Source organism: Sus scrofa, chromosome 1, assembly GCF_054392235.1.
Source record: "Sus scrofa isolate SSC_HxYL_T2T_F1_AM1 chromosome 1, Sscrofa_HxYL_maternal_Yorkshire_Landrace_v2.0, whole genome shotgun sequence".
Lineage (NCBI taxonomy): Eukaryota > Metazoa > Chordata > Mammalia > Artiodactyla > Suidae > Sus > Sus scrofa.
Window position 1 is genome coordinate 274,880,620 of NC_139383.1, and position 72,089 is coordinate 274,952,708.

At 37.9% G+C, this 72,089-nt stretch overlaps 3 protein-coding genes and 1 pseudogene across 3 annotated transcripts; all 4 read right to left on the reverse strand.

Annotated features, from left to right (window-relative positions):
• Nucleotides 1-7,385: 7,385 nt before the first annotated feature.
• LOC146407221 (olfactory receptor 1E5-like) lies at nucleotides 7,386-23,098 on the reverse strand (annotated as a pseudogene).
• Nucleotides 23,099-25,272: 2,174 nt separating this feature from the next.
• LOC100155678 (olfactory receptor 1J4-like) lies at nucleotides 25,273-26,214 on the reverse strand. Its single transcript, XM_085014465.1, has 2 exons — nucleotides 25,805-26,214; nucleotides 25,273-25,738 (listed from the first exon to the last, which is right to left on the reverse strand). Exons 1-2 carry the CDS (start codon nucleotides 26,212-26,214, stop codon nucleotides 25,273-25,275), a joined length of 876 nt encoding a protein of 291 aa, XP_084870591.1.
• A 15,104-nt stretch (nucleotides 26,215-41,318) lies between these two features.
• LOC146407222 (olfactory receptor 1J4-like) lies at nucleotides 41,319-59,391 on the reverse strand. Its single transcript, XM_085014477.1, has 2 exons — nucleotides 58,640-59,391; nucleotides 41,319-41,538 (listed from the first exon to the last, which is right to left on the reverse strand). The coding sequence occupies exons 1-2, from the start codon at nucleotides 59,389-59,391 to the stop codon at nucleotides 41,319-41,321; spliced, it is 972 nt and encodes a 323-aa protein (XP_084870603.1).
• A 7,526-nt stretch (nucleotides 59,392-66,917) lies between these two features.
• On the reverse strand, nucleotides 66,918-68,855 carry LOC106504387 (olfactory receptor 1J4-like). The gene is made up of 2 exons (XM_013977818.2): nucleotides 68,712-68,855; nucleotides 66,918-67,478 (listed from the first exon to the last, which is right to left on the reverse strand). The coding sequence occupies exons 1-2, from the start codon at nucleotides 68,853-68,855 to the stop codon at nucleotides 66,918-66,920; spliced, it is 705 nt and encodes a 234-aa protein (XP_013833272.2).
• Between the last annotated feature and the right edge of the window lie 3,234 nt (nucleotides 68,856-72,089).

Sequence of the window (72,089 nt, forward strand, 5' to 3'; positions counted from 1 at the left end):
AATTATCTTTCATAATTTTCTATTCCAAGTGACTGGATATAGTTCACTGTGTTATACAGTAGGAGCTTATCATTTATCCATTCTAAATTCAAGTTTGCATCTAGTAACCCCAATTCCCCATCATCCCATGCTCCTCTCTTCCCCCTTGGAAGCCACAAATCTCTTATTTATGTCTATGAGCCTGCTTCTGCTCAGTAGATAGGTTCATTTGTGCCATATTTTAAATTCCACATGTAAGTTGTATCATATCATGTCTGTCATTCTGACTTACTATACTTAGTATGAGTCTATCTAGTTGCATTATGTTCTTGCAAATGGCATTACTGCATTCTTTTCTATGGCTGAGTAGCATTCCATTCTCTATATGTATCACATCATCTGTATCCATTCAACTCTTGATGGAGAGTAGATTATGTCCAAGTCTTGGCTATTGTGAACAGTGCCTCTAAGAACATAGGGGTGCATATAACTTTTTGTATTGTAGTCCTATCATGATATATTCCCAGGAGTGGGATGGCTAGATCATATAGTAGTTCTATATTCAGTTTTCAGAGTCAAATGGTATACTTTTGCCATAAGAGGTTTATTGTATGTCATTTATACTTCCAAAACTCTGGGTGTCTTTAAAAAAACAATTCCTCTATGGAATCCCATCCAGTGGGCTCCCAAATCAGACTGAGAACTAAATACTCAACTATTAATGCTTAATTTTATATGTCAACTTGGCTAGATACAGTACCTAGATATTCAGTCAAACACACATCAAGTATTTCCATGCCAGTATCTTTATGGATGAGATTAAAATTGTAATCTTGGAGTTCCCGTCATGGCGCAGTGGTTAACGAATCCGACTAGGAACCATGAGGTCGTGGGTTCGGTCCCTGCCCTTGCTCAGTGGGTTAATGATCCGGCGTTGCCCTGAGCTGTGGTGTAGGTTGCAGACGCGGCTTGGATCCTGCGTTGCTGTGGCTCTGGCGTAGGCCGGTGGCTACAGCTGCGATTCAACCCCTAGCCTGGGAACCTCTATATGCAGCAGAAGCGGCCCAAGAGATAGCAACAACAACAACAACAACAAAAGACAAAAGACAAAAAAAAAATAAATAAATAAAATAAAACTTTAATCTTAAGACTCTGAATAAAGCAAACTGTCCTCCATAATGAGTGTACTCATTATAAAGTCAGTTAGGAAGAACAATGACCTCCTACAGAGAAGAGGAACTTCTGTCAGCAGCATGCTTTTGTATTCAAACTGCAGCTTTTCTCTGGGTTTCCAGCCTGCCAACCTACTCTGAAGAATTTACACTTGATAGCTTCCACAATTACATTAGCCAATTTTGTAAAATAAAACTTTCTCTTTTAGGTTACTTTTCTTTTGTGGCATATGGAAGTTACCAGGCCAGGCATCAGATCAGACCCTCAATAGCCACTTACATCACTGCCATGGCAACAGGATCCTTAACCCAGTGTAGAGACACCACCAATCTCATAATGCCACAACAGGAACTACATAAATCTCCTTCTTTTACACACACACACACACACACACACACACACACACACACAAACACACCCCCTATTAATTACACTTCTCTAGAGAATCTTGACTAATATGCCTACTATGACATTAAGTGCCCAGCAAATCTGGTCCTCTGATATATATGAAGTAATCACGCCCACCCCTACCCCACTTAATCCTGTCCAGCAACAGAGGCCCAATTAATGTCCCTGGAATTTGCCAGGTATCATCTATGCTCGGAGTATTAAAATTTTCCTTTAGTTTTTTTATTTTTCTCCCACTGTACAGCAAGGGGATCAAGTTATCCTTATTTGTATACATTACAATTACTTATTTCCTGACCCTTTGTTTTGCTGCAATATGCGTATCTAGACATAGTTCTCAATGCTATTCAGCAGGATCTCCTTGTAAATCTATTCTAAGTTGTGTCTGATAACACCAAGCTCCCGATCCCTCCCACTCCCTCCCTCTCCCATCAGGCAGCCACAAGTCTCTTCTCCAAGTCCATGATTTTCTTTTCTGAGGAGATGTTCATTTGTACTGGATATTAGATTCCAGGTATAAGTGATATCACATGGTATTTGTCTTTGTCATTCTGCCTCATTTCACTCAGGGTGAGATTCTCTAGTTCCATCCATGTTGCTGCAAATGGCATGATGTCATTCTTTTTGATGGCTGAGTAGTATTCCATTGTGTATATATACCACCTCTTCCGAATCCAGTCATCTGTTGATGGACATTTGGGTTGTCTCCATGTCCTGGCTATTGTGAATAGTGCTGCAATGAGCATGCGGGTGCATGTGTCTCTTTTGAGTAAAGTTTTGTCTGGATATATGCCCAAGAGTGGGATTGTGGGGTCATATGGAAGTTCTATGTATAGCTTTCTAAGGTATCTCCAAACTGTTCTCCATAGTGGCTGTACCAGTTGACATTCCCACCAGCAGTGCAGGAGGGTTCCCTTTTCTCCACAGCCCCTCCAGCACTTGTTATTTGTGGACTTATGAATGATGGCCATTCTGACTGGTGTGAGGTGGTATCTCATGGTAGTTTGGATTTGCATTTCTCTTATAATCAGCGATGTTGAGCATGTTTTCAAATGTTGGCTGGCCATCTCTATATCTTCCTTGGAGCACAGTCTATTCAGGTCTTTTGCCCATTTTTCCATTGGTTGATTGGCTTTTCTGCAGTTGTGTTGTATAAGTTGCTTATATATTCTAGAGATGAAGCCCTTGTTGGTTGCATCATTTGACACTATTTTCTCCCATTCTGAAAGTTGTCGTTTTGTTTTCTTTTGGGTTTCCTTTGCTCTGTAAAAGCTTTTCAGTTGGATGAGGTCCCATGTGTTTCTTTTTGCTCTTAATTCTGTTGCTTTGGGAGACTGACCTGAGAAAATATTCATGTTGTTGATGTCAGAGAGTGTTTTGCCTATGTTCTCTTCTAGGAGTTTGATGGTGTCCTGTCATATATTTAAGTCTTTCAGCCATTTTGAGTTTATTTGTGTGCATGGTGTGAGGGTGTGTTCTAGTTTCATTGCTTTGCATGCAGCTGTCCAGGTTTCCCGGCAATGCTTGCTGAATAGACTTTCTTTTTCCCATTTTATGTTCTTGCCTCCCTTGTCAAAGATTAATTGACCATAGGTGTCAGGGTTTATTTCCGGATTCTCTATTTTGTTCCATTGGTCTGTCTATCTGTTTTGATACCAGTACCACACTGTTTTGATGACTGTGGCTTTGTAATACTTCTTGACGTCTGGGAGAGTTATGCCTCCTGCTTGGTTTTTGTTTCTCAGGATTGCTTTGGTGATTCTGGGTCTTTTGTGATTCCATATAAATGTTTGGATTGTTTGTTCTTGTTCTGTGACAAATGCCATGGGTAATTTGATAGGAATTGCATGGAATGTGTAGGTTGCTTTGGGTAGTATGGCCATTTTTACAATATTGATTTTTCCAATCAATGAACTTAAAATATCTTTCCATTTCTTTACTTCTTTGATTTCTTTGATTCAAGTTTTATAGTTCTCACCATATAAGCTCTTTTCCTCCTTGTTCAGGTATATTCCAAGGTATTTGATTTTGTGAGGTGCAATTTTAAAAGGTATTTTTTTTTATTCCTTTTCTAATATTTCATTGTGGGTATACAGGAATGCGACTATGGGACTTCTTTTTTTTTTAATTTCATCAGTCTAAAACACTCAATTTTAGGAAGGGATTAGTATATTAAATAACTGGGCAACCATGAGCCAAAAGCAAACATTGCATTTGCAAAATATGAAAAAAATAAAACACTCAAGCAGATAATATCTGGAGACCATCCAACCAAAAATAAAATAAAATAAAATAAAGAATGGAAGAATGGAGAATCATAGAATCAACTGGAGCACGAGGTTCAAAATGACAATAAATAATCATCTATCAATTATCACCTTAAACGTCAATGGACTGAATGTTCTAATCAAAAGACACAGAGTGGCTCTGTGGATAAAAGTGCAAAAACCTTCAATATGCTGCCTACAAGAAACTCACCTTAGGACAAAGGATACATATAGATTGAAAGTGAAGGGGTGGGAAAAATATTTCATGCTAATAGACATGACAGAAAAGCAGGAGTCACAACATTCATATCAGACACAATAGACTTTAAACCAAAAGACTTAAAGAAAGACAAAGAAGGACACTATTTAATGATTAAGTGATCCATCCAAGGAGAGGATATTGCTATCGTCAACATATATGCCCCAGATACAGGAGCACCCAGATACATACAACAAATACTAGCTGGGCCTCTGCAAACCCAAGAGGCTCTTCCCCATGGCAGCCTGAGTTGAAAGGACTGTCTGAGATTTAGGCAGATGTTTTCATGGCCCAGCCAAGCTTTTTCTAGCTTTTTCTGGGCTGCAAAGTCTCCTCCAGGAGGCTGGCGGTGCTGTCTGCTCAGAATATTTCTATGTGCTTATCTCCATGCTTTGGCACAGGCAGACCCCCTGGCTCACTTCCCTGTCCTCACTAATGTCTTTGGACATTACCTTTCCAATAAGCTCTATGTAGAAAACACAGTGTGAATTTATGAACCCAACATCAGCACTCTTGCCCCCTTTTTTTTATTTTTAGGGCCACACTTGGGGCATAGGGATATTCCCAGGTTAGGTGTAGATTCAAGCTCTAGCTTCCTGACTACACCACAAACACAACAAATTGGAACCAAGATACAGCTGATACCTATACTGCAGCTCACTGTAATGCTGGATCTTTAACCCACTAAATGACATCAGGGATTAAACCTGTGTTCGCGTAGATATTAGTCAGGTATGTTAACACTGAGCCTCAACAGGAAGTTCTTGCTCCCCCTTTTAGGCCATCTTTATTTATAGATTTTTACATACCACAAATGTAGACTTCATTTCATACATAGAAATCCATATACCACAGAACATTCAGCCCAGTTCTATGATGACATATTTTAAAAATAAGTTATGTTTACATTGTGTTAGAAGTTTAAATCTTGCTATGGAAAAAAAAAAGGAGCATGATGAGCTGGATCAGGAGTGCTGGAATGTAAACTCTACAAGGGGATACTTTTTTTAACTTGTATTCTCAGAATATAGAAAATTGCCTGCGTTTAGTAGTAATGCAATAGCTATTTTTGTGTGCAAAAATTGTAAAATAAGACATTTAACACTTTTTCAAATTAGAAGTGAAATCTGTGGTGAAAATACAACACTCATTTCCAAGATTAAAATAAATCCAATAGCTGTAGGCTGGTCTCAACACAAACATCCAGTTTATGGGGAAAAATTTAGTCTTCCTGTGATGGGGAAGTTTGGTAATTGGCTTGACTATTCTGCGCTCCCTTACTGTCAAAAGCACAATCAAACTAAAGTTTATTTTGGTTTAGCAAACCATCAAAAGTACCAAATGTACTTAATATGGCATTGAAAATATGAGCATTTTGGACTTTAGTATACTAAAACAAAATATTAGACACAACTGAATGTTTGTAGCTTTGGGAGGCAATAAGCCAGATGTGGAAGCATCCCAAATGCCCACCAACAGATAAATGATAAAGGAGATGTGGTACAGCTATTTTATAAAATATTGTTCAGCTGCAAAACGAATGAAGTAGTGACATGGATGTAGATACTATGATACTAAACAAAGTAAACCAGACAGAGACAGACGTATATCATATGACATTGCTTATATGTGTTATATGAAAAAAATGATACATATATTTCTTCTTGTGGCACTATGGAAATGAATCTGAATAGTGTCCATGAGGATGCATGCTCAATCACTGGCCTTGCTCATTGGGTTGTGGATCCAGCATTGCCCTGAGCTGTGGTATATGTCACAGGCATGTCTTGGATCCCATGTTTCTGTGGCTGTGGGGTAGGCCAGCAGCTAAAGCTCTGCTTTGATCCCTAGCCTGGAAATTTACATATGCTTCAGGTGTGACCCTAAAAATCCAAATATATATACATATATGGATGCAAATGCACTTAAACACAAAACAGGAATAGACACAGAGTCATAGAAAACAAACTTATGGTTACTAAAGGGGAAATGGGGGATGGACAAATTATTAGTTTGGGATTAACATATACACACTCTGTATATAAAAGAGATAACTAACAAGGACCAATTGTATAGCCCATGAACTGTACTCATATTGTGAAAATATACATATATACTACATACTATATAAAAGATCTAATCAATTTGCACTATATTTGAAACCAACACAAAATTTTAGGTCAACTATACTTCCAAATAATTACTTGATTAATCAATTAAAAAGTTGAAAAACCACTGCCCAGGTACAGATAACCACAATAAAATTTAAAATATGTATATACTTTAAAAAGCTGTTAAAAAGCAAAATTAATATTTATACAATATATGGAAAAAAATTAAACGTATTGACACATGTACACAAAGGAGTTTGTTGCACTGAAGACCACAGTAAAATGTATATTTTGAGTAATGTCATATTTAGAGTTATGGAAAAATAAATTTACAAGATATATGACTAAAGGGAAAGAGATTGATCCAATAACAATGACCACTTAAAGGACAGTGAGGAAAGTGCTAGAGACATGGGTGACCAACACACAACTTTTTAAGGCATTTCTAACAAGGTCAGTGAGTAAACAAGAACATGGTTACATGATTCTCAATTGTCAAAATGGTTACTGTTTCTCAAAAGAATCCCCAGAGACAAAGTCATGTCTCTGTTTCTCAAGCTTTAGAAGAAAGGATTCAGCCTGTGGGTGACCACTTTGTACATCACAGAGGAAATGATGCCTTTATAATGGGACTGGCCTGATGAGGAGGAAATGTACAGGGGTTTCATTGTTCCATACAATAGAGACACCGCAGAGAGGTGGGAACCACAAGTGGACAAGAATTCGCAAATCCCTTTAGCAAAGTGGACCTTCGGAATGGAGACCCCAATGCAGCCATAGGAGACCAGGATACCACTCAGTGGAAAAATGAAAACTGTGGTTGCTAGAGTGAATACGACCAGCTCATTTTGAGAGGTGTCTGAGCAGACCACTTAATCAGGGCAGTAAGGTCACAGAACAAGTGAGGGATGATGTTGTCAGCACAGAAGGACAATTGAGTGGGAAGAGTGTGTGGGTTAGGGCATAGGCACCGGATAAGAGCCAGGATCCAGCCAACAGACAAAGGCACAGTCTTCTCTCATGATGATGGCATATCACAGAGGGTGACAAACAGCCACATACCTGTCATAGGCCATCCCTGAAAGAAGAAGGTTATCAATGAAAGCAAAATTTATGAAAAAATATGTCTGTGTAACACACCCTGAAAAGGGAATGGATTGATCCTGAGTCTGCATGTCCATCAGCATCTTAGCGACAGTGACAGAAGGGAAGGAGATATTTGTCAGGGCCAACTGGCTGAGAAATAAGTACATGGGGGTGTGGAGATGAGGGTCCAGCCTGACGAGCAGGTGATGAGTAGGATGCAAACACCATGCTGAGGTATATGCCCAGGAACAGGGCAAAGAAGACAACCTGCTTCTCTGGCTGGATGGGCAGCCCCGGGAGGAGGAACTCAGCCACATGGCTCTCGTTATCCCTCCTCATGCTGATGTAATCTCTTTGGGTATGAAGAAAAATTAGAATTTCATGGAACGTAGAAGTACTGAGCATTGCAGTTACCACATGATCAGATGATTTCTTGGAGTGACCGTGTTAGTGTGCAGACAGATCTCACTGCACTGCATTCACACACCGGTGCTGCATCCAGTCTGGTGAGAGGAATGAAATGTGATTTGTCTGAATACTGACACAGTCACATGAAGAAATTCTATGATTTCAATCAAATGTTTCAATGAAAAAGATGAACTGATCACTCGCTTTTTTACAAAAAGAAGACATCATGATAGTCAGGAGGGAGTAATAAATAAGACAGAGTAACTTCCATGGCTCTACTGTCAGATTTCTTTTGTGCTTGTGTCTGTCTAACACACACAAACACACACAATCACACACTTAAAGCATTATTCAGAAGATTAATGTACCATGTACATTGTAATGTGCTAAACAAAAATCTCTTTCATATCATTAGAATGAATGTGAGAAATACAAAAAAGAAAGAAGAATGAAAGAAAGAAAAATGGAAAGCCAAAAGATTTATGCGATCTGAAGAGAAACAAGACTATATGACCTCAAGAAATACTACAAAGCCACAGTCATCAAAACAGTGTGGTACTGGTATCAAAACAGATAGACAGAACAACGGAACAAAATAGAGAATCTGGAAATAAACCCTGACACCTATGGTCAATTAATCTTTGACAAGGGAGGCAGGAACATAAAATGGGACAAAGAAAGTCTATTCAGCAAGCATTGCCGGGAAACCTGGACAGCTGCATGCAAAGCAATGAAACTAGACCACACCCTCACACCATGCACACAAATAAACTCAAAATGGCTGAAAGACTTAAATATATGACAGGACACCATCAAACTCCTAGAAGAGAACATAGGCAAAACACTCTCTGACATCAACAACATGAATATTTTCTCAGGTCAGTCTCCCAAAGCAACAGAAATAAGAGCAAAAAGAAACCCATGGGACCTCATCCAAGGGAAAAGCTTTTGCAGAGCAAAGGAAACCCAAAAGAAACCAAAAAGACAACTTTCAGAATGGGAGAAAACAGTGTCAAATGATGCAACCATCAAGGGCTTAATCTCTAGAATATATAAGCAACATATACAACACAACTGCAGAAAAGCCAATCAACCAATGGAAAAATGGGCAAAAGACCTGAATAGACTGTGCTCCAAGGAAGATATAGAGATGGCCAGCCAACATTTGAAAACATGCTCAACATCGCTGATTATAAGAGAAATGCAAATCCAAACTACCATGAGATACCACCTCACACCAGTCAGAATGGCCATCATTCATAAGTCCACAAATAACAAGTGCTGGAGGGGCTGTGGAGAAAAGGGAACCCTCCTGCACTGCTGGTGGGAATGTCAACTGGTACAGCCACTATGGAGAACAGTTTGGAGATACCTTAGAAAGCTATACATAGAACTTCCATATGACCCCACAATCCCACTCTTGGGCATATATCCAGACAAAACTTTACTCAAAAGAGACACATGCACCCGCATGCTCATTGCAGCACTATTCACAATAGCCAGGACATGGAGACAACCCAAATGTCCATCAACAGATGACTGGATTCGGAAGAGGTGGTATATATACACAATGGAATACTACTCAGCCATCAAAAAGAATGACATCATGCCATTTGCAGCAACATGGATGGAACTAGAGAATCTCACCCTGAGTGAAATGAGGCAGAATGACAAAGACAAATACCATGTGATATCACTTATACCTGGAATCTAATATCCAGTACAAATGAACATCTCCTCAGAAAAGAAAATCATGGACTTGGAGAAGAGACTTGTGGCTGCCTGATGGGAGAGGGAGGGAGTGGGAGGGATCGGGAGCTTGGGGTTATCAGACACAACTTAGTATAGACTTACACGGAGATCCTGCTGAGTAGCATTGAGAACTATGTCTAGATATGCATATTGCAACAAAACAAAGGGTGGGGAAAAAAACATAGAAAAAGGAGAAGTCACAATGGATCCTATGGAAATAAAAAAAAAAAGGAATAATACCAAAAACTGTATGCTAAAAATTTGACAACCTAGAAGAAATGGACAAATTTCTAGTGACATGAGGCCTGCCAAAACTGAATCAAGAAGAAATAGATCACCTGAACTGACTGGTCACTAGAAATCAAATTGAATATGTCATAAAAACACTCCCTACAAATAAAAGTCCAGAAACAGATGGCTTCACAGGAAATTTCTACCAAACAGGTAAAGCAGAATCTATAACCTTTCTCTTAAACTCTTCCAAATGGTTTAAGAAAGAACACCTCCAGAATTATTCTGACACCACCATCACCCTAATTCCAAAACAAAACAAAGATCCACCAAAAATGGAAACTGTAGGACAGGATCTTTGATGAATATAGATGCAAAAATTCACTACAAAATTTTGGCAACCGAATTAAAAAACATAAAATAAAAACATACTCCATGACCAGGTGGGATAAATCCCAGGTGCATAAGGATGGTTCAAAATATACAACATCAATCAATGTGATACACTGTATTAACAAAAGAAAAGTCAAAGCCACAGGATAATCCCAATAGATGCAAAAAAAATTTTGACAAATTTCAACATCCATTGATGATCAAATATCTTACTAATGTCTGTATAGAGGGAACATACCTTGTGATAATCAAGGCCATTTATGACAAACCCACAGAAAATATAATACTCAATGGAGAAAAGCTGAAATTCTACCCACTAAAATGTGGAACAAGACAGGGATGCCCACTGTCACCACTGTTATTCAATATAATCCTGGAAGTCCTAGGCACAGCAATCATACAAACAAAAGAAATAAAAAGCATCAAAATAGGAAGAGAAATGGTAAAATTTTCACTGTATGCAAATGACATGATACCATATATAGAAAACCCTAAGTATTCAACCCAAAAACTGCTTGACATGATTGACAAATTCAGCAAAGTAACAGGATATAAGATTAACATTCAGAAATTAGTTGCATTTCTGTATACTAATAAGAAAATATTAGAAAAGGAATAAAAAAATACAATACCCTTTTACGTTGAACACAAAAAATCATATACCTGAGAATACACATGACCAAAGGGGAAAATATTTATATGTTGAGAACTATAAAGCATTATTCAAGGAAATTAAAGAAGATGTAAAGAAATGGAAAGATATTCCATGCTCCTGGGTTGGAAAAATTAATATTGTAAAAATGGCCATTTTACCCAAAGAAATCTACAGATTCAATGGAATCCCTATCAAATTACCCAGGACAGTTTGCACAGAATGAGAACAAACAATCCAAAAATGTATATGAAAGCACAAAAGACCCAGAATTGCCAAAGCAATTCTGAGTAACAAATACCAAGCAGGAGGCATGTCTCTCCCAGACTTTAAGCAATATTACAAAGCTAGAGTCATCAAGACAGTGTGGTACTGGTACCAAAACAGACATATGGCCCAATGGAACAGAATAGAGAACTCAGAAATAAACCCAGACACCTATGGTCAATTAATAATTTGACAAAGAAAGCAAGAACATAAAATGGGAAAAAGTCGTTTCAGCAAGTATCACGGGGAAACTTTGACAGCTACATTCATATCAATGAAACTAGAACACACCCTCACACCATGCACCAAAATAAATTCAAAATGGCTGAAAGACTTAAACATAAGACAAGACGCCATCAATTTCCTGGAAGAAAATAGGCAAAAAAATTCCCTGACATCAACCTTACTCATGTTTTCTGAATCAGTCTCCCAAAACTATAGAAAGAAAAGCAAAAATAAACCAGTGGGACCTAATCAAACTGAGAAGTTTTGCACAGCAAAGGAAACCAAAAAGGAAACAGAAAGACAACTTATGGAATGGGAAAAAATAGTTTCAAATGATGAAATGGACAAGGGCTTAGTCTCTAGAATATAAAAGCAACTTACGCAACTCAACAGCAAGAAAGCCAACAATCCAATGGAAAAATAGGCAAAAGACCTGAATAGACATTTCTCCAAAGAAGATACACAGATGGCCAACAAACACATGAAAAATTGCTCAACATCCCTGATTATTACAGAATTGCAAATCAAAACCACCATGAGATACCACCTCACACCAGTCAGAATGGCCATCATTAATAAGTACACAAACAACAAATGCTGGAGGGTGTGTGGAGAAAAGGGAACCCTCCTGCACTGTTTGTGGGAATATAAGCTGGTACAGTCACTATGGAGAACAGTATGGATGTACCTTAGGAATCTATACGTAGAACTATCATATGACACTGCAACCCCACTCTTGCACATATTTGCAGACAATACTTTCCTTGAAAAATATGCATGCACCCTCATGTTCATTGTAGCAGTATTCACAATAGCCAAGAAATGGGAATATCCGAAATGTCCACTGACAGATGACTGCATTAGGAAGATGTTGTATATATATACAATTGAATACTACTCAGAAATTAAAAAAAATGAAATAATGACTTTAGCAGCTACATGTAAAGAACTAGAGACTCTCATACTGAGTGAAGTAAGAAAGAAGAAGGCAAATAACACATGATATCAATCATGTCTGAATTATAATATATGGCAAAAATGAATCTTTCCACAGAAAAGAAAATCATGGACTTGGAGAATAGACTTTTGGTTGCCAAGGGAGAGTGGGAGGGGCAGGGAGTAGGATGGATTGGGAGGGTGGGGTTAACACATGCAGACTATTGCCTTTGGAATGAATTAGCAATGAGATCCTGCTGTGTAGCACTGAGAACTATATATAGCCACTCATGATGTGGCATGATAATGTGAGAAAAAAGAATGTATAAATTTATGTGTAACTGGGTCAACATGCTGTACAGTAGAAAAATGACAGAACACTGTAAACCAGCTCTAATGGAAAAATATGAAAATCATTTTATAAATTTTTTTTTAAAAGGCAGTAAGAAAAAGTATTAGAGACATGGGTGAACAAACACAACATTTAAGGCTTTTCTACCAAGGGAATTGAGTGAAAGAAGAATGTGGTTATTTAATTCTCGCTTGGATAAAAGGTTACTCTTTCTGAGAAGACTCCCCATGTCTATGCTTCTCAGGCTGTAGATGAAATGGCTCAGCATGTGGTGACCACTGTGTACATCATGGAAGCAATGATAATTTTGTCATGGAACTGGCATGATGTGGAAGAAATCTATACTGCCATAATTATCCCATAGAATAGAGACATGGCAGAGAGGTGGGAGCCACAGAGACCAGGATGTCACTCAAAGGAAAAATGACATCTGCAGACACTATAATGATTATGACCAACTCATTGAGAGAGGTGTCTGAGCAGGACAGCTTAAGTATAGCAGAAAGTTCACTGAAGAATTGGAGGATGATGGTGTCAGCACAGAAGGACCGTTGAGCCAGGAGGAGTGTGTGGGTCAGGGCACTCGTCCAGGAGAGGAGCCAACACACAACCAACAGACATAAACACAGCTCCTTTCTCAAGGTGGTGGCGTAGCATAGAGGTTGACAAATGGCCACATATCTGTCATAGGCCATCACTGCAAGAAGAAATGTATCAATGCCAACAAAAATATGAAAAGATACATCTGTGTTACATACTCTGCATAGGGAATGGATTCATCCTGAGTCTGCATGTTCATCAGGATCTTAGGGACAGTGACAGATGAATAGGAGATGTCCGTGAGGGCCAAGTGGCTGAGGAAGAAACACATGTAGGTGTGGAGATGAGGGTCCGGCCTGATGAGCAAAGTGATGAGCAGGTTGCCCAGCACAGTGTTCAGGTACATCTCCAGGAACAGGGAAAGAACACACCATGCTGCTCTGGCTGTATGGGGAGCCCCAGGAGGAAGAATTTAGATACACTGCTCTGGTTCTCCCTCCTCATGCTGCTTCTCTCTCTTCTGGGAGTGAAGAGAAATGGGAAATCCCTGGAATTTAGAAGTACTGAGCAAAGCAGTTACCAAGTGGTTGCATGTTTCTTTGATTGACCAAGTCATTGTACAGACAGGTCTCCCTGCACTGCACTCACACTCTGGTACAACACCCAGTCTGGTGAGAGGAATATAACTTGATTTGTCTGAATAATGACACAGTCACATGGAGAAAGTATAAGACTTCAATCAAACCCTTCACTGGAAATAAAGAAGAGCTCCCTCTCCTTTGTACCAAGTAGAGACATCATGATAGACACGAGGGAGGTAGTAATAAATAAACACAGTCCCTTCCTTGGCTCTACTCTCAGACTGCTTATGTATTATGTCTGCCATACACACATGCACATGCACACACACACACGCACTCATACACACATATAGACACACACCACTTAAAGCATTATTTGGAAGATTAATGTACCATGTAAGAAATAAAGTGTTCAACACATAAACTTACTTTTTATTAGTAAAACGTCTATAAGAAATACAAAAGAAAGAAAGAGAAGGAGGAAGCAGCAAATGAAGCAAGGAAAGAAAAGTTAGGAAGGAAATAAGGTAGGAAAGAAGGAAAGGAGTAAGAGAGGGATGAAGAGCAGGGAAGGAAAAGAAAAACATTAAGAAAGGTCCTCAAAAAATTAAATAGAATTTCCATATGATTAAGGAATTTTCTTCTGCTTATATACCCAAAATAATGGAAAGCAGTGGCAAAGAGGTATTTATACACCCATATTTAAAACAGCATTATTCACAGTAGTCAAAAGGTGGAAACAACCCATGTCCTTTAGGAAACAGCATTTGGCTTAGATAAGCAATGTAATCCTGCTGTATAGCACTAGGAACTATGTTTAGTCACTTGGCTGGAGCATTAGGATGTGATAAAAAAAGAGAATGTATACATGTATGTGTAACTGGGTCACCTTGCTGTGCAGCAGAAAATTGACAAAACAGTGTAAATCTGCTATAATGGAAAAAATAAAAATCATTTTTAAAAAAAGAATAAATAAAATGTGGTCTATATATACAGTGAAAGACACTTCAGCCTTAAAATGGAAAGAAACCTTGATACAGCCACAACATGAATGAACATTGAAGACATTATGGTAGGTAAAATCATGCACAAAATTGTAAATACTGTTAGATTCCATTCATATGAGATTCCTAGAAGAATCAAATTAAAAGAGACAAAAAATGGGATGGTGACTGCCAAGGAAAAGGAGGAGTTATTTTTCGGCGGTTACAGAGTTTCCATCTGGGAAGATAAAAAATTCTGCAGATGGATAATGGTGATTGTTTTTTTAAAAAAATGAATGGAGTTCCCATTGTGGAGCAGTGGTTAATGAATCTGACTAGGAACTATGAGGTTGCAGGTTCGGTCCCTGGCCTTGCTAAGTGGGTTAAGGATCCAGTGTTGCCATGAGCTGTTTTGTAGGTTGCAGATGTGGCTTGGATCCCACATTGCTGTGGCTCTGGCATAGGCTGGTGGATACAGCTCCAATTAGACCCCTAGCCTGAGAAACTCCATATGCCATGGGAGTAGCCCAAGAAATGGCAAAAAGACAAAAAAAGTGAATTATTCAGTTCCAGAGAAATGTACACAAAATTTTTGAAATGTTAAATTTTCTTACGTAAATTGTAGCACAATAAAAATTTTTAATTTAGAAAATATATGTCAATAAATATTGACTAAAATAGCAATCAAAATGAAACTGACCACAAAAATAAATAAATCATCTCATTATTTGGGCAGGATGGGTAAGCAGATATCAGGAACTAAAGATGACTAAGATATATGAGACCATCAAGCAAGATCAAGTAGGTTGCTGGAAATGTGTGTTCACTTCTGAGGTCTTGCTCTCACATCCAGGAAACAGTACAGGCCCAGACAATGAATGGCCCATGAAGATTATTAGGTCCACAGCACTTGACTCACTGCATTTTTTTATAAATTTTCCAATAAATAGCTTCCTTCATATCTGCCACTGTCACTCTCTCCCCTTCTACCACCATGGCTTTAAAATTGCTCAGTTCTGAGCATATGTGCAAAATGAGTGACATGTGAATTTTCCTGATGAGGTGACAAGAGAGCCAAGATATTACAGATGCTGTAAGACCAAGGACATATATCAGAATTCACAGTCATCTGATTAACTAGACATGGTTCCAAAATTGACCCCACACTGTTCCCCAGAATGGAAATGTGGAAATCAGTTAGCATCAATGAGGAACACTGCAAAATCTTCAGTATCCTTCAAACCATTTTGACATAGTGCCACCAACTTAGCATAAAGAGGACTTCGTTTGTTGCCTGTTTATGTCTAGACCTGAGACAAAGGAAGAGGCTGACTGACAAGGTCAAATGCATACACATATTTCCAAGCCCTCATGAGGTGCTCTCTGCTCTACAGCCATCCAGTGAGAAGAGAAGTAGATTGTAAGTATGTTAGTACACAGAAACAGACACCAAGCATGACACATAGTGACACAAAAACAAAACCCCAGGTGCTGCTTTGGCCATCTCCAATCCAAACTCATTCTAGTCAGAAGTGAGTTTTGCATGGATTCGTACCAACATACTTAAAACTTTAAAATGAAATCTTTTGTCATGCAAGATTTAACAAGCTTGCAAACAAGAACTTTTTACACTGTTGATGGGGATGTAAATTGGTGTCAACAATATGGAAAACTGTATGGATATTCTGCAAGATATTAAAAATATAACTACCACAAGATACAGTAATCACACTTCTGTGTGTAGACCAGAAAGGACTGGAATCAGGATCTCAGAGACATATCTACTCTCCCATATGCATTGCAGCTCTGTGTGCAATAGATAAGCTATGGAAACAAGCTGCTAGTCCATTGAAAATGAATGGATAATTGTAACATATGAATACAATAGAATACCATTTTGCCTTAAAAAAAGGTGATCCTGTCATTTGTGACAACATATATGGAACAGGATGGTGTTAGGCTAAGTGAAATAAGCCAGTCCTACAAGGACAAATATTGCATAATGTCATTTTGAGACATTCATAGAAGCAGAGAAAAATGGCAGTAATCAAGGGCTAGGGGGAGGGGAAAGGTAGTGTTGCTATTTAATTGAAATAAAATTGCATTTATGCAAAATGAATTAGTTCGAGAGTTCAGCTATACAGCATAATGCCTAGAGACAAAAATACTATACTCTGCACCTAAAAATTCCTTAATAGTGTAGATCTCATGTTTTCTTACCACATAAAAAAGGACACTAGGACATTGTGATAGGAGATAGATATGTTAATGACCTTAAAGGTTGTGGTAGCTTCACAAGTGTGTGCACATGTTCAGATTCCTAAAATTATGTACATTAAATACGTGCAGGTTTTGTATATCAATTACACCTCACAAGCTGTTTAAAAAATATGCAAAGACCACATCCAGTTGCTCACACACCTCACAAACCATAAACACTTACACACACAAAAACTCCACTACAAACTCTAAGAATTATGTTTGGTCAAACCTTACACACAAATAACATAAAAAGAAGCAACCTGCACACAGCAACCCAAACACACACATATGTGTACAGCAGATTTCCAGCCTTCATTGTCTATCATTAGCACTGTACAATAGGGATTTCCACAAGGATGGAAATACTCTATAGTTGTGTTGTCCAATACAGTAGCACCATTATCCTGTTATTACTGGAGACTTGAAATATAGGTAGTGCAACTGAGAAACCCAAATTATACTTTCAGGTCATTTTAATTAATTTTAATGTTATGGCCACTGGAGCCTGGTGGCACCATGTAGGTCAGTGTGCGAATCCACCACTTAAACAAATGTTTATAAAAGCAGTTTAAACAAACATTTCATCTGCATCTTTTTCCTAGTCCTCACATCAACACAAATATCTAGGCCCAGTGATGTTTCCCCACCTTGCTCAGACCTATGCTGGTCCAGACCTGAGGATGCATTGCTTATGCCTCCATAGTCTAAGGATATTTAGCACTTCCCACCTGTTTACATCAACATAAACAATGAGCAAGACCCATATTTCTCAGAGGGATTGTGACCCCAGGGAACATACTCCCAAACTTCTGATTAGAGAATACAACTGAGTTAATTGTCCAATTTCTTGCCTTCCTCTGGAGATGGATACAGTGCAGGGACAGAAAGGAGTGAACTACAGGTGTCCCAGAAGGAGTCTCCAATGTCAGTGACACATTGGTCTTCCCTCAACCTACTCATGAGGAGAGGCCATGAACACCTTTGAACTTTGAAGAACCTATAATGGAATCTGCCACTCCATTTACTGCAGAAAGAAAAAAACAGAGTAATACCATATCCTGAGATCCCACACCACTGACACTGAAATTTGTTGGAATTCACATCCCATCACCATCCTTTATTCCATCCATGTGAAACCACAAAAGACCCACAAAACCAAAGATGTCTTGAGCAAAATGCACAAAACTCTAGGCATCACATTCCTTAATTGTAAACTATACATAAAACCTTTAGAAATCAACACAGTATGTTACTGACATTAATATACACATATAAAATGGAGCAGAATACAGAGCCTAGAAATAATCCCACACATATATGATCAACTGATTTTGACAAAAAAAAGCACAAAAAGAAAATGTGTGTCTCTTCATTAAATGCAGCTGGGAAAATGGTTATCCACACACAGATGCATGAAAGTGAATCCCCAAAAGTGAAAACAACTGTCTGTGCCATCCCATTATGGGGACAAAAATGTCACCTTCATTAGCAACAATGTAGCCAATGTAAGCTATTCAAGTGCATCTGACAGTTCACAGCCATGTTCCAATATCATGGATGTATCTAGAAGCTATTATTCTCTGTGAAATAAGGCAGAAAGACAATAGTAAATATCATGGTATCTCACTTATATCTGAGCCTAAAAATCAAAAGAACAAATCAACAAAACAAAATGAAAACAGACTCATAAATATGGAGGAGAAGTAAGTTGTTGCCAGAGGGAACAGTATCTGGGAGAGAGGGATGAAATAGGTGATGTGGACAAAGAGGAACAAATCTCCCATTATAAAATAAAGAAACATTGGGATGTAATATACAGCATTAAGTATAAGATCAATAATAATGTAAAAACTTAAGGGGACAGAGATTTACTCAGTAATAATTATGGTGATCATTTCATAATGTATGAAAGTGTCAAATCACCATATAATACACCTGAAATTAACATAATATTGTTTGCAAACTAAATTTGACAAGGTGCCTGGACAGGGACTTGAAGCCTGGACCCTCAGATTAAAAGTGTGATGCTTTACCGACTGAGATGCCCAGGACCTCCAAGTAATGTTTTTACATTTTATGTAATTTTTTATTCTTATTCATTATGGCTGGTTTACAGTGTTCTGTTAATTTTATACTGTAAAGCATTGTTACCCAGTTATACATAGATGTACACATTCTTTTCTCTCACATTATCATGCTCCATCATATTTATATTTCAATAAAGGATTTAGTAAGCTGCTTGAAGCAGGAATAGTCCACAAACTATTTTTTGTAATGCTGAAAATTTTTATGAACATTTGGGTCCTAGGCTAAGGACTTTACCCATGTTTCCTAATTAATACCAAACATAATCCTTATATTCCCAGATTTTTTCAAAAATTTTACAGCTTCATTAAGAATTTGTGTTCTTTGAATGAAGTTTCCACAGAAAAGAAAATAATGGACTTGGATTATAGACTCCTGGCTTCCAAGGGGGAGAGGAAGGGAGTGGGATGTATTGGAAACTTGGGGTTAATAGATGTAGACTATTGACTTTGGAATGTATAAGCAAAGAGATCCTGCTATGAAGCACTGGGATCTATATCTAGTCACTTATGATGGAGCATGATAATGTTGAGAACAAATAATCTATACATGTCTGTCTACTAGGTCACCATTCTATACAGTAGAAAATTGACAGAACACTGTAAACCAGCTATAATGGAAAAAATAAATATCACTATATTAAATAGACAATTGCAAATGTGGTGGTCAAATGGTAATTTTCTAATTTGATCATTTCCTCTATGTTGATTGCCTGTATACTCCTATGGGAAAGAATTTTCCCTTGCTCTACATTCATTCATTTTTTTCATTGATTTATTTATATCATCATGGACTCATGAATTTGTATTTATTCTTTGAGTTATAACCCATTACTGATGATATTCATCTTGAAGGTCTAATTACTCCAGATTTGGACAATGGGAGCCCCTTTCAGCTTGCTTATGTGTCCCCATGATTCATTGAGCACTTTTCACTTTCAAGCTCAGCAATATTTCCCTGGTCTTGCCCTGTCCTGGCCCCAGCCCTAGAATCAGACATTTTTCTAAGTCACTTTGGTTCCTGTTAGAAGACAATGATATTCAAAAATCAAATTTGACACTACATGTGTCTTTGGTTTACAAGGCTTCTAAGTGATCTCAGAGAATACAGCCAGGAAACATATATAAAAGAAACACAGGATGTAGAAACTATAAACAAGCAAACTAAAGGAATATTTATCCATAAGCGATGGGTAAGGAGTTTAATAGGAAGAATGGGAGATGGGACCAGACAGATATTGATATATAATTTCAATCTGTTTATCACATTACAACCCATGAGTTCAAGTTCTTATATTATTCTAGCTCAAGACCATAGAGTTCTTTCTGATCTCTCTTTTTCCATGTAGATCACACCTTTCCCCCATTCATGAGTCACTCTCTTTCCCAGGACAAGTTCACTTATTTCCCAAATTTTTGAATACATATAATTTCAGAATCTTGAACGGAAACCACTGTTAATAACAAAATAATTTCAGCTCAAAAAATTTGCTTACCAAAAAATATGATTACACTTTTTTTCCATCATTGTGAGACTAGTTTATAGACAAAATTCAGTGTCCAATAATAACTTAATCACATTATTATCCCATTTAGTCTTATTGTGGTAATAACTCAAAATATAGTTAGGCTCATTTTTAATTTTATTCTGTTTTGCTTTATTTTCCATTACCTTCATTTTATATTTGAGAAGGTAAAAGATAACATAATAAAAACTATACAAATGAATACACTCATCTCTCCATTTTTTTCTATCCTATTCCTACCCCACCCCTTGGAGGTAATTAGTCTCATTAGTTTCAAATTAATTTCCTGTGTGTTTCTTCTTGCTCCATGGGAAGATACATGTATATATTATTTTCCATTCATTTGCACATAGGAAGTAGCAAGCTTTATATGCTCCTTTATGCACTGATTTTTTCAAATAATAATTATTTTGCAAAGGCCTTCATATTGATGCAGAGGTATGCTTGCCATTATTATTCATAGCTGTGAAGTATTCAATTGAACTCATGTTCCATAGTTACCACTGAAGTCCTAGAATAAAATAGAAGGGATGAATATGCTAAATGCCCCATAACCGTATATTTCAAAAGGTTAAAATAGCAAATTTCATATTGGGGAGTACATTATACCTACCACAATATGGTTTTTTAAGAAAAAGCAAGACATCATCTCTACATAAAGCACAGAAAAAAATTATAAAATAGTAATAATGTTTGATTAATAAGTTAATGGAGGGGATAAGGAATAAAAAAATATGTATTGTATAATCAAAAGAGATAAAGAGAAGAAAGTATAAATGAGAAATCAGATGTCTCAAGTAGAAAACAAATAGAAACATGGAAAGCATAAATTGAAATACAATCCAATTTTATTGGATGTTAATAGATCAAATTCTCTATAAATACAATGATGTTCAACCTACATAAAAGGATGAAAACCCAGCATTATATTGCTAAGAACTAGCACTTTCCAGATGTAAGGACATAAGAAAGTTTAAAATATTAAAAAATAAATGCATGTAAACACTACGTTAAATAAAGCTGTATATCTAAACTTATATCAGAGGAAGTATTTGAGATGTGAGGGTAGGAGCCATAGCTAAAGAGAAATCTCCCAACTATAAATGTAATGGTGTGCTATTCAATGAATAAGAAAAGGCTCACTATCATAGGAGAGCATGACTTTGTAGCATTTGCCAATTTCCATAGTGTAATTATGCTCATTGTGGCTGAATGCAATACACCAGAATGTTGTTGAGGACTTTAGAATTGAAAATAAATGCTCACAATAAGTTTGAAGCTAATGCAAACAAATTTCAGCACATCTTACAGAGAAGAATAAGTCCGCAAGGAGCAGAACATGATGCTAAATTGGTGTGTTCTCAAAAATATTGTATCAAAAATAAATAAGCAGAAAATGACATATCTAAAAGGAGAAAAATAAAAAAAGCAAAATCATAATTATGTGACATATTTTACATAGGATTTTTGACATATTTTATGAGAGATGAAGAAGCAGAAGAAAATTAAAGATAAGGAATATTAACAATTCAAGTAACAAACTGGTCCTTATTGACATATTTAAGCTACAAAAGATGGATGAATGCATATCCATTTGAAGTTATAGAGTTGCCAACCATATGATCATTTTAGGAGATTACCTCACTGTGCTCTTGATTGCAATAAGAGGATTTAGTGATTGTCACTTCAAGAAGTTAGCCCTATTAGGAAATATCTCTAAGGCCTGTTTTATGTCTCTGTTCCAGAGGCTGTAGATGAAGAGGTTCAGCATGGGAGCAACTACTGCATGGGAGCAACAGAAGTGATTATGTCTTTGTCACTGGAGCCCCATGATGAGGAGAAAAAGGAAACACTAGCAAGTGTCCCATAGTATATAGACACCACAAAGAGATGGGAGTCACAGGAGGAATGAACTTTAAAGGGCCTGTTGGTGGAAGAGACACTCAGAACAGAAATTCCTATATGAATATATGAGCCCAAGATGCTACACAGAGGCAGAATGAAAAAACTTCCTTCCACAGTAAACATGACCAGCTCATTGAGGGATGCTTCTGAACAGCTAAACTTCTGGAGGGCAGTGTGGTAACAGAAAAAGTGGAGGATGGTTTTGTCACCACAGAAAAATATTTGGACCAAGAAGAGGGTGTGTGCAACAGGGCATGGATACAACAGAGGAACCAGGACCCTACTACTAAAGAGACACACACCCCTTGCCTCATGGTGGTTCTGTAGTGGAGAGGCTGACAAATGGCCATATACCAGTCATACGCCATCACTGTAAGTAGGAAATTGTCAAGACAACCAAAAACTGAGGAAAAACACATCTGATAAATGGACCCTGCATAGGTAATTTAATGTTGCTGAGTCTGAATGTTCATGAGCATGTTAGGGACAGTGAAAATTGAAAGGGAGACATCTGTGAGCATCAAGTGACTGAGGAAGAAAGACATGGGGTGTGGAGGTCAGGGTCCAGCCTGTTAAGTAGGATAATGGACAGATCCCCCAGCACTGTGGTCAGGTACATGACCAGGAACAGGGCAAGGAACTCATCCAGCTGCTCTGGCCAAATGGGGAGCCCAAGGAGGAGGAAGTCAGACACTCAGCTCTGGTTCTCCCTACTCATGCTGTTTTTCTGGGAATTGGAGAAAGTGGGAAATGTCAATGAACATGCCATAATATTTTAGTTATGCTCTCTGACCTATGAAAAGTCTTAATTCTTGCTACCTTTCCCTTTGTTCCCCTTAATTGTTGCTGAATAAATCAGTCTTTTCAATTCTGACTCCAATAGCACATCAAACACTCATATTAATCAAGCATTTTCCCAGAGAAACCAATGGACATGTATTCTTCATTCAATATATATTTATTGAACCACTGCTTTCTCACAGGCTGATTACATAGGAGTCAAAAAGAACTGAGAAGTCTCTGTGTTCAACTTTATATTTTTACATGAAGCCAGGTTCAAACCTCTTTAATTTGCTAAGATGAAATGGGAAAAGACACCAAGTAAGAGGCACCTCTTAAAGGGAATATGAAAGTCCTTACATTTTAAGAGAATTATTGAAGCTATGTCAATGGCTTTCAATGTAGTTTGCTGCACCCTAACTGTTTTGAGTCACTTAAAAATCCCCTTTTATCAAAAATGTCCAATACAGGATTCCATGCCAATGTCAATAGTTCCACGCTCTGTTTCAAGTGTTTTACATGCACTTTCAAATTATATTTTAACAGTAGCCCAACAAGTATTATTATTTGCTTTTTAACCATACAAAACCAAAACTATACATTATTTAAATGTGCAGAGATACACACAATTAAGTGCACCAGGTGGAATCACAAAACTGCAAACTATCAAATGTACTTTATTACTTTGATTATGCATCAAAATGATAAGCATTTGTGACTTCTCTGAAAGTAAACAATAGAATATTAACTGAATGATTGTAGCTTTGTAAGGCAAGATGCCAAGACATGGAATCAATCTTAATGTCCTTCAACAGATAAATGATAAAGAAGAAGTGGGGCATATATTTAATAGAATAGTACTCAGCCATGTAAAGAATGAAATAATGCCACTTGTAGCAACATGGGTGGAGCTAGAGGTTATTAGAGTAAATCAAGGAAACCAGCTAGAAAAATACATATACCATATAAAATTGCCTATATGTGGTATCTAAGAAAATGATACAAATGAACTTATACACAAAAAGAAATAGACCCACAGACATAGAAAATAAACAGGGTTAAAAAAAGGGGAAAAGGGGGGAGGTATAACTCAGGAGCTTGGGGTCAAAATTTACACACTTCTATACATAAAATAGATAACTAACAAGTACTAATTGTATACAAGGTGGAAATATACTCAATATTTTGTAATAACATATAAGGGGAAAAATCTGTAAAATACATATAGTATGTAATGTTTTCAAAACTGAAATCACATGCTCTACACCTAAAACTAACAAAACATTGTTAGTCAAATACATATCAAATTAATTAAGGAATTAATTAAAATTTTAAAAACCATTTTTCAGCAACATGGATGGACCTAGAGACTCATACCGAGTGAAACAAGTCAGAAAGAGAAAGACCAATACCATATGATATCGCTTATATCTGGAATCTAATATATGGCACAAATGAACCTTTCCACACACAAAAAAAAATCATGGACTTGGAGAACAGACTTGTGGTTGCCAAGGGGGAGGGGGAGGGAGTGGGATGAATTGGGAGCTTGAGGTTAACATATGCAGACTCTTGACTTTGAATGGAAGAGCAGTGAGATCCTGCTGTGTAGCACTGGGAATATGCCTAGTCACTTATGATGGAGCATGATAATTTGAGAAAAAAGAATGTATACAAGTATGTGTAATTAATGTATCAGATAAATAATGATTACAATCAAGACTACTTCATAAGAAAAAAAAATAACCAAAAAAATTTTAAAACCAGGCCCAATAGATGATTTTAAGAAGACTTAAATACATATATACTTTAAAAAACTGTAAAAAAGCCAAATGTAGTAATAATATAAGATGTTGAAAAAACAAAATTGAACACACAAATATACACAGAGGAGTTTGATGCTTTGATGATGAAAACTTGAATGTGCATTGTGGGTTATGGAGGAACAAATGGACAAGCGATATAACCTAAGGGAAAGACATTGATCCAATAACAATGACCATTTTAAGGACAGAGAGGAAAAGTGCTAGAGACATGGATGCTCAACTACAAACTTTTTAAGACTTCTCTAACAAGGGCATTAAGTGAAATAAGAATATGATTGGGTGATTCTCACTTGACAAAAAGGTTAATATTTCTGAAAAGAATCCTCAGAGCCAATGTCATGTCTCTGTTTCTCAGGCTGTAGATGAAAGGGTTCAGCATGGGGGTGACCACTGTGTACATCACAGAAGCAATGATGCTTTTGTCTTGGGACTGACTTGATGAGGAGGAAAGATATAGTGCCATAATTGTCCCATAGAATAGAGACACCACAGAGAGGTGGGAGCCACAGGTGGACAAGGCTTTGCAGATCCCTTTAGTAGAGGGGACCCTCAGGATGGAGACCCCAATGCGGCCATAAGAGATCAGGATGCCACTCAGTGGAAAAATGAAAACTGCAGACCCTAGAGTGAATATGACCAGCTCATTGAGAGAGGTGTCTGAGCAGGACAGCTTAAGTAGGGCAGCAAGGTCACAGAAGAAGTGGGGGATGATATTGTCATCACAGAAGGAAAGTCGAGCCAGGAGAAGGGTGTGGGTCAGGGCATAGGCACAGGAGAAGAGCCAGGATCCAGTCAACAGACATAGACACAGCTCCTCCCTCATGATGATAGTGTAGTGTAGAGGGTGACAAATGGCCACATACCTGTCATAGGCCATCACTACAAGAAGAAAGTTATCAATGCAAGCAAAAAATATGAAAAAATAAGTCTGTGTTACACACCCTGCATAGGGAATAGATTGATCCTGAGTCTGTATGTCCATCAGCATTTTAGGTACAGTGACAGAGGAAAAGGAGACGTCTGTGAGGGCCAGTTGGCTGAGGAAGAAGTACATGGGGGTGTGGAGGTGAGGGTCCAGCCTGATGAGCAGGATGATGAGCAGGTTCCCCAGCAATGTGGTCAGGTACATGCACAGGAACAGGGCAAATAAAATGTCCTGCTGTTTTGCCCAGACAGGGAACCCCTGGAGGAGGAATTCAGACATGCTACTCTGGTTCTCAGTCCTCATGCTCCTCTCCTGTCTGCTGGGGAAGGAGAGGAGTAGGAAATGTCAGAGACATTGAATGGATTCTTGTGGCCACCACACTATGTCTATCATCTTCTCATGGAGAAAAAGAATAAATGCCTGCATTTCTTTTATCACACAGTGTCATGAAAGCAGGTGAGAATCCCTGGACATTCGCCATGATTCCTTTCAATGGAAACCAGGAAATTCATTATTTTTTCTTTTTAATCCACCATGTTTCTGACAGTAAGCTTCTAAACACACAAAAATGATGAAGACATCCAGGACCACTTCCCTCAGGAGACTATCCCTCATGGACACACCTGACCAAGGCCAAACTAAATTGGAACCTGAAGCTAGATTCCCTGTGTTATGATTTTGGTTCCAACACTTTCTTGTTGTAGGACATGGATGCTAAATTTCTCTTGGCCTTATGCTTCCATAATGTGAGGATTCCAATATCACACCTTCATAGAGTTAACAAACAGGATTCTAGTACATTAGATATTAATAACTAAGAAAACTTTCCTGAATAAAATAAACACCATAAACTGCATACATTATTTTTATGAGTTTTTCTGTATACCTCCCAAAACATATTAAGTTCAGGCATTTAATAAAACAGTATTATGGGGTGGACACCATAAAGCAACAAAAAAGGTGACCTAAAATTTATGTTAACTTATCTGGGCTCTCACACTTTTCAGGTGTAACTGGGTTAAGTTCTCTGCTTGAACTTGTCTTAATGCATGTGTATCTTCTTGCCAAAAAGAAACCTTACTTCAGTGCATGTACCTCCATCTATCTCCATCTCTAACTGAAACTCCAAGTTGTCTGACATCTGGATATTCATTGCTAGGAAGAAACTTGAGATCTGTCTTCTATAAGCTTAGTAACACTGAAGGATTGGGGTGTCTCTTAGAAGTCAGTTATCTGATTGACCAGCACTATTTCCCAATACTGATCTTCACACTCATAATAACTGACAGTTAATGAACATTAAGTCAGACAAATGCATTTTGACATCATTGGCTCACTGAACTTTAAGAGTCCTAGGATTGATGTGATATTATAATGCACTATTGGGAATGCTGGTTTTAGCTTAGTGGGTTCAGAACACAACTAGTGTCCATGAGGATACTGGTTCAAATCCTGACCTCTCTCAGTGGACTAAGGATACAGCATTGCCATGAGCTGCAGTGTAGTTTGCAGACAGGACTTGGATCTGGCATTGCTGTGGCTGTGGTGTGGGCCAGCATCTGCAACTCTTATTTGACCCCTACCCTGGGAACTTCCACATGTTGCTGGTGCAGCCTTAAAAAAATAAAAATTAAAAAATACAAAAATGCACTAGCAACCTACTCAGAAGGATTAGGAAATTAGCATCATCACAAGGTTAGTAACAGCTCTAGACACATTTCTCTCACAAGCTTTTAAATATATACTGGAAACTTTGCTTCTATGAACCTACTGTTCTTCCCTCTCTTTAGTTTGACAACAGGAAAGACTTTAAGAAATATTTTGGGATTTGAAGGTGTGCTCCTGCTCATATAACTGTCCACACTAATAATCTTTCAGCCCTTTAGTTTGCCAGTGGCTTTCATATGCCTTCAAGATCATTCAATCCATCATAATTTATTTCTGTTTGGGAAGCAGAGAACAGTGTTTTTTCCCTGCATTTTACAAACAGGAGTAGTTAAATTGCTTGAACAAGCTCACATAGATATTGTATAGTGCAATCTGGTCTCAAACATGGATTTTCTGATTTTCTTTTTTTTACTACAGAGACTCCACCCATTTCTTTTTATGGAGGGTAGACATGTTAAGGTGAAATGTGTTAAAATATGCCTGGAAGAGGAACATAATATTAATACTGAGTAAGATTCTGTCAGTAGATGTTTACTCCAGACTAGGGAGTTGTTTGGGGTTATTAACTGACTCAGTTCACAGGGCACAAGGAGGGACCAGGCCCTTGACTCTCTTGCCAAGCACAGACTTCTCATTGAAAGTTGCTGGGTCAGACTTAGCCCAGGATCTCACAGATCTCCTGCAGGAGACCCAGAACTCCTAATGACACCCAGGAGCTGCAATGTGATCAGAAGAGAAACATATAAATATGGTACTTTGATTCCATCAGCACCATGTGCAAAGAGGTGGCTGAGAAATTGCTCAATAGTGAAGAGGAGACAGTGTGTGAACTAGTGGTGGAGGATTGAGACAGAACATATGGATAGGGCTGTAAGTCAGCTTCACATACATCTATGCAAGATTCAATAACAAAATACACATGTACACAACAGTTACACACACAGAACTGTCAAGCATCCTAGACCAGAGGCATTGTCAACACAAGAAATCATTTATATTCTAATCACAAGCAATGCACAATGTCTTACATACAGCACACAAGCAGCAGATGCACATAGAATGAGCACCCACAGAGGAGAAGTCCAGGCTTCTCTGACCTCTGCATATCCTAGTGTGTGTCATTCAATGTGTTTGTCAGTTACACACACACACACACACACAAACTCATACAATACAACACACACATACACACAAATATACATGACTTCTCTGATGGTCAAACACATGCTTACACACAGATACAGGCCCATCTTGGGGGTTTCTGGGCTCCTTCTGAGCTACACCTGTCCTCTGAGTTCAAATACCTTCTGCTTCATTCTGTTACCTGAATCCTCACTTTCTGTCCAGGAGACCCAGGATCCAAAAAAAGAAGAGCAAACCTTGGTGGCCTGAGGACCTTTACAAAGTCTCATGTCCTTTCTCCAGGTTCAAAACCATGCACAAGGATATCTTCTTTTCTCAATCCTAAAGGAACACTGGAGGGAATTCACCCCAGTCCCTGACTAGAGCTAAAGCAGTCCACTTGGGCAATTGGCCAATTCCCTCCTGGCCCCTAGGGAAGGAGGATGATTAGTGTCAACAGGGGCTGAACTGCCCCTGGTTTCCCAGGAGAAAGTGTCCCTGATATGGGTGTTACCTTAGGTCTGGTCAAGTCTCCGGCTGTGAAAACTGTGTCATGGCACAGTTTCTTCCAAGGGCAGTGAATGTCACAGGCAGTGGAATGGCTTCTGCCCCCAACACTGACAAGGGCTTACATTAAAACACAAAACCCCTTGAAATGTACATGTCTTCCCACTCCCCTGGAAGGTTTTGTAGGGTACAGTCTATGCCTTGCTCTGGAGGAGGATTGAATATAAAACTCTGGACAAAATTCTCTGGGTTCATCCCCTGCTAAATAATCATCTTGAGCAAGTTTTCCAAGGCCTAATCATTTTCTATAAAGTGAAAATAACAATCATAGTCTTTGTATGATTTTGAAGAATGGATTTATGAGCACCTAATGCAAGCTTACTAAATGTTACTAAATATTAAGCTTACTAAGGTCAATGTCTTTGTATCACTAGAGATCTCCTATGGCTCACAACAGGCAATTGTGATTCCTAACTGTTGAAAGCTTTCATTTGATCATTAATTCACTAACTCCCTTAAATACTCATTTAGGTTCACACAAATGCAATACTGATATATTCTCTAGAGACATCACAGATAATATAAGCAGAACTCCCAATCTTACAACACACATCAAAGTGGAAGGTAATGCAAAAAATAAATAAATAAATAAATAAATAAATAAATAAATAAATAAATAAGGCAAAAGGAATGGTGTGTAAATGGTGCCAAGTGCTGCCAGTGATGAAAATTATGCAGAGAGCTAGGAAGACTCAAGAAATTTAAAAAAAACAGGATTTTTTTTCCAAAACAACATAGACACCCCTTCAATCAAGTGGCTCCAGGTCTGTAAAATGGTTTACATAATTACACTCCTATTGGACTGTCTAAAGTTGAAAAGACTGCTGCTCTCTGTGTCACTGAAGATATGATGAACTGGAACACTCATACACTGCTAATGGAATACAAAACAATTTGAACATTTTTAAAAAGTTAAACAAATACTTAGCAAGTGACTAGACATTTGTCCAAGGTAAAAGAATGTATACAGTTTTATGTAGATTTATACAAGAATGTGCATAAGAGCTGTATTTAATGGCCAAAAGCTGGAAACACCACAGATGTTCATCAACAGACTTACTGTTAATAAGCGAATTGACACACAATATAGCACAGGAAGTTATACTCAATATATTTTAACAACCTATCAGGGAAAAAAATCCAAGTGTATTCATAACTGAATAACACTCCACAGTTGAAACTAACACTATATTGTAAAGGAAGTATATTTCAATAAAAAAATATATTCTACTGAAAGTAAAAATAAACAGAAATTTTTAAAACTCAAAAATTTAAATAATAAAAATCAATGATATTTTAAATGTGAATGGATGCAACAGCTGTAGTATATCTTTAAAAATGGCATACTACTCATTATTAAAAAGAATGAATTATTGATGAATGGTACAACCTGAATAAATCTTAAAATACTTTGACACAGTGAAAGCAGACCACAAGAAAAGAATACACAATGTATGATTCCACTGAAATAAATTTCTAGGAGATGAAAATTAATCCATGTGACAGAAACTGAATTGTGATTCACTTGAGGGCAGATGGGAGGAGCAAAGAGAGGGCAGGAGCAGAGACATCAGGTAAACTCATGATCTTGATGGCTTGTGGTGGTAATTTCATGGGTATGTACCTATGTAAAAACTCGTCAAATGATATACTTTATTTTTTTACCTTTTTTAAAATTAAATTTGATTTACAATATTGTGCCCATTTCTGCAGCATAGCAAAGAGGCTCAGTCCTATACATATACATTCTACTTCTTAAATTCTTTTCCATCAAGGTCCATCTCAAGAGACAGGATATAGTTCACTCTGCTATACAGTAGGACCTCATAGCTTATCCATTCCAAATGTAAGAGTGTGCGTCTACTAACCCCAAGTCCCCATCCATCCCACTCCCCTCTCCTCTCCCTTGGCAAGCACAGGGCTGTGATATATGTCTATGAGACTGCTACTATATTGTAGTTTCATTTGTGCCATATGTTAGATCCACATGTAAGTGACATCATATGATATTTGTCTTTCTGACTTAGTTCACTTAGTATGAGATTATCTAGTTGCATCATATTGCTGCAAATGGCATTACTGCATTCTTTTCTATGGCTGAGTAGTAGTCCATCTTCTATATGTTCCACATCTTCTGTATCCATTCATCTCTTGATGGACATCTAGGTTACTTCCAAGTCTTGGCTAATGTGAACAATGCTGCTATGAACATAGGGGTGGAGGTATCTTTTTATATTGTAGTTTTAGAAGGATATATGCCCAGGAGTGGGATGGGTAGATCATATGGTAGTTCTATATGAAGTTTTCTGAGTCAAATGGTATAAAGTAGTTATGTGAAGTTTATTGTATGTCATTTATACCTTCACAAATCTGGGTGATTTTAAAGAAACAATAACAAGATCAAGTATTGTCATGTTATAACCTATACAATCCCTTCCAGCAGGTTCCCAAAGAAGACTGTGAACCAAAAACTCAACTATAATGTTTAATTTTATATGTCAACTTGGCTAGGCAACAGTATCCAGATATTTGGTCAAACATAATTCTATATATTTCCATGAAGGTATATTTGTGGATGAGATTAACATTATAATCTGAAGACTCTGAATAAAGCAGACCATGCTCCATAGTGAGGGTTGGCATCCTCCAATCATTTAAGGACCTTAACAAAAGGAACAAACTTGCTCAGAAAAGACATTTCTATCAGCAGCCTGCCTTTAGACTCAGATTGCAAATTTTCCCTGGGTTTCCAGCCAGCCAACCTACTCTCCTTCCTTCCTTTCCTCCTTTTTTTTTTGCTTTTTAAGGCCACACCCATGATCTATAGAATTTCCCAAGCAAGGAGTCATATTTAGCTGCAGCTGCCAGCCTATGCCTCAACCACAGCAATGCAGGATCAGAGCAATAACTTTATCCTATGCTGCGTCTCACAGCAACACCAGATCCCTGACACACTGAACAGCACCAGGGATTGAACCCACATCCTCATGGATACAAGTCAGATTCATTTCCACTTAGCCAAACAGGAACTCCAAGACAATTCCTTCAAAGAAATCTCTTTCTCTTTTTTCTTCTTTTTTGACCATCCTATGACATGCAGAATTTCCCAGGCCAGTGATCAGGCCAGAGTCTTAGTAGCAACTAATGTCACAGCTGTGGCAATAGAATCCTTTAACCCACTGCAGAGATACCACCATCCCATAATGGCACAATAGGAATTCCATATCTTTCTCTCTTCTATAAACACACACACACACACACACACACACCCTATTTGTTCTCCTTCTCTGGAAAATATTGACTAATACACCTACCATGGACTTAAGTGCCCTATGAATCTAGTCCACTAATATCTCTGAACTAATCACCCACCATCCCTCCTGACTTAATCCTGTCCAGGAACAGAGGCTCAATATTAATGTCCTGGGATAGGCTGGGCACCACCTCCCCTCAGAATATTTGTAGGTGCTAATCTCCATGCTTTTGCCCAGATATCCTCATGGCTCACTTCACTGTCCTGACTGACATCTTTGTATGTTACCTTCCCAATGAGCTCTACCTGGACCGCATGGTGCTAAATGATGAACCCCACCCCAGCACTCTTTCTCCCCACACCACTATTATTTTTTAATCATTTATTTATTTGATTTTAATTTTTTAGGGATACACACAAGACATATAGAAATTCCCAGGCTAGAGGTGGAATATTATCAGTAGTTTTCTGCCTATATCACAGCCATAGTAAAGTGGGATCTGAGCAGCTTCTGAGACCTATACCACAGCTCATGGCAATGCTGCAAACTTAACGCAATAAGCGAGGCCAGAGATCAAATCCATGTCATGAATATTAGTCAAATTTATTACAGCTGAGCCACGATGGGAACTCCTTGTTGTCCAATACAGCAGGACAATCTCCTGTAACTACTGGAGTCTTGAAATATAGCTAGTGCAAATGAGAAACCCATGATTCATTGAGCACTTTTCATTTTCAAGCTCAGCAATATTTCCCTGGTCTTGCCCTGTCCTGGCCCCAGCCCTAGAATCAGACATTTTTCTAAGTCACTTTGGTTCCTGTTAGAAGACAATGATATTCAAAAATCAAATTTGACACTACATGTGTCTTTGGTTTACAAGGCTTCTAAGTGGTCTCAGAGAATACAGTCAGGAAATATATATAAAAGAAACACAGGATGTAGAAACTATAAACAAGCAAACTAAAGGAATATTTATCCATAAGCGATGGGTAAGGAGTTTGATAGGAAGAATGGGAGATGGGACCAGACAGATATTGATATATAATTTCAATCTGTTTATACACATTACAACCCATGAGTTCAAGTTGGTATCTTCAATTAAAGATTGATACTGTAGTGCTCTTTCTAGCCTCTGTTTTTTCATGAACATCACACCTTTCAGGAGATATTAACTTATCCCGGACAAGTTCACTTATTTCCTAAATTTTTCAATACATATAATTTCAGAATCTTGAACTGAAACCATTATTAATAACAAAATAATTTCAGCTCAACAAATTTACTTACCAAAAAATGTACTCCCATTTTTTTCCATCATTGTGAGACTAGTTTATAGACAAAATTTGGTGTTCCATAATTAATTTAATTATTTTATTTTCCCATTTAGTGTGATTATGGTACTAACTCAAAATATAGGTAGGCTCATTTTTGTTTTATTCTGTTTTGCTTTATTTTCCATCACCTTCTTTTTTATTTCTTAGTAGGTAAAAATAACATAGTCAAAACTATACAAATAAATGTACTCATCTCTCCATTTTTTCTCTCCTATTCCTACCCCACCCCTGTAGAAAAGCAATCTTATTAGTTTCAAATTGATTCCCAGTGTGTTTCTTCTTGCTCCATGGGAAGATACATGTATATATTATTTTCCCTTCATTTTCACATAAGAATTAGCATGCTATAGATGCTCTTTTATGCATTCCTTTTTCTCCATTTAACAATATATCATGGAAAACCCTCCGTATTGATTCAATGGTAGGTTTGTCATTATTTTTTCATAGGTGTGAATTACTTAATTGCATCGATATTCCATAGCTCCCTTTTGAAGTCCTAGAATAAATTAGCAGTAATGAATTAACTAAATACCACCTAATTGTATACCTCAATGGGTTAAAATGGAAATTTTCATGTTGGATATCACATTATACCTACCATAATAAGTTTTTATTAAAAAATGCAAGACATCATCTCTTCAGAAAGCATAGAAAAGAATTATAAAATAGTAATAATGTATGATTCATAAGTTAATGGAAGGGATATGGAATAACAAAATATATATTTATTTAATCAAAGGTGATAAAGAAAAGCAAGTAGAAATATGAAATCAGATGTTTCAAGTAGAAAACATATAGAAACATGGAAAACATAAATTCAAATACAACCTGATTATATTGGATGTTAATAATTCAAATTCTCCAGAAATACAATAATGTTCAACCTATGTAAAAAGACCAAAATGCACCTTTACACTGTTAACAACTAACACTTTCCAGATATAAAGACATAGTTTAGAGTGTTGGAAAAGAAATACATGTAAACATAATCTAAAAGTAAGCTGGCATATCTAAACTAATATCAGAGGAAGTAAATGAGATGTGTGGATAGGAGCCATGGCTAAAGAGAAATCTCCCCTCAGCTATAAATACACTGGTGTGATGTTCAATTAATAAAAAATGGCTTGCTATCATAGGAGTGCATTACTCTGTAGCATTAGCCAAATTCCATTGTGTAATTATGCCCATTGTGACTGATTTTTATCCACCATCATGGTGTCATTGACTGTGGGGTTGAAAAGATATGTTCATGATCAGCTTGAAGCCAATGCAAGCCAATTTCAGCAATTCTTCTGCACAGAAGAATCAGCCCACAAGGAGCAGAACATGATGCTAAATTGATGTGTTCTCAAAAACATTGTATCAAAAATAAATAAGCAGAAATTTATGCATCTAAAAGGAGAAACAGACAAAAGCACAATCATAATTATGTAGTATGTTTTATATAGGATTTTGACATATTTTATGAGAGATGATGAAGCAGAAAAAATGAAAGATAATTAATTATTAATAATGCAAGTAACAAATAGGACCTTTTGACATATTAGCACTATATGTAACATATGAATGAATTTTCATTTGAAGTTACAGAGTTGCCAACCACATGATAATTTTAGGAGATTATCTCACTGTGCTCATGATTGCAATAAGAGGATTTAGTGATTATCACTTCAAGAAGTTATCCCTCCTGACAAATAACTCTAAGGCCTGTTTTATGTCTCTGATCCTGAGTATGGAGATGAAGGGTTTCAGCATGGGAACAACTACTGCATACACAACAGAAGCAGTTGTATCCTTGTCATCGGTGTCCCATGATGAGGAGAAAATGTAAACACTGGCAAGTCTCCTGTAGTATAAACACTCCACAAAGAGATGGAAACCACAGGGGAACAAACTTTAAAGAATCTCTTGGTGGAAAGCACTTTCGTAACTGTGGTCCTTACATGAATATACGAGCCCAGGATACTACTCATGGCAGGATGAAAAGTTTTCCTTCCATAATAAAATGGCCAGTTCATTGTGGTAGGTGTCTGAACTTCAGGAGGGCAGTTAGGTCACAGAAGGTGTCAGAGATGTTATTGTCCACACTCAACAGTTGAACAAAGAAGAGGTTGTGCAACAGGGCATGAACACATCAGAGGAACCAGGACACAACTACTAAAGGAGACACACAGTTCCTGCCTCATGATGGTGATGTATTGGAGAGACTGACAAATGCACACATAGCTGTCATAAGCCATCAATCTGAGAGGAAAATTGTTGACAACCAAAAATTGTGAAAGAAAAATTGGGAAATGCACCCTGCATTTGGGATGGATTGATCCTGAGTCTGCATGTTCATCAGCATCTTTGGAACAATGATAGATGAAAATGAGACATCTGTGAGGGCCAAGTGACTGAGAAAGAAAAACATGGGGGTGTGGAGGTGGGGGTCCAGCCTGATGAGCAACTTCCCAGCACCATGGTCAGGTACATGACCAGCAACAGGGAAAAGAACATGCCATGCTTCTCTGGCCAGATTGGAAGCCCCAGGGAGAGGAACTGGGACACGTGGCTCTGGTTCTCCCTACTCATGCTGTTCTTGCCTCAGCTGGGAATTGGGGAAAGTGGAGAATGTCAATGAACATGCCATAATATTTTAGTCATGTCCTCTGTCCTATGGAAAGTCTTAATTTTTGCTACCTTTCCCTTTGTTTCCCTTAATTGCTGGTGAATGAATTGGTCTTTCCAATTCCAGCTCCAATAACACATCAAACACACACGTTAACTGGGTATTGTCCCCAGAAAAACCAATGGACATGTATTCTTCATTCAATACATATTTATTGAACCTCTGCTTTGTCCCCTATTGAGTATTCAGGAGACAACAAGAACTGAGAAGTCTCTGTGTTTAAGTTTATATCTTTACATCAAGCCAGGTTCAAACTTCTATAATTTGCTAAGATGAAAATGGGAAAAGGCATCAGGAGGAGGTATTAATCATTTCCTCTTAAAAAGGACATGAATCTCCTTACATTTTAAGAGAATTATTGAAGCTATGTCATGGGCTTTCAGGGTAGTTTGCACAATCCTGCCTGTTTTGAGTCACTTAAAAATCCCCTGTTATCATATGTGTTCAATAGAGGCTTCCAAGCCATTGTCAATAGTTCAAGTCATTGTCTCAAGCATTTTGTGCACACTTTCAAATTAAATCTTCCTAGTAGCCCAACGAAATACAATTATACACATTTTAATCATTAGAAAACAGATGTATACATTATTTAAATGTGAAAAGATACACACAATTAAGCGCAACAGGTGGAATCACAACATAGCAAACAGTTAAAAATGGACTTTATTAACTTGACACTGTAGTGAAAGATAAGCATTTTGGACTTTAAAAAATGTAAACAATAGAATCTTAACTGAATATTTGTAGCTTGGAAGCCAAGAACCCAAGACATAGAAGTGACATTAATGTCATTCAATGGATAAATGATAAAGAAGTAGTACATATATTTAATAGAATAGTATTCAGCCCCATAAAGAATGAAATAATGCCATTTGTAGCAATATGGATGGAGTTAGAGATTGTCATTCTAAATGAAGGAAAACCATATAGAAAAAATATATCATGTGATATTGCTTATATGTGGTATCAAAAAAAGATACAATTGAACTTATACACAAAACAAAGATAGACCCACAGATATAGGAAACAAACTTACAGTTACCAAAAGGGGAAAGGGGAAAGACAAAACTTAGGAGTTTGGTGTTAACATATACACACTGCTATATATAAAATAGATAACTAAAAGGTACCAAAGGTATAGAAGTTGGAATTATACTCAATATTTTGTAATAACTTAAAAGGAAAAACAATCTGAAAAATACATATACTATCTTATATACTTAAACCTGAAATCAGTTTGCTCTACAATTGAAACTAACACAACATTGCAAATCAAAAATACTTCAAATTAATTTATTAATCAATTAAAAATTTATATACCAATCCCCAAGAGATGACAATAATGACTGAAATTTTATATATATATATATATGCTGTAAAAAAGCCAAAAGTAATAATAATATAACACATTGAAAAAGACAAAATTTAAGCACACTTACATATACACATAAGTAATTTGATGCTTTCAAGCCAACAAGTTGAATGTGCACTGTGGGTAATGTCATATTTAGGCTTATGAAAGAATAAATGGACAAAAGATATGACTGAAGGGAAAGAAATTGATCCAATAACAATGACCATTTGTTTTTTATTTAGTTATTTATTTTATAATGATTTTTATTTTTTCCATTATAGCTGGTTTACAGTGTTCTGTCAATTTTCTACTACATAGCAAGGAGACCCAGCCACACCTACATGTACACATTCTTTTTTCTCACATTATCATGTTCCATTACAAGTGACCAGACATAGTTCCCAGTGCTATACAGCATAATCCCTTTGCTTATCCATGCCAAAGGTGATAGTTTGCATCTATTTATTAACTCCAAATTCCCAGGCCTTTCCACTGCCTCCCCCTCTGTCGTGGCAAGAAGAAGTTGTTTTCATGTCCATGATTCACTTTTCTGTGGAAATGTTCATTTGTGCTGCATATAAGTTTCCAGATATAAGATATATCATATGGTTTTTGTCTTTCTCTTTGTGACATACTTCATTCAGGATGAGCGTCTCTAGTTCCATCCATGTTGCTGCAAATGGCATTATTTTGTTCTTTTTTATGGCTGAGTGGTATTCCATTTTGTACATATACCACTTCCTATTAATCCATTCATCTGTTGATGGACATTTAGGTTGTTTCAATGTCTTGGCTACTGTGAATAATGCTGCAATGAACATACAAGTGCATGTGTCTTCTTCAAGGAAAGTTTTGTCTGGATATATGCCCAAGAGTGGGATTGCTGAGTCATATAATAGTTATATATATAATTTTCTATGGTAACTCCATACTGTCTTCCATAGTGGTTGTATCAATTTACATTCCCACCACCAGTGCAGGAGTGTTCCATTTTCTCAAATCCCTCTCTAGCATTTGTTATATTTTGTCTTATTAATGATGGTTTTCTTGACTGGTGGGAGGTGGTAGCTCATAGTAGTTTTGATTTGCATTTCCCTACTACTCAGTGATGTTGAGCATTTTTTCACGTGCTTGTTGGCCATTTGTATATCTTCTTTAGAGAAAATTCCATTCATGGCTTTTGCTGATTTTTTAATTGGATTGTTGGCTTTTTTGCTGTTGAGTTGTATAATTTCTTTGTGTATTTTAGAGATTAATCCCTTATCAGCTATATCATTTAAAACTATTTTTTCCCAGTCTATAAGTTGTCTTTTTGCGTTTTATTTTTTATGGTTTCTGTTGCTGTGCAAAAGCTTATCAGTTAGATGAGGTCCCATTGGCTTATTTTAGCTTTTATTTCTGTTACTTTGGGAGATTGATCTGAGGAAATAATTGTAAGGTTGATATCAGAGAATGTTTTGCATAAGTTTTCTTCTAGGAGTTTGATTGTGTCTTGTCTTACATTTAAGTCTTTATGCTATTTTGAGTTTATTATTGTGCATGGTGTGAGGGTAAATTACAATAACCATTTTTTTTTTTTTGCAATTTCTATGGGCTGCTCCCGCAGCATATGGAGGTTCCCAGGCTAGGAGTTGAATCAGAGCTGTAGCTGCCAGCCTATGCCAGAGCCATAGCAACGCAGGATCCGAGCCGCATCTGCAACCCACACCACAGCTCACGGCAACGCCAGATCGTTAACCCACTGAGCAAGCGCAGGGACCAAACCCGCAACCTCATGGTTCCTAGTAGGATTCATTAACCACTGTGCCGCAATAACCATTTAAAGGACAGTTAGGAAAAGTTTTAGAGACATAGGTTGTGAGGAGACATGTTTCTACAATCTTTTCTTAGCCTCTCTGCTTTTATTTTCTGTGCTAAAAATTCCATCTTGTCCTGCTTTACTTTACCCCATATTCCTGTTTTAAAAACAGTTGCAGTACTGGTAAATAACTTATGCTTAGCCACAAAGACCAAAAGGCATATGTTATTCATACAGTCAGCTGAATGAGGCCATAATGCATTGGCCTATGCATGTGTTTGTCTAGCATACACATAGGTACACTGTTTGCACAGCATATATCCTATTAAAATAAGAGGAAGAGGAGCCTCGTTGCTCCAGGGGTTTTATGAGTGGTCCTTGGTGGGATATGCATCAGCAAGGAGAAGGACATACAAATCTAGGCACTCCTGGTTGCTATAGATAGGCAAGCCTTCAGCAGAAGCATGATGATGATTCTCTAGATGCTATGAATAGACAGCTAATGGCAGGCTTCCTCAATACTAATGATTATTAAAAGCCTAAAGGCCAGAATGAAACCTTAGCCAGCTACTAGCTATGTTACTTTTAAAATAATAAAAGAACCATATCTTGTATGTACAACTCCCTCCCCACCTGACAAAATCATAAAAAGCCCAATAAAAACAGTGTGGTTTCTTAAGGCTGAGCTCTTGGTCCCTGAGACCTTGAGTCCACTGGTTACCAAATTTAATTAAGATCAATGTCTCTGTGTCTTGCTTTATGTTAATTTTTTCTTACGTTTCACAGCACCTGTTCTTCATCCCTCACCAGCTGAGCTGGTCTTGGCGATGGGTGACCAACAAACAATTTTTAAGGCATTTATGACAAGGTCAGTGAGTAAATAAGCACATGATTAGGTGAATCTCACTTGGCAAACAAGGTTGTTTTTTTCTGAATAGACTCTCCAGAGCAAATATCATGACCACATTCTGTAGATGAAAGGGTTCAGCATAGGGGTGACCATTGTGTACATCACAGAAGAAATGATGTTTTGTCATGGGATTGGCCTGAGGAAGAGGAAAGTTACAGGGCCATACCTGTCCCACAGAATAAAGACACCACAGAGAGGTGGGAGTCACTGGTGAACAAGGTTTGCAGATCCCTTTAATAGAGCGGATCCTCAGGATGGAGGCTCCAATGTGGCCATAAGGGACCAGGATGCCACTCAACAGAAAAATGAGAACTAAAAACCCTACAGTGAATATGACCAGCTCATTGAGAGAGGCATCTGAGCAGGACAACTTAAGTAGGGCAGCAAGGTCACAGAAGAATTAAGGGATGATGTTTTCAGCACAGGACAGTTGAGCCAGGAGGAATGTGGGGGTCAGAGCACTGGCACACAAGAGGAGCGGGGATTCAGCAAAGAGACATAGACACAGCTCTTACCTCATGATGATGGTCTAGCATAGAGGGTGACAAATGGCCACATATCTATCCTAGGCCATCACTGAAAGAAGAAATGCCAACAAAGTATCAATGCCAACAAAAATATGAAAAGATACATCTGTGTTACATACTCTGCATAGGGAATGGATTGATCCTGAGTCTGCATGTTCATCAGGATCTTAGGGACAGTGACAGATGAGCAGGAGATGTCTGTTCAGGCCAAGTGGCCGAGGAAGAAGTACATGGGGGTGTGGAGGTGGTGCTCCAGCCTGATGATCAGGATGATGAGCAGGTTATCAAGCACTATGGCCAGGTACATGCCCAAGTATGGGGCAAAGAACATGCCCTGTTGCTCTGGCCAGATGGGGAGCCCCAGGAGGAGGAACTCAGACACATGGCTTTGGTTCTCTCTCTTCACGTTCTTCTCAAGTTTGCTGGGGAAAGAGGAGACTAGGAAACTTCAAAGACATTGAAGTTGCAATTGTGGCCACCACACTAGCCTCACTCACCTTCTCATGGAGAAAAAGAATAAATGCCTCCATTTTTTTATCACCTAGTGTGGCCAAAGCAAATGACACACCCTCAACACTCAACATGATTCCTTTCAATTAAAGCCAGGAAATTCATTATTTTTTCTTTTTAATCAACCATGTTTCTGACACTAAGCTACTTATTGGACATAGAAGAATACATATTACCTACAGGACCTCTTTCCTCAGGAGACTAACCCTCAATGGCACACATGACCAAAGACTAACTAAGTTGGGAATCTGGTGTGAGATTCCTCATGTTATGATTTTGGTCCCACCACTTTCTCATTGTAGGACTTGGGATGCTAAATCTCTCTTGGCCTTATGTTTTGCCTCTATAATGGGAAGATACTAATGCCACACCTTCATAGAGTTAAGAAAATGATTCTAATTCTTTAGGCATTAATATATAAGAAAACTGTCCTGCATCATAGAAACACCAAAAATTGTATACATTAATTTTATGAGAGTATCAGTATACCACCCACAAATGTATCAAGTTCAGGCCTTTAATAAAACAGTATTATGAGGTGGTCCCCATAAAGGACCAAGACGCAGACCTAAAATTTGTGTTAACTTATCTGAGCTCTCAAACTCTTCAGGTGAGTTTCTGAGCTCATATCCTATCAATGAGGTAAGTTCCCCACTTGAACTTGTCTTAATGCATGTTTATCTTCTTGACAAGAAATAAACTTTACTTCAGAGCATGGACCTCTCTCTATCTCTATCTTCATTTGATCCTCCAAGTGGGCTCAGATGTAGATATTCTTCTTTAGGAAGATACTTGAGATCTGAGATGCGGTCTGAGAGCTGAGAGATCCTGAAGGCCTGGGCTTTCTCTTAGAATTAGTTATCTCATTCACCAGCACTATATGCCAATGTTGATCTTCACATTGATAATAACTGACAGTAAATGAACACAATGGCAGACAAATACATTTTTCTATGATTTCCTCACTTAGCATTTTGAGTTCTAGGAAGGATGCCCTTAAAACTTCACTTTTGAGAGTTCCATTGTAGCTCATGGGTTAAGAATATGACTCATATCTATGAGGATATGAGTTAGAACCCTGGCCTCACTCAGTGGGCTAAGGATTCAGCATTGCCATGAGCTGTAGTGTAGGTTGCAGACAGGGCTTGAATCTTGTGTTGCTGCGGCTGTGGTATAAACCAGCAGCAGCAGCTTTCATTTAACCTGTAGCCTAGGAACTGATGTATGCTGTAGGTGCAGCCCTTAAAAATTAAAAAATTGAAAGTATATAAAACTGCACTATCAACATATTCAGAAGGAGTAGGAAATGAGCATGATCATATTTAGCAACAGCTCTAGTCACATTTCTCTCTGATTCTCTTAAATATATACTGGAATCTTTGTTTCTATGACTCTACTGTTCCTTCCTATCTTTAGTTAGACAAACAGGAAAGAGCTTAAGAAGAAATATTTCAGATATTGAAGGAGTACTACTGCTCAGATAACTGTCCACACATATTAATGCAGACCTTTAGTTTGCCAATGGCTTTCAAATGCCTTCAATTTCATTCAATCTATCATTATTTATTTGTGTCTGTGAAGCAGAGATGATAGTATACTTTCCCTGCATTTTACCAAGAGGAATAGTGAAATTGCTTACATATATATTGCATAGTGGATCCTGGTCTCAAATATTGATTTGCTGATCATCTTTCCACTATAGAGGCAATACACTCATCTCTTTTTATGGGGGGTAGCAAAGATAAGGTTAAATGTTAAAAGTGAAAAGGTAAATGTTAAAACATGCTGGGAGAGGAACATGACATTACCACTATGTAAGAGTCTGTCAGTAGATGCTTGCTCCAGACCAGGGACTTCCTTCGGTTTATAAACTGACTCTGTTCACAGGGTACAAGGAGGGAAAAGACATTTTACCCTCCTGCCAAGCACAAGCTTCTCACTGAAAGCTGCTGGGTCAGACTTAGCCCAGGATCTCAGTGATCTCCTGCAGGAGAACAAGAGCTCCTAATGACACCCAGAACTGCAGTGTGATCAGAAGGCAATGATACAGATGTGGTACCTTGATACCATCATCAGAGTGTGCAAAGAGGTGGCTGAGACTTTGCTTACTAGTAAGGAAGGGAAGATGTGCATGACCTGGGGATGGGGTAGGCCTCTTATTTTGAGAGAGCTATGGATGGGGCTGATTTTCCTGTCTTCATAGCAAATATTGGCAACTCCACAATCAGGACATTGACAGTTGTTTGGTCTCCAATAGGCTAGAATTAACTAAGTGCTTATGATGTGCCTAGCTTCTTAAGCAAATTACATGCAAGATCTGTCAGCAATTGGCATGATCCCATGAAACAGTGCTGGATGCTGAGAATCACCATGGTCAAACACAAAATTACCAAGCCATTAAGTGGGGAAAATTTAAATAAATGAGTGTAGAAGTACACAATTTCAGAAATGAGGATTTCATTTCTAAGCAGGTAAACAAATATTGAAGCAGATCATCAAAATTATTGTGCTTCCAGGGTCCTGCTAAGTACTCAAATAACAGTAAAATGGATGGCAATAGTTTAGCAAAGTAGATTTCCTGTGGAGCTGCCTTTGTGCATTCTGTTCTCAGGCAGGTGGAGAGTGAAAGAATGTGATAATGTCACAAACACACACACACAGATTTATAACTTCTGTGTTGAAAAGGTCAAGGTGTGGGTTTGTTACCCAAAAGAACTCACACATTATCACAGACACACACTGGCCAAATGGAGAATTATAGATTCCTCTGGCTTTTACTCTCCCTAGATAAATAAAGTCAGGCTGTGAGTCAGCTTCACATAAATCTATGTCAAACTCACTAACAATTACACATGTATCACACAGTTACACACAAAGAACAGTCAAGCATCTTAGACCATAGGCATTGTCAACACAGGAAGTCATTCATATTTGAATCACAAGCAGTGCACAAGGTCTTCCACATGGCACACAAGCTGCAGATGCAAGTAGAATAAATACACACTAAGGAAATGTCCAGGCTTCTCTGACCTCTGTATATCCTCGTGTGTGTCATTCAGTGTGTTTGTCAGTTACACACACACACATAGACTTTACAACACAACACACACACAAATACACATAACTTCTCTGATGGTCATACACACAATTACACATAGACAGACATGCCTAACTAGGGAGGATTCAGGGCTCCTTCTGGGATATACCTGTGCTGTGAGTTCAAATACCTTCTGCTTCATTCTGTTAACTGAATCCTCACTTTCTGTCAAGAAGACCCAGGATCCAAAGAAAATGAAAATACCTTGGTGGCCTGAGGAACTTTACAAAGACTCATGTCAGTTATCTAGCTTCAAAACAATGCACAAGCAGATCTACTTTTCTTCATCCTAGAGAGACCCCAGAGGGAATCCACCCCAGGCCATGAATAGAGAAGCTGTCCACTGAACGAACTGCCCAACTCCATCCTGGCCCCCTGGGAATGAGGAAGATTAGGGTCCAAAGGAGCTGAGCTGCACCTGGATTCACAGGAGAAAACTGTCCCTGATATCAGTGGTACCTTGGGCTTCTGGTCAAGTCTCTAATGAGAAGAAGGAGTTTCCACATTGCCTGCGGCCTCTGCATCATGAGCACCACCTATCCCAAGGTAGCATATAGCATAGGTAATGTAAGGGTTCTGCAGTTTCCCCAGCACTGACCCAGACTTTCATTAGAACACAAAGCCCCTTAAAATGTACACATATCCCCACACCCATGGAAGATGTTGTAGTGCAGGTCCATGCCTTGCTCAGGAAAAGGGGGATTGAATTTATAACTCTGGAAAGAAAGACTCTTGCTTATTCCCCTGTAAGAGAGCATACTTTAGCAATTTATCAAAGACTGCTGAGACTCAGTTTATATAAAGGGGACATAAAAATCATAGTCTTCAAGTGAGTTGGAAAAATGGTTAAATGAGCACCTAATGAAAGCTTACTAAATTTCAATGTCTTTGTATCACTAGAGATCAGCTATGGCTTACAGCAGGCAACTGTGATTGGTAATTGTTGAATGAATTCATATGTTCATCCTTTCATACATTCACTTAAATAACCATGAATGTTACCACAAATCTAATACTGATATATTCTCTAGAGACATAACAGATAATAATATAAACAGAAATCCCTCTCTTAGAACACACATACAAACTGGAGGTGGCACAGAAAAAAATTTTAAGGTAAAATGAATTGTAGGTAAATGGTGACAAGTGCTGGGGAACAATGAGAATCATGCATGAAGCTAGGGAGACTTAAGAAACTTAAAAAATACCTCAGTGTTACAGGATTCTTTTCCAAGGAAACACAGACACCCCTTCAATCAAGTTGTCCCTGGTCTGTAAACTAGTTTAACCACTAGACACCTATTAGATTGGCTATTGAAAAGACTGCTGCTCTCAGTGTCACTGACAATGTGATGGAACTGGAACACGCATACACTGCCCATGGGAATACAAAACAAATTGAACAATTTAAAAGAGTTTAAAATATACTTAGCACCTGACTAGGTATTAGTCCAAGGTAAAGGAAAGTAGAGAGTTTTACGTAGGTTTATACAAGAATGTTCACAAGAGCTTTATTTAATAGCCAGAAGCTGGAAACACCCCAGATGTTCACCAATGGACTTACTGTTAATAATGACTGGACTTATTATAAAATCACAGGAAACTATACTCAATAGTTTGTAATAACCAATCAGGGAAAAGAATCCTAGAAGAATGTGTGTGTGTTTGTATACCTTTATCAATTTTTTGTACATTTGGAACTAACACAACATTGTAAATGAACTATGCTTTGATAAAAAATAAAGTCTAATGAAAGTTTTAAGAAGATAAACTGAAATATATCAAAAACAAAAATAATTAAAAATTTTACAATAATAAAAAAAAAAAAGTTTTAAATGTGCATGGATGCAACAGCCTGGTATATCCATACAATGGAATACAATTCAGCAATAAAAAATGAACTCTTTGTGCACAGTAGAACATGAATGAATCTCAAAATGCACACACCCAGTGAAAGAAGACAGCAAGAAAAGAATACACACTATATGATTCCACTGAATTAATCCTCTAGATGTACAGATGACCAAAAAGCACGTGAAAAAATGCTCAACATCACTATTAGAGAAATACAAATCAAAACTACCACAAGATACCACCTCACACCATTCAGAATGGCCATCATTAATAAGTCCACACATAACAAATGCTGCAGGGTGTGTGCAGAAAAGGGAACCCTCCTGCATTGTTGGTGGGAATGGAAGCTGGTACAACCACAATGGGAACAGTATGGAGGTACCTTAGAAATCTATACATAGAACTACCATATGATCCAGCAATCCCACTCTTGGGTGTATATCCAGACAAAACTTCCCTTGAAAAAAACACATGCCCCTGTATGTTCATTGTAGCACTACTCACAGTAGCCACGACATGGAAACAACTTAAATGTCCATCGATGGATGAATATATTAGTAGTACGTGGTATATGTACACAATGAAATACTACTCAGCCATAAAAAAGAAAAAAATAATGCCATTTGCTCAACATGGATGGAACTAGAGACTCTCATCCTGAGTGAAGTAAGTCAGAAAGAGAAAGACAAATAACATATGATATCACCTATATCTGGAATCTAATGTATGGCACAAATGAACCTTTACACAGAATAGAAAATCATGGACTTGGAGAATAGACTTATGGTTGACCATGGGGAGGGGGAGGGAGTGGGATGGACTGGGAGCTTGGGGCTAACTGATGCAAACTATTGCTTTTGGAATGGATTAACAATGAGATCTTGCTCTGTAGCACTGAGAACTATGTCTAGATACTTAAAATGGAGCATGACAATCGGTGAAAAAAGTCTGTATACATGTATGTGTAACTGGGTCCCCATGCTACACAGTTGGGAAAAAAATATGTTGGGGAAATAAAAAAATAAAAAATGAAATAATACTCTAGGAAATGCAAAATAATCTATGTGACAGAGAGAGAATAGTGGTTCACCTGTGGACAGATGGAAGGAGGGCAGGGAGAGCAGGAGGGTAGAAATCAGGGAAACTCATGATCTTGATGGCTGTGGTGGTAATTTCATGGGTGCATATATATGTCAAAATTGGTCAAATGGTATGTTTTTTTAAACTTCTTTAAAATTAAAGTATAGTTGATTTACAATGTTGCACCAATTTCTGCACAATATCAAAGTGACAGTGTGTGTGTGTGTGTGTTTATGTGTGCTTCTGTGTATACATGAAGTTTCCTACATTCTTTTTTGTTGTGCGCTATCCCAAGAGACTAGATATATTTCACTGTGCTATATAGTAGGACCTCATTGCTTATCCATTCCTAATGCAATATTTTGCATCTACTAACCCTAAACTCCCTGTCCATACCATTCCCCCTTCCTCCCCCTTGGCAACCACAAGTCTATTTTATATATCCATGAGTCAGTTTCTGTTGTGTAAATAGGTTCATTTGTGCCATATTTCAGATTCCACATGTAAGTGATATCATATGATGTGTGTCTTTCTGACTTACTTCACTTAGTATCAGACTATCTAGTTGCACCATGTTGCTGGAAATGGCATCATTGCAGAAATTTTTATGGCTGAGTAGTATTCCTTTCTCTTTATGTACCACAACTTCTGTATCCATTCAACTCTTGATGGATATCAAGTTTATTTTTAAGTCTTGGTTATTGTGAACAGTGCTTCTAAGAACATAGGAGAGCATGTAAATTTTTGCATTGTAGTTTAATCTGGATATATGCTAGGAGTTGAATGGTTAGATCATATGGTAGTTCTATATGCAGTTTTCTGAGTGAAATGTTATACTTAAGGTATGTGAAGTTTATTGTATATGATTTATACCTCCAAAACTCTGTGTGTTTTTAAAGAAACTATAACAAAATCAAGGATGGCCATGTTTTCCCTCTATGAAATACCTTACAGAAGGTCCCCAAATCAGACTGAGAATCAAAAACTCAACTGTAATGCTTCATTTTACATGGCAACTTGGTTAGGATGTAGGACCCAGATATTTGTTCAAAAGTACTTCTAGATATTTCCATGCCAGTATCTGTGTAGATGAGATTAATGCTGTAATCTGTAGACTCTGAATAAAGCAGACTGTCCTCCATAATGATGGTGCTCATTATCCAATCAGTTAAGGACCTTAAGGAAAAGAATGACCTCTGTGACACTTGTGTCAGAGCCTGCCTTCAGATTCAAACTGCAACTTTTCCCTGGGTTTCCAGCCATCAAACCTACCATGAAGACTTTACCCTTGCTTGCTTCCACAATTATGTTAGCCAACTTTTTAAAAAATAAATTTCTCTCTTTTTTTTCCTCTCTTTTTGTGACCCTGTAGCATATGGAAGTTCCCAGGACAGGGATCACTTCAGAAGTGCATTTGCCACATACACATCAGCTACAGCAATGGGATCATTTAACCCATGGAGAGATGGTACCAATACCATAATGCCACAACAGGGATGCAATAAATCTCTCTCTCTCACTCACAGACACACACACACACACACACACACACACACACACACACACACACACCCTACCAATTCTACTTTTCTGGAGAATCTTGACAAATACACCTACCAAGATGTAAAGTGCCCAACGAATCTGGTCCTTTGATATCTCTCAACTCATCACCCATCACCCCTCCCAAGTAGTGCTGTCCAGGTACAGAGGCTCCATTCATGCCCCTGGGATAGGTCAGGCATAGGATTGGTAGGTGCTTTTGCCCTAGTGGCCCCACGACTCACTTCCCTCTCCTCACTAACATCTTTGGATGTTACATTCCCAATGATCTATACCAAGAGCACACAGTGTGAAATTATGAACCCCTCACCAACATTTTTCCCCCAACTTTTTTTGATCTTTTGGGCTACACATTGGGCATAAGGAAATTCCCTGACTAGGGGCAGATTTGGAGCTATAGCTTCTGGCCTACACCCTAGCCCCAGCAAAGCCAGACCCAAGCCATGACTGAAACCTACACTGCATCTCATGGCAACACTGGATCCTTAACCCACTAAGCGAGGTCAGATATTTAATCCATGTCCTCCTGGAAATTAGGTTTTTAACCGCCAAGCCATGACAGGTGCTCTTTGCTCCTCCCTTTTTATGCCTCCTTTATTCACAGATGTTTTTACCTACCAAAAACTTAGAATTTATTTATTTCAGACATATAAAACCATCTACCATAGAACATTCAGCTTAGTAAAGAAATGATGACAAGTTTAAAAATAAGTTAAGTTTATGGTGTGTTAGAAGGTTAAATCCTGCTATGGAAAAAAAGAGCATCATGATCCACATCAGGAGTGCAGGAATGTAAACTCTACAAGGGGATACTTTTTTAAACTTGTATTCTCAGAATATAGAAAATTGCCTAGCACATAGTAATTGTGTAGTAGCTGTATTTGTGTGAAAAAAATATAAATTCAGGCATTTAGCACTTTGTCACATTAGAAGTGAGATATCTGGGGAAAAGACAACACTCATTTCTGAGATAAAATTAATCCAATAGCTGTGAACTATTCTCAACACAAACATCCAGTGGGGGGTGGTTAGTCTTCCTGGAATGGGGAAAATCGATAATTAGATTGACAACTCTGTGCTCTCCTATTGTCAAAAGCAAAATCAAATTAAAGTTTATTAGGTTTAGCAAACCATCAAAAGTACTATATTAACCTGATACTGCATTGAGAAGATGAGCATTTTGCACTTTACTAAAATGAAACATTAGAAACTTAATGGAATATTTGTAACTTTGGAAGGCAAGAAGCCAGGACATGAAAGCAAACAAATGCCCATCAACAGATTAATGACAAAGAAGATATGGTACGTATATATAATAGAATATCACTCAGTCATAAAAATAATGTAATAATGCCATTTGTAGCAACATGGATGAAGGTAGATAATTATTGTACTAAATGAAGTAAACCGGAGACAAACATATACCATATGATATAGCTTACATGTGGTATCTGAACAAAATAACAGAGGAAGTTCCTATTGTGGCTCAAGGGAAATGAGTCCAAATAGTACGCAAGAGGATGTAGGTTCAATCCATGGCCTTGCTCAGTGGGTTGTAGATCCAGCATTGCCTTGAGCTGTGGTATAGGTCACAGGCATGGCTTTTATCCCACATTGCTGTGGCTGTGGTGTAGGCTGTCAGCTATAGCTCTGCGTTGATCCCTAGCCCAGGAATTTCCATATGCTGTCAGAGCAACCATAAAAATGCAATAATAATAATAATAATTAAAGGATACCAATGAACTTATTCACAAAACAGACACACAGACATAGAAAACAAACTTATGGTTATCAAAGGGTTAAGGGGGACTGACAAATGATCAGTTTTGGGGTTAACATATACACACTGCTGTATATAAAATAGATAACTGGAGAGAGGCAAGATGGCAGAAGAGTAGGGGGACATGCTGGTCCTCTCCCACAAACACAACAACAACAACAAAAACACATCTACAGGATAAACGACTCACACAGAACAGCAACCAATCGCTGGCAGAAGAACCTAAACTCCAATAATGGCAAGAATTTTGTGACATTACTAGGTAAAACAAGAGAAAAGAGGAGAGTGAGAGAAGGTGAATGCAAGCTGGACGGGCACTCCCAAAAGGGAACTGCAGAGGAGAAAGGGGTTCCACACCCTGGAAAGTCACCTACTCAACAGAAAGATCAACTGAACTGGAGGAATCTGCAGATGCAGAGAAGAGTGTAGCAGTAAATCAGAGTTCTGAAAAGCAGAGTGGGAACCCAACAGATCATCTTAAGTATGGGCATGGTCAGCATAAATAGAGATGCCTGGGTGGGAGCTGGGCACTGAGATCTCTGCTCCAGAGGTTAGTCCCCGGAAAGGGCTGGGGGAGTGGGGTGGAGTGGAGACTGCTTGGGAGGTCTAGAAACTGGTCTGTCAAGTTTGACTGGGCAGAGACTGCCTGGGAGACTAGAAAAGAGAGCATCACAGAGGGAGGGAGCAATATGCTAAGGGAAGGGATGTGGAAAACCTCATCAGAGGGAACCTGGGAAAAGAGCAGTCCGCACCAGTGTTGGGGAGGGGAGAGAAGAAGGGGTGGGCCAGCACAGAATACTCCAAATGCCACAGGGAGATTACTGGCCTGCTATTTATCAGAAAGCTTTGCTTCCCAATGCATCCCCTCCACTGCCACCCCTTTCACACACGCTGGACCTGGGGCTGCCTGCCTTCTGGGAGGGCTGGCCTCAGCAATTGCCACAATCCTACCACCACAGGGGCTGTTCCTACCATGGCTTACTTGCCCTATGGAGGGGCTACACCCCCACGGAACAACAACAAACACTGCCAGCCCCCAGGAAAAGGCCTGCAGCCCAGAAAAGCTAGAACAGACTTTTCCAGTCCATGAAAAGATCTGTGTAATTCTCAGAAAGTCCTTCCCAGTTTGGCTGCCCTGGGGAAGAGCCTCTTGGGTTCACAGCAGCCCAGGTAGCAAATCCATCCAGCAGCTCCAGCCCTTGGGGGTGCTGCACTCTTGTAGAAGAGCTGCCCAGCACCACCAGCCTGCTGCAAGAGCCTCACAGCCCAAAAACACCAAAGCAAGATCTGCCTGGCTGAGTGAAATCTGCTGCCATTGTGGTGTGGACCTCCCAGTCCTTTCTGCCCTCAGGAAGTCCTTTGCTTCAAAGAGACCCTGTTAGCCCTGCCAGCACTCCAGAAAAGCCACACTGCCTCAAAAAAAGACTGACCAACAATGCCAGCCCTCAGGAAACATTCCACAGAAGTGACAAGGCAAACACTGACCAGCCACAGAGGGTACTACACCAGGAAAAAGAAAACAACAAGCAAGATGAAAAAGCTGAGATACTGCCCCCAGTTAAACCAACAGAACACACCTAAAGCAGTCAACAATGAAACAGATTTCTGCAGTCTGACAGACCTGGCGTTCAAACGAGAAATAGTGAAAATACTGAAGGAATTAAGAGAACATATGAACGTTAATGCAGACACCCTCAGAGAGGAACTGGAAACTATAAGGAGGAGCCAAGTAAAACTAGAAAATACATTGGTAGAGATACAAACTGAACTAAGGGCAGTAAAATCCAGAATGAATAATGCAGAAGAACGAATCAGTGATATGGAAGATAGAATAATGGAAATCATCCAATCATGTCAACAGACAGAAAACCAAATGAAGAAACATGAAAGCAATATAAGAGACTATGGGATAATATAAAGCGAGCCAGTCTACACATAATAGGAATTCCAGAAGGAGTATAAAAATAAAAGGGGATGGTAAATATATTTGTAGAAATCATCATTGGAACCTTCCGAAATCTAAAGGATACTGAGTTCAAGATACAGGAATCACAGAGGGCCCCAAACAAGGTGAACCCAAATAGACCCACACCAAGACACATCATAATAAAAATGGCAAAAGTTAGTGATAAAGAGAGGACCCTAAGGGTACCAAGAGAAAAGCAGAATGTTACCTACAAGGGAACCCCAATAAGATTATCAGCTGATTTCTCTACAGAAACACTACAGGCCAGGAGGGAAAGGCAAGAGATATTTAAAGTGATGAAAGGAGAAAATATGCACCCTAGACTACTCTATTCAGCAAGAACATCATTTAAAATAGAAGGAGAAATAATTTTTTTTCCAACAAAGAAAAGCTAAAAGAATACAGCAATACAAAACCCAGGCTAAAAGAAATACTGAAAGGTCTTCTCTAAACCAAAAAGCAAGGAAGGAAAGAAAGGGAGGAAAAGAAAAAAAAAAGAAGAGGAAGAACTCAGATTGGGGAAACCACAATCGGAGAGCAGTCACTCAAATAAGCCAGCATACAGATTTAATCATGAACATGTTTCAAACAAAATAAAATTAAGAAGAAAAAAATGTGTCATCAAAATCATAAAATGTGGGCAAGGGATGTTAGGAAATAAATAGACCCTTTGTTTGTTTATCTTCTTAATTTTAGTATAGTAATGAAGTGTTTGCACCCACAGGACCATCAGGCTAAAACACACAATTATAGGAAGGGGTTTGCATATTTAAAAACCATGGCAACCACAAGCCAAAACGAAACATTGCATTTGCAAAAAATGAAAAAACAAAACAAAACCAAACACTCAAGCAGATAATAACTGGAGACCATCCATCCAAAAAAAAAAAAAAAAAAAAAAGAAGAATGGAGGACCATAGAATCAACTGGAACACCAGGTTCAAAATGGCAATAAATAATCATCTATCAATTATCACCTTAAATGTCAATGGACTGAAGTCTCCAATACAAAGACAGAGAGTTGCTGAGTGGATAAAAGGGCAAAAACCTTTAATATGCTGCCTACAAGAAACTCACCACAGGACAAAGAATACATATAGATTGAAAGTGAAGGGGTGGGAAAAAATATTTCACGCCAATAGACATGACAGGAAAGCATGAGTTGCAACACGTATATCATACACAATAGACTTTAAAACAAAAGACATACAGACAAAGAAGGACACTCTTTAATGATTAAGAGATCCATCCAAGGAGAGGATGTTACTATCATCAACATATATGCCCCAAATATAGGAGCACCCAGATACATACAACAAATATTAACAGACATAAAGGGAGAAATTGATGGAAATCCTAACATAGTAGGAGATTTTAATACCCCACTCGCAGCAATGGACAGAGCCTCTAGACAGAAAACGAATAAAGCATCACAGATCCTAAAGGAAGCAATAGAAAAGTTAGACACTTCATATCTTCAGGACACTACATCCCAAAAAATAGAATACATATTCTTCTCAAGTGCACATGGAACATTCTCAAATCGAACACATCTTGGGACATAAAGCTAACCTCAATAAATTTAGGAGCATAGAAATTATCTCAAGTATCTTCTCTGACCACAACACCATGAAATTAGAAATCAACCATGGGAAGAGAAAGGAGAAAAAACCTACTACATGGAGACTAAACAACATGCTACTAAAAAACCAATGGGTCAATGAGGAAATCAAGAAGGAAATTAAAAACTACCTTGAAACAAATGATAATGAAGACACAGCCTCTCAAAATCTATGGGATGCTGCAAAAGCAGTGCTCAGAGGGAAATTTATAGCAATACAGGCCTTTCTCAAAAAAGAAGAAAGATCCAAAATTGACAACTTAACCCTCCACCTAAACAAATTAGAAAAAGAAGAACAAAAATGTCCTAAAGTCAGCAGAAGGAAGGAAATTATAAAGATCAAAGAAGAAATCAATAAAATAGAGACTCAAAAAACAATAGAGAAAATTAAAAAAAAAAAAAAAAACAAGAGCTGGTTCTTTGAAAAGGTAGACAAAATTGAAAAGCCCCTGGCCTGAATCACTAAGAAGAGGAGAGAAAGAACTCAAATAAACAAAATTAGAAATGCAAAAGGAGAAATCACAACAGATACAGCAGAAATACAAAAAACATAAGAGAATACTATGAACAACTATATGTTAACACATTTGACAATCTGGAAGAAGTGGACAATTTTCTAGAATCATATAGCCTGCCAAAACTGAATCAAGAAGAAACAGACCAACAGAACAGACCGATCACTAGAAATGAAATTGAAGAGGTCATAAAAACATTCCCTACAAATAAAAGTCCAGGACCAGATGGCTTCACAAATGAATTCTATCAAACATATAAAGAGGAACTGGTGCCCATCCTCCTTAAACTCTTTCAAAATGTTGAAGAAGAAGGAATACTCCCAAAGACATTCAATGATTCCAGCATCACCCTAATTCCAAAAGCAGACAGAGATAACACCAAAAAAGAAAACTATTGGCCAATATCATTGATGAATATAGATGCAAAAATTCTCAACAAAATCTTAGCCAACCGAATCCAACAACATATCAAAAAAATTATACACCATGACCAGGTAGGGTTCATCCCAGGTTCACAAGGATGGTTCAATATACGCAAATCAATCAACATCATACACCACATTAACAAAAGAAAAGTCAAAATCCACATGATCATCTCAATAGATGCAGAAAAAGCATTTGCCAAAGTCCAACATCCATTCATGTTCAAGACCCTCGCCAAAGTGGGTATAGAGGGAACATTCCTGAACATAATCAAAGCCATTTATGACAAACCCACAGCAAATATAATACTCAATGGGGAAAAACTGAAAGCCTTCTTACTCAAATCTGGAACAAGACAGGGATGCCCACTCTCACCACTGCTATTCAACGTAGTTTTGGAAGTCGGAGCCACAGCAATTAGACAAACGAAAGAAATAAAAGACATCCATATAGGAAGAGAAGACATAAAACTGTCACTGTATGCAGACGACATGATACTATACATAGAAAACCCTAAGGACTCAACCCAAAAGCTCCTTGAACTGATTAATAAATTCAGCAAAGCAGCAGGCTATAAGATTAACATTCAGAAGTCCGTCGCATTTCTGTACACCAGCAATGAAATATTAGAAAAGGAATACAGAAATACAATACCCTTTAAAATTGCACCTCACAAAATCAAATATCTCAGAATACACCTGACCTAGGAGGGAAAGGACTATATGCTGAGAAGCATAAAACTTTATTCAAAGAAATCAAAGAAGATGTAAAGAAATGGAAAGATATTCTACGTTCATGGATTGGAAAAATCAATATTGTAAAAATGGCCATACTACCCAAAGCAATCTACAGATTCAATGCAATCCCTATCAAATTACCCATGGCATTTGTCATAGAACTAGAACAAACAATCCAAACTTTTATATGGAACCACAAAAGACCCAGAATCTCCAAATCAATCCTGAGAAAAAAAAAAAAAAAAACAAGCAGGAGGCATAACTCTCCCAGACTTCAAGAAATACTACAAAGCCACAGTCATCAAACCAGTGTGGGACTGGTATCAAAACAGACCGACAGACCAATGGAACAGAATAGAGAACCTGGAAATAAACCAATGGAACAGAATAGAGAACCCAGAAACAAATGGTCAATTAATCTTTGACAAGGGAGGCAAGAACATAAAATGGGACAAAGAAAGTCTATTCAGCAAGCATTGATGGGAAACCTGGACAGCTGCATGCAAAGCAATGAAACTAGAACACACCCTCACACCATGCACACAAATAAACTCCAAATGGCTGAAACACTTCAACGTAAGACAGGACACCATCAAACTCCTAGAAGAGAACATAGGCAAAGCACTCTCTGACATCAACAACATGACTATTTTCTCAGGTCCGTCTCCCAAAGCAAGAGAAATAAGAGCAAAAAGAAACCCATGGGACCTCATCCAACTGAAAGGCTTTGGCACAGCAAAGGAAACCAAAAAGAAAACAAAAAGAAATTTCAGAATGGGAGAAAATAGTGTCAAATGATGCAACGGACAAGGGCATAATCTCTAGCATATGTAAGCAACTTATACAACTCAACAGCAAAAAAGCCAATCAAGCAATGGAAAAATGGACAAAAGACCTGAATAGACATTTCTCCAAGGAAGATATACAGATGGCCGGCAAACACTTGAAAACATGCTCAACATCACTGATCAAAAGAGAAATGCAAATCAAAACTACCATGAGATATCACCTCACACCAATCAGAATGGCCATCATTCATAAATCCACAAATAACAAGTGCTGGAGGGGCTGTGGAGAAAAGGGAACCCTTCTGAACTCTTGGAGGGAATGGAAACTGGTACAGCCACTTTGGAGAACAGTGTGGAGAGACCTTAGAAACCTATACATAGAACTTCCATATGACCCTGCAATCCCACTCTTGGGCATATATCCAGACAAAACTCTACACAAAAGAGACACATGCGCCCATGTTCATTGCAGCACTATTCGCAATAGCTAGGACATAGAAACAACCCAAATGTCCATCGACAGATGATTGGATTCGGAAGAGGTGGTATATATACACAATGGAATACTACTCAGCCATAAAAAAGAATGACATAATGCCATTTGCAGCAACATGGATGGAACTAGAGAATCTCACCCTGAGTGAAATGAGCCAGAATGACAAAGACAAATACCATGTGATATCACTTATAACTGGGATCTAATATCCAGCACTAATGAACATCTCCTCAGAAAAGAAAATCATGGACTTGGAGAAGAGACTTGTGGCTGCCTGATGGGAGAGGGAGGGAGTGGGAGGGATTGGGAGCTTGGGGTTATCAGACACAACTTAGTATACTTACACGGAGATTCTGCTGAATAGCATTGAGAACAATGTGTAGATACTCATGTTGCAACAAAACAAAGGGTGTGGAAAAAAATATATACATGTAAGGATAACTTGATTCCCATGCTGTACAGTTGGAAAATAATATAAAATAAAAAATTTTAAAAAATGAAAAAAATAGGTAACTATCAAGGACCAACTATATAGCACATGAACATATATTTAATATTTTGTGATAGCATAAGAAAATATACATATATAGTACATACTATATAAAAGATCTAACCACTTTGCACTACACTTGAAACTAAGACATTTTAAGTCAACCATACTTCAAATTAATTACTTAATCAATTAAATAATTTTAAAAACTATGCCAAGAATACATAAACATAAACATAATAAACTTTACATATATATATAATATTTATATACTTCAAAAATTGTAAAAAGGTCACACATAATAATAAAACATATTAAAAAACAAAATTTAAACATACTTACACATATAAACAAAGGAGGTTGATGCACTGAAGTACACACATTGAATGTGTATACTGGGTAATGTCATATTTAATGTCTATTACTTATGTAATGATAATTCAACAATAAATATGACTAAAGGGAAAGAGATTGATCCAAAAACCATGACAATTTAAAGCACGATTTAGAACGTGCTAGAGATATTGGTGTTCAACTTAAAATATTTTAGGGCTTTTGTAACAAGGTCAGTGAGTGAAATAAGAATGTTGTTTAGGTTATTCTCACTTGGCAAAGAGGTTATTTTTTCTGAAAAGTATCCCCAGAGCCAATGTCATGTCTCTGTTTCTCAGACTATAGATGAAAGTGTTCAGCATGGGGGTGACCACTGTGTACATCATGGAAGCAAAGATGTCTTTGTCATGGGACTGGCCTGATGAGGAGGAAAAGTACACTTCCATAATTGTCCCATAGAATAGAGATACCACAGAGAGGTGGGAGCCATAGGAGGACAAGGCTTTGCAAATCCCTTTAGTAGAAGAGACCCTCATGATAGCGACACCAATGCGGCCATAAGATATTAGGATGAAACTCAAAAGATAAATGAGTACTGCAGCTCCTCCAGTGAATATGACCAGATCATTGAGAGAGGTATCTGAGAAGGACAGCTTAAGCAGTGTAGCAAGGTCACAGAAGAAGTGGGGGATGATGCTGTGAGTACAGAAGGACAGTTGAGCCAGGAGGAAAGTGTGGGTCAGGGTACTGGCACAGGAGAGTAGCCATGATTTAGCCAAGAAACATAGACACAATTCTTTCCTCATGATGATGCCATAGCATAGAGGGTGACAAATATCCACATAGCTATAATATGCTATCACTGCAAGAAGATTTTCAATGCAAGCAAAAAAATATATCTGTGTCACACACCCTGCATAGGGAATGGATTGATCCTGAGTCTGCATGTTCATCAGCATTTTAGGGACAGTGACAGATGAAAAGGAGATGTCCGTGAGGTCCATGTGACTAAGGAAGAAGTACATTCAGGTGTGGAGACAAGGGTCCAGCCTGATGAGCATGGTGATGAGCAGGTTCCCCAGCACTGTGGTCAGGTACATGCCCAGGAACAGAGCAAAGGACATGCCCTGCTTCTCTGGCTGGATGGGGAGCCCCAGGAGGATGAACTTGGACATGATCCTCTGGTTCTCCCTCCTCATGTTGCTTTACTCTATTCTGGGAGTAGAGAGAAATCAGAAATTCCTGGAACTTAGAAGCACCATGCATAGCAGTTACCATTTGGTCACCAGTTTTCTCAGAGTGACTATGTCAGTGTGAAGACAGGTCTCACCACATTGCACTCACACAGTGATACTTCATCCAGTCTAGTGAGAGGAACAAACTTGATATTTCTGAACACTGACACAATAATTTGGAGAAAGCATATGACTTCAATCAAACCCTTCAGAGGAAATAGATAATGGTTCATTCATTTTAAAATGTAGCTATCATGATATACAGTAGGGAGAGAGTAATAACTAAGACACAATGTCTGCCATGGCTCTACTCTCAAATGGTTTATGTGCTTATGTCTGTATTATACACATACACACACACACAAACACACACACACACACACACACACACACACACACACACACACACCACTTCAACTATTATTTGGAAGATTAATGTACCAAGTACAAACTAAAGTGATTAACGCATAAACTTATTTTTATCATCAGAATGAGTATACCACATACCAAATAAAAGAAAGAAGGAATGAAAGAAAGAAAGAGATGAAGAAATAAAGGAAGGGAGGAAAAAAGTTGGAAGGAAGGGAGGTAGAGAGGAAGTAAAAGACAAACATTAGGTTTCCTTCTGAGGTCTCACTCTCACATCCAGAAAACAATACATGACCAGATCATGAATAATCCTTTAAGATTATTAGGTCCACAGAACTTGAATCACTGCTTTAAAAAAATTCCAATAAATAAATTCCTTAATATCTGTCATTGTCTCTCTCTCCCCTTCCATCACTATGGATTTAAAATGGCTCATTTACAAGCATACATGCAAAGTGAGCAACAGGAGAATTTGCCCAAGGAGGTGACCAGTATGTGAAGATGTTTCAGGTGCTGTAGAACCATGGACCTATATCAGAATTCACAGTTGCCTGATTAACTAGACAAGGTTCCAAAATTGATCCCACCTTGTTCCCCAGAATGAAAATGTTGAAATCAATAAATATGTATGAGGAACATTGGGAGAAAATCAGTAACCTTCAAACCATCTTGACCAAGTGCCCCCAATGTAGCATAAAATGACTTTTCTAGCTGTTTATCTAAAACTTAGAAAAAAGAACAGTCAGGTTGCATGGCTGATCAGGTCAAATGCTTACACATGTTTTCAAGGCCCTCACATGAGCCTCTCTGCTCTACAGCCATCCAAGGAAAGGAGAAGTAGATTGTGAGTATGTCATACACAGAAACAGACACTCAGCATGACACATAGTGACAAACACAAAACACCCGTTCTTGTTTTTGGCCCTCTCCAACTTATACTCATCCTAGTCAGAAGTGTGAATGTTTGTATGGATTCATACCAACTTACTTACAACTTTACAAAGGAAATCTTTTGTCACACGCAATTGAAAAAAACATGCAAACAAAAACCCATCTACACTGTTTGTGGGTATGTAAAGTGATGCTGCCAATATGGAAAACAGTATGGAGATTCCCTAAGACATTCAAAATAGAACTACTACAAGATACATTAATCACACTTCTGGGTGTACACAGAAAAGACAGGAATCAGGATCTCAGAGATGTATGTACTCTTACATATCCACGGCAACTCTGTGCACAAGAGATAAGCTCTGGAAACAAGCCACATGTTCATCAAGAGATGAATGGATAAATGTAGCATATACATAAAATAGAATATCATTTTGGAAAAAAACTTGGAAATCCTGCCATTTATGCAAGAGGGATGAACCAGGAGGAGGTTATGCTAAGTGAAATAAGCCAGTCCTACAAGGACAAATACTACACAACTTCACTTTGAGAAACTAAGAGAAGAAGAGAATAAACAGCAATCACCAAGGGCTATGGGGAAAGGAAATGGAGTGTTGTTATTTAATTAAAACCAAGTTTCAGTTGTGCAAGATGAATTGGTTCTAGAGACCTGACATACAGCATAATGCTTAGAGTCAAAAATACTATACTGCACACCTAAAAATTCCTTAAAATAGTAGAGCTCATGTGCAGTTTTCTTACCACAAAAAAAGGACACAAGGATATTTTGAGAGGAGAAAGATATGTTGAGGACCTTGATTGTGGTGGTAGCTTTACAAGTGTGTTCATATGTCCAAACATCTCAAAATTTTATACTTTAAATATGTGCAGTTTTTTTGTGTATCAACTATACCTCATAAGCTATCTAAAAAATAAAAAAACACATCCAGTCACCCATAAAACTCACAAACCATACACACTCACACACAGAAACTCCAATACACACACTGAGAACACCCTGTGTTCAAACCGAACACAAAAATAACACAAAAAGAAGCAACATGCACAGAGCAACTGAAGAATACACACATGTATTGCACATTTCCAGCCTCCATAGTCTATTATTAGCACTATACAATAGGTCTTTCCACAAGGATGGAAATACTCCATAGCTGTGTTGTCCAATACAGCAGAACCAGTCTCCTGTGGCTACTGGAGACTGGAAATATAGCTAATGCAACTTAGGAACCCACGTATTAATTTCAGGTCATTTTATTTAATTTGAATATTATGGCCACTTGTGCCTGGTGGCGCCATGGAAGTTGGTGTGTGAATCAGCCACCAAAAATACATGGTTATATGAAAAATGTAAACACACATTTTCTCTACCTCTTCTTCGTCATCCTCATATCAACATACCCATCTAGGCCAAGTGATGGTTCCCCACCTTGGTGTGATCTATGCTGGACCAGGCTACTACCTGAGGATTCATCTCATATGTCCCCATGGCCTGAGGATATTTGGCACTTCTATGCCTTTTTATAAGAACAAGATCAATGAGGGTGATCTGAATTAGCCAACAGGACTGAGACCCCAGGGAACACACCCTCAAGTTTCTGGTTAGAGAAGAAGCCAACTGAGTTAATTGCCCAATTTCTTGTGTCCCTCTTGAGATGGATGCAGTGCAGGGACCAAAGGGGATGAACTGCAAGAGTCCCAGAAGATGTCTCTAATATCAGTGAAATATTGGTCTTATCTCTACCTGTTCATGAGGAGAAGGAGAGGTCACAAATACCCTTGAACTTTGAAGAAACTACAATGGAATCTGCCACTCCATTCATTGCATAAAGGAACAGAGTAGGACCAGCCCTTGAGATCCCATACCACTGACCCTGAAGTGTGTTGGAGCTCACATCTCATCACCATCATTTATAACATCCATGTGAAACCACAAAAGACCCACAAAACCAAAGCTATCTTTCAGACAATGGATGAAACTTTTGGCATCACACTTCCTGATTAGAAATTATACTACAGACCTTTAGAAATCAGCACAGTATGTTACTTATATTAAAATACACATATAACAAATGGAAGAGAATATTGAGCCAGAAATAATTGTACACACATATGATCAACAGATCTTTGACAAGGGAACCAAAAACACACAATCGGGAAAGGTTAGTTTCTTCAATAAATGGTTCTGGGAAAACACAAAAGAAAGAAAGTGAATCTGCAACAGTGAAAACAAATGTCAGTGCCATCCCATCCTGGTGGCTAAAAATCTTTGCCATCTTCATTCGCAACAACATGGCTATAAGGGAGATATTAAAGTGCATCTCACAATTCACAGCCATGTTCCAATAACATGGATGGATCTAGAAGGTATTATGCTCTGTGAAATAAGGCAGAGAGATAATGGTAAATATCATGATATCTCATTCATACCTGGAGACTAAAAATCAAAACAAACCAACTAAACCAAATGAAAATAGACTCATAAATACAGAGAAGAAACTGGTGGTTGTCAGAGGAAACAGTGTCTGGGTGAGAGGGATGAAATAGGTGATGTGGGTGAAGATGAACAAACCTCCAGTTATAAAATAAAGAAACCTTGGGATTTAATATATAGCATAAGGAATATGCTCAATAATACTGGTAGAAGCTTATGGGAATAGAGATTTACTAGATTAATAATTGTGGTGATCATTTCATGATGTATTAAAATGTCAAATCACTACATAATTCACCTGACACTAACATAATATTGTTTGCAAACTAATTTTCACACAGCGCCTGAATAGGGACTTGAACCCTCCACCCTCAGATTTAAGGTCTGATGCTCTACTCAGTGAGGTACACAGGCCCTGAAAATTTTATTTCAATAAAGAAGTTAGCAAAGTTGCTTCATGCTAGAATACTCCACAAACTATCATTCATCATGCTGAAACATTTTATGTATATTTGGGTCCTAGGCTAAGGGCTTTACCTATATCTTAAATAATATCAAACATAAGCCTTACATTCCCAGATTTTTTCAAAAATTGCACAGCTTCATTAAGAATTTGTGTTCTTTGGAATTCACTTTGTGGCTCAGCAGGTGATAATCCTGATTAGTATCCAGCAGGATGCAGGTTCGAACCCTGGCCTCACTCATTCATTTAAGAATCTGGTGTTGCCACAGGCTGCATTGTAGGCAGCTCAGATCCAGAGTTGCTGTGCCTGTGGTGTCAGCCAGCAGCTGCAGCTCTGATTCAACCCCTAGCCTGGGGACTTCCATATGATACAGGTGCAGCCATCAAAAGGAAAAAAAAAATCCAGTTACTAGTGATTTTATCATTGTTCAATTGGTTAAGGCAGTTTTTGCCAGGTTCTCTACAATATCTTACTATTTTAACCTTTGTAATTAACTAGGTATCTTTTGGTAGATATTTTGAGACTATGTAACCACAACACTTTTCTTAATACAATTTTACCTGCTATATCTAATACCCATTGATGATTCATATATGGAACAAACTATTGTAAATATGTGGGCCAAGTGGTGATTTTCTAATTTGATCATTTCCATTAGGGTTATTAGCTATATTATATGATAGACAGGGACTTTTCCTTACTCCATATTCACTTTTTTTTTCCACTGATATATTTATATCATCACAGACTCATGAATTCATACTATTCTCTGATTTATAAGCAATTACTGATGTTATTAATTTTGAAGTTCTAATTATCCATATTTGGCCAATGGGAGCCCTTTCAAATGGTTTCCATATACCCTTGATTCAGCGAGCACTTTTAATTTTCAAAACCAGCAAAATTTCACTGGCCTTGTGTCCTGGCTCCAGACCTAGTATCATCTCTTTTTCTAAGTCACTTTGGTTCCTGTTAGGAGACACTGATATTCAAAAATCAAATTTGGCATTACTTGTGTTTGTTGCTTATAAGGCTTCTAAGTAATTTCAGAGAATACAGCCAGGAAACATGTATAAAATAAACAAAGGGTATAGAAATTAGAAACAAGAAAACTAAAGGAATGGTTACCCATAAGAGATGGGTCAAGAGTGGGACAGAAAGAATTGGAGATGTGAACCAGACAGATGTTGATATATAATTTCAATCTGTTTATACACATTAGAACCCATGAGTTCAAATTGTTAACTTCAATTCTAGTTTGACACTATAGAGTAGCCTCTCTTTTTCCATGTACATTGTACCTTTCCTGATTCAGGGGTCATTGTCTTGTCCAGGACAAGTTTACTTATTTCTAAATCTTTGAATACATGTAATTACAGAATCTTGAATTAAAACCACTGTTAATAGCAAACTAACTTCAGCTGAAAAAAATTGCATGCCGAAAAATGTGCTTACTATTTTTTCATCATTGTGAAATTAGTTTACAGACAAAATTCAGTGTTCAATAACTTAATTACTTTTTCCCCCTTCAGTCTGATTATGGTATTAACTCAAAATATAGTTAGACTTATTTTTTGTTTTATTCTGTTTGCTTTATTTTCCCTGACCTTCATATTTTTTAGTAGTGAGAGCTAACACAGTCAAAACTATACAAATAAATATATGCATCTCTCCATCTTTTCTATCATATTCCCACCCCAACCCCTGTCAGTAAAGAGTCTCATTAGTTTCTAATTTTTTCCTTGTGTGTTTCTACTTGTTCAATGGGAAGATACATGTATATATTAATTTCCATTCTTTTTAACATAGGAAGTAGCATGCTATACATGCTCTTTTATGCACTGCTTTTTCCATTTAATAATATATCATAGAAAATCTTCCAAATTCATTCATAGGTATTTTTGTCATTATTTTTTCATAGCTGTGAAGCACTCAATTGCATTGAGATTCCATATTTCCCTTTTGAAGGACTAGCATAAAATAGCAGTGATGAATGTACTAAATGCCACCTAAATATACATTTACAGTGAATAAAATCTATGCTAACATGAAAAAAAAATAAAAACATAAAATGGTAAATTTCAAGTTGGGTAGCACATTATAAAATAAATTTGTTATGAAAAATCAAGAGATAATCTCTACATAAAGCATGGAAAAGAATAATAAAATAATATATGATTAATAAGTTAATTAGGGGATATGGAATAACAAAATATATATTTATTTAAGCACAAAAGTGATAAAGAGAAGCAAGTAGAAATATGAAATCAGATGTCTCTATTAGAAAATGTATAGAAACATGGAAAACATAAATTCAAATACATTATGATTATATGGGATGTTAATAGATCAAATTCTCCAGAAATACAATGATGGTCAACATACATGAAAAGAGTAAAACCCAACTTTACATACCTAAGAACAAACACTTTCCAGATATAAGGACATAAGAAAGTTTAAAGTGTTGGAAAAGAAACACATGTTAACACTAACTAAAAAAAGCTGGCATATTTAAAGTAATATCAGGGGAAGGAAATGAGAAGTGGGGTAGGAGCCATGGATAAAGAGAAATCTCCAAATATAAATGCAGTGGTGTGCTGTTGAATGAAAAAGAAAAGGCTCCCTATCATAGGAGAGAATTACTCGGTAGCATTTTCCAATTTCCATAATGTAATTTTGCCCGTAGTGGCTGATTTCAATCCACCAGCTTGCTGTCATTGACTGTGGACTTGAAAAGAGATGTTCACAATCAGCTTGAAGCCACTGCAAGCCAATTTCAGCACATCTAGCAGAGAAGCATCTGTCCACAGGAGCAGAACATGATACTAAATTGGTCTGTTCTCAATAATATAGCACAAAAAAGCAAAATTTGACATATATAAAAGGAGAAAAAGACAAAAACCAAAATCATAATTATGTGACATATTTTGTATAGGGTATTTTCAGATACTTTATGAGAGATGAAAAATTAGAAATGTTAAAGATAAGCAATATTAAAAATGCAAGTAACAAACTGGACCTTATCAACATATTAAAAATATAAATGATGGCTGAATGCATATCAGAAGTTACAGAGTTGCCAAACTTGTGATAATTTTAGGAGATATATCTCACTGTGCTCATGACTGCAAAAAGAATTTTTAGTGATTATACTTCATAAAGTTAGCCCTATTGACAAATATCTCTAAGGCCTGTTTTCTGTCTATTTTCCTGAGGCTAGAGATGAAGGGGTTCAGCATGGGAGTAACTACTGTATACATGATGGAAGTGATTATGACATTGTCATAGGAGTCCCATGATGAGAAGAAAAAGTAAATAGTAGCAAGTGTCCCATAGTATAAAGACACCATGAAGAGATGGGAGCCACAGGTGGAAAAAACTTTAAAGAGGCTATTGGAGGAAGAGACCCTCATAACTGTGGTACCTATATGAATATACAAGCCCAAGATACTACTCAAAGGCAGGATGAAAAGGGTTCCTCCCACAGGAAAAATTAATAGCTCACTGAGGGATGTTTCTGAACATCTCAACTTCAGGAGGTCAGTGAGGTTACAGAACTGGAAGGTGGTACTGTCCACAGAGAAGAACAGATGGACCAAGAGAAGGGTGTGCAACAGGGCATGGATACAACAGAGGAACCAGGACACAGCTACTAAGGAGACATGCAATTCCTGCTTCATGATGGTGCTGTAGTGGAGAGGCTGGTAAGAAGGTCAGAGTGTGACCATGAAATTTGAGAAGGAGACTTTGTATAGACCTGTTTTCTCTGACTACCCATCCTGCCCCAGACAAGAGTAAAAGAGGAAGCTCCAAGACACAAACATGGAGTCTGGAGTAAGATAAAAAACTGTTTTAATAAAACTGAAGCAGAGTGTCAAAAGTCTTGCACTTACAAGGGCCCTTCTGGAGTAGCTAAATCACAGAAAATTGGATGCTAATAGCTCTGCAAAATAGGTTTCCTATGGAGCTTCCCGTGTGGATTTTGGTTTCAGAGAGATAGAGGGTAAAACATGTGAGAATGTCCAACACACATATACAGATATTTATTTCTTCTATGTGAAGGAAGTCATGGTGTGGGTTGGTTATGCAAAAGTACTCACACACTAGCACAGTAACACATAATTGGAGATTTATAGATTTATCTGGCTTATACTCTCACTAGGTAAATACAGTCAGGGTGTGAGTCAGCATCACACAAATCTATGTAAATCTCACAAACAAAATACACATGTACTACACAGTTACACACAAAGAACTGTCAAGCATCCTAGACCAGAGGTATTATCATCACAAGAAGTCCTACATATTTGAATCACAAGCAATTTGCAAGGTTTTATACATGGTGCAAAAACAGAAGATGCAAGTAAAATAAACACACATTTAGGAAATGTCCAGTCTTCTCTGACCTATTTATATCCCAGTGTGTGTCATTCAGTGTGATTTTCAGTTACACATACACACATAGACTCATGAAACACAACACAAACAACAAATACACATAACTTCTCTGATGGTCATGCACACACTTACACACAGACACACATGCCTGACTTGGGATGTTTCTGGACTCCTTCTGAGCTATACCCATGCTCTGAGTTCAAATATATTATGCTTCATTCTGTTACCTAGATTCTCACTTTATGTACAGAAGACTCAGCATCCAAATGAGAAAAGCAAACCTTGGTGGCCTAAGGACATGTACAGACTCTGCTGTTGGTTCTCCAGCTTCAAAATAATGCACAAGGAGATATGCTTTTCTCCATCCTAAAGAAACCCCAAAGGGAATCCATCACATTCCCTGGCTAGAGAATCAGTCTACTGGGGCAATTGCCCAAATTCCTCCTGACTGTCTGGGAAAGAGGATGATTAGAGTCCACAGGGGCTGAGCAGCACCTGGTTTCACAGGGGAAAAGTGTCCCTGATATCACTGGTACCTTGGCTTTCTGGTCAAGTCTTTGATGAGAAGCAGTAGTTCCCTCATTGCCCATGGCCTCTATGTCATGAACACAGCTTCTCCCAACAGCAGTGTATGGCACATTCAGTGTAAGGGCTTTTGCAAGTTTTTGCATCCTCTCCATCACTGACACAGGCTTTCATTAGGACACAAAGACCCTTAAAAGGCACAGGTCTCAGAGTTCCCATTGTGGCTCAGTGAGTTACTAACCTGACATAGTGTCTGTGAAGATTCAGGTTCAATCTGTGGCCTCACTCAGTGGTTTAAGGATCCCAAGTTTCTGTAAGATGTAGGGCAGTTTTCAGATGTGGCCCAGATCCAATGCACTGTGGCTGTGGCATAAGCCAGACTCTGCAGCTATGATTCAAACCTTTGCCCAGGAACTTCCATATGCCACTGGTATGGCCATAAAATAAAATGTGCATGTCTCCCAACTACCCTGTAGGTTTTGTGTTGTACAGTCTGTGGCTTGTTTAGGAGAAGGGGGAATTGAATCTATAATTCTGGAAAAAAGACTCTTGGTTCTTCCCCTTCTAAGGGAGCTCACCTGAGCATTTTATCAAAGACCACTGAGACTCAGTTTCTTCAAAGTGGAAATAATAATTGTACTCTTCAAATGAATTTGAAGTATGGGTCAATGAGCACCTAATGAAAGTTTAATAAATGTCAATGTTTATTATAAATGTCTTTGTATAACTAGAGATCAGCTATGACTCACAACAGGCAATTGTGACTGGTAAATGTTGAGTGAATTCATCTTTTCGTTCATTCATTCATTCACTTAAATAATAATTAATGCTCCCATAAAGTAATTCTGATATATCCTCTAGAGAAATAATAGAGAAAAAAATAGACAGAAATCCCTCTCTTAGAATTCACCTCCAAGTGGAAGTTGTTAAAGAAAAATTTAATAATGCAAAATGAGTGGTAGGTAAATGACGAGAAGTGCTTGGGTATGATAAAAATCAGGCATGGAGCTAGGGAGACTTTAGAATTTCAGGGAGGCCTCTGGTGCCCTAGAGGTTAATGATCTGGCATTTTCACTACTATGGTGCAGGGTTGGATCCCTGGTCCAGAAATTGCTGTATGCCATGGGTGTAGTCAAAAAACATTTGTTTTTCAAAAAATATAAAGTGTTACAGGATTCTTAAATAAAAAACCCAGACATCCCTTCAATCAAGTGGCTCCAGGTCTGCAAACTGGTTTTCAGTCTATTAGACTCCCCAAAATTGAAAGGACTCCTGCTCTCCAGTATTAGTGAAGATATGGTAGAACTGGAATTCTTATTCCACATACCCAGCATGTGACTAGGTATTTGTCCAGAGGAAAAGAATGTATATATTTATGCATAGACTTAGATAAGAGTGTTCATAACAGCCTTATTTAATAGCCCAAACCTGGAAGCAGAGCAGATGTTCATTAGTGGACTTATGATATAGCACAGGAAACTCTATGCAGTATTTTGTAAAAACCAATCATGAGAAAGAACCTGAGAATATATACGTGTGTGAATGTGTGTGTATGTGTTTGTGTGTGTGTGCATAACTGAATCACTTTGCTGTACACTTGAAACTAACACAACATGGTAAGTGAACTATACTTCAATTAATAAAATTGAATTAAAATATAAAAATAAAAATAGGGAAACTTCAAAAATTAAAATGAAAAAAATAATTTAAAATTTTAAAATAATTTTAAAAATTAAAAAAATTTTGAGATGAATATACCCAACAGCTGTGGTATATCTATACAATGGAATACTATTCAGCAATAAGAAGAATGAAATACTGATACACAGGACAACATGAATGAACCTCAAAATGTTATGTTGAGTAAAAGACGGCAGCAAGATAAGAATAGATACTGCATGGTTCCACTGAAATAAGCTTCTAGGAGATGCAAAAAAATCCATGAGACAGAAACATATTAGTGTTTCCCATGAGGACAGGTGGGAGAAGCAGAGAGGGCAGAGTGTAGACATCAGGGAAATTCACAATCTTCATGGCTGTGGTGAAGTTTTCATTGGTGTATATGTATGTCAAAATTAGTCAAATGGTATAATTTTGAAGTTGATTGCATGTCACTTACACCTCAAAAAATCTGAGCATTTTTAAAGAACCAATAACAAAATCAAGTATGGCCATGTTATTCCTCTATTGAATCCCTTCCATTGGGTTCCCAAATCAGACAGAAAACAAGAAATTCTATGACAGTGGTTAATTTTATGTGTCAACTTGGCTACGCTATGGTACCCAGATATTTTCTCAAACACAATTCTATGTTTCCATGAAGGTATTTTTGTGGATGAGATTAACATTGCAATCAGTAGACTGTTAATAAAACAGATTGTTCTCCATAATATCTGTGGGCCTCATCTAATCAGTTGAAGGCCTTAAGAAAATGAATGATCTCCCACAAAGAAGAGCACTTCTGTCACCAGCCTGACTTCAGACTCAAACTATATATTTTCTCTGGGTTTCCAACCAGCCAACCTACCCTACAGAATATACTTGCTAGCCTCCACAATTATGTTTGCCAATTCTTTACATCAATCTCTCTCTCTCTCTCTCTCTCTCTCTCTCTCTCTCTCTCTCTCTCTAACTCTATTTCTCTTGATCTATTTTTTCCTTCCTTTTTGGACATGCTGTGGCTTATGGAAGTTCCCAGATCAGGGGTTAGATCCGAGCCACACTTTCAACCTATGCCACAAGTAGTGGCAATGCTGGACCCTTTAAACCACTGCATAGATGCCACCAATCCTTTTGCATCACAACAGGAACTCCATAATCTCTCTCTCTTATCCCCCCCCCCCAAATCACACACCCTATTGGTTCTATTTCTCTGGAGAACCTTGACTAATATCATCAATGACCTTAAGTTCCCTACAAATCTGGGCTTCTCATATTTCTAAAACTTATCACCTACCACCCCTCCCCTACTCACACTGTCCAGCTACAGAGACCCCCTTATTGTCCTTGGAATAGCCAGGCACTATCTCACTTCAGAGTATTTCCAGGTGCTGATCTCCATGCTTTTGTCCAGGTATCACAATGACTCACTTACCTTTCCTCACTTATGTCTTTGTTTGGATGTTACCTTCCCAATGAGCTCTACCTAAACCATATGATGTTAAATTATGAACCCCACCCCCAGTACTCCTACACCCCCCTTTTAAGTCCTCCTTTATTCATAAGAGTTCTTACCCACAAAACAATTAGAATTTATTTATTTCAGGCATAGAAACCCATCTTCCATAGAAACTTCATCCCAGTAATGAAATAATTACATTTAAAAATAAGTAAAGTTTATGGTGTGTTAGAATGTTAAAACCTGCTATAAAAAAAAAGGAGCTGGATCA

Coding starts and splice junctions, on each gene's coding strand:
- LOC100155678 (XM_085014465.1), bottom strand. CDS start 26,214: ATGAGGACTGAGAACCAGAGTAGCATGTCTGAATTCCTCCTCCAGGGG. Junction 25,739..25,804: donor CACTACACTATCATCATGAG/GGAGGAGCTGTG, acceptor TGCCCTGACCCA/CACCCTTCTCCTGGCTCGAC.
- LOC146407222 (XM_085014477.1), bottom strand. CDS start 59,391: ATGTACTTCTTCCTTAGTCACATGGACCTCACGGACATCTCCTTTTCA. Junction 41,539..58,639: donor AAAAATAACCTCTTTGCCAA/GTGAGAATAACC, acceptor CTCTTTCCCCAG/CAAACTTGAGAAGAACGTGA.
- LOC106504387 (XM_013977818.2), bottom strand. CDS start 68,855: ATGGAGAGGATGCAAAAACTTGCAAAAGCCCTTACACTGAATGTGCCA. Junction 67,479..68,711: donor GACTTGACCAGAAAGCCAAG/GTACCAGTGATA, acceptor CCTTCTTACCAG/CCTCTCCACTACAGCACCAT.